This window comes from Furipterus horrens, unplaced genomic scaffold (genome assembly GCF_987537825.1).
Source record: "Furipterus horrens unplaced genomic scaffold, mFurHor1.1.pri manual_scaffold_7, whole genome shotgun sequence".
NCBI lineage: Eukaryota > Metazoa > Chordata > Mammalia > Chiroptera > Furipteridae > Furipterus > Furipterus horrens.
This window is the reverse complement of record NW_028327177.1, coordinates 109,550,238-109,622,326: the sequence shown is the minus strand read 5'-3', so window position 1 is coordinate 109,622,326 and position 72,089 is coordinate 109,550,238. Positions and strand designations below refer to the sequence as shown.

At 39.1% G+C, this 72,089-nt stretch overlaps 2 protein-coding genes and 1 pseudogene across 3 annotated transcripts; 1 reads left to right on the top strand and 2 right to left on the bottom strand.

Moving 5' to 3' along the window:
• Positions 1–15,728: 15,728 nt before the first annotated feature.
• Positions 15,729–32,074, top strand: MRPS22 (mitochondrial ribosomal protein S22). Of its 2 annotated transcripts, none has more exons than XM_090284264.1 (8): positions 15,729–15,920; positions 21,878–22,041; positions 23,133–23,297; positions 25,174–25,317; positions 25,614–25,697; positions 27,016–27,161; positions 30,772–30,880; positions 31,940–32,074. In XM_090284264.1, the coding sequence occupies exons 1-8, from the start codon at positions 15,749–15,751 to the stop codon at positions 32,033–32,035; spliced, it is 1,080 nt and encodes a 359-aa protein (XP_090140390.1). In that variant the 5' UTR covers positions 15,729–15,748; the 3' UTR covers positions 32,036–32,074. The 2 variants fall into 2 exon arrangements, with proteins under 2 accessions (XP_090140390.1, XP_090140391.1); XM_090284265.1 differs by lacking the exon at positions 31,940–32,074 and adding an exon at positions 28,616–28,670 and having other exon boundaries at positions 30,772–30,838.
• A 204-nt stretch (positions 32,075–32,278) lies between these two features.
• COPB2 (coat protein complex I subunit beta 2) lies at positions 32,279–66,362 on the bottom strand. The gene is made up of 22 exons (XM_090284263.1): positions 66,258–66,362; positions 60,304–60,441; positions 53,411–53,497; positions 53,081–53,207; positions 51,815–51,963; positions 49,637–49,783; positions 47,013–47,112; positions 46,215–46,357; positions 45,778–45,977; positions 43,894–44,004; positions 42,057–42,145; positions 41,863–41,969; positions 40,679–40,822; positions 39,530–39,660; positions 39,081–39,288; positions 37,064–37,174; positions 35,702–35,916; positions 34,216–34,308; positions 33,945–34,125; positions 33,681–33,749; positions 33,459–33,530; positions 32,279–32,939 (listed from the first exon to the last, which is right to left on the bottom strand). The coding sequence occupies exons 1-22, from the start codon at positions 66,258–66,260 to the stop codon at positions 32,844–32,846; spliced, it is 2,721 nt and encodes a 906-aa protein (XP_090140389.1). The 5' UTR covers positions 66,261–66,362; the 3' UTR covers positions 32,279–32,843.
• Positions 48,254–49,118, bottom strand: LOC150005033 (vesicle-associated membrane protein-associated protein A pseudogene; annotated as a pseudogene).
• Positions 66,363–72,089: the final 5,727 nt, after the last annotated feature.

Genomic DNA, 72,089 nt, shown 5'->3' with positions numbered 1-72,089 from the left:
CCAGATTCTGCTTTCTTCTCTGCCTTCTCTGTGAAGGAGGCAGTCTCAGGACGCATGCAATTAAACATATTTGAACTTTCCTCCAAAGAGGTAGCCCCCACATCCATCTTCAGGCCAGGCCTACTCCTCCTGATGTCTTGCCCTTCTCCTTCTGCAGTCATTCTGTTACTGGGGTTCAGAGTTAACATTCAAGGGACATTCCATCCAAAGCCGCCAACAATGATAGGAACTGTGAACACTGGTATTTCAGAAAGATTATCGGTCTCAGACAAGGAAAAGAAACTGATTTCAGGTGCCCCCTTTACTCCCTGACAGAAGAGCCTACTGCCTCAGACCTCTGGGCAGCCAAGGCCTCCTGGCCAACAGTTCCAAAGCTTGGTGATAAGGCTGCGGTAGAGGGAGATGCAAAGGAAGCAGGTCCCTGCACACTGTGTGGGAGGGGCTGGCCAGCTGCAGCACCCTCTGCTTCTGGTGTATGACAGAGGAGATAAAGCCCTGTGGCACATCGGCACACCATGTGGCCCTGTGGTCTGTATGGCTTTCCCTCAGGGCGGAGATGGCCCTGTCCTCTATACATTTCATTCCCCAAGAGTGCCTGTGTGTGTGTGTGTGTTGGGGGTTGCTGCCATGGGTTCTGTAACCAGCTTCTCTCCTTGGGACAGTTCAGGCCACAGCTGGGCTCCCTGCCTTGCTGGGGAGCAGGAGGTGGAGCCTTAGGAACACTACTCATGGTGTCAGTGCAGACAGGAACACGTGTGTGAACAGCCCTGGGTCATCTGTCAAGTGCTGCCTGCTGTGGCCTGGCCAGTTCTGTCTTCCAGAGATGGAAAAGATGAGTGAGCCTCAACTGTCAAGCCAATTTCTATGGTCTGGAAAAGTTAGAGGAGGAACCAGTGCTTCTGAAATCACAATGAACAACACAGTGAAATGCACGCTGATTATAACAGCCTCTAGGTTGGCTTCCCCTCATGCTCATGCCATGGCTGCCATGGGAATCTTTCTGAGGGCTGCCCTTCTTGCAAAGCAGTTCATTAATGGCTGGAATACAGGCTCAGATGCAGCAGCCAGGGACTCAGGTGCCCCCCACCTGGTTCTGTCCTCTCCTCCCAGCCTGCGGACCAGGCCTCACTCACCTTCCACTTTCCAATCGCTGTCCTCCTGTGAACCCAGTCCTGTAATCCTAGCCACTGGCTCAAAGCCCATCTCTCCCTTCTACCCGCACCTGGCCTTTCTGGCCACGCTGTCTATACCAGCCATTCTGCACATGTCCCAAGGCTGTCCAAGTTTGTTATCATTTTGTGTTAACCACATCTCACAGGTACCCAGAACTTCCCATAGGACAAAGCAGTTCTACAAAACACACTCTCACGTTGCTCCCTGCAGCCCAAGCAGCAGGGATTATGCTTCCCACTTTGCAGATGAGCACCAGAGAGGTTACCTGCCAATTCTGATTCTAAATAACCTGGTTTGTGGAGGCTGAGCTTGCCTTCCAGGTTTGATGTTTCCTGACCCACACTCTCCCCTCCACCCAACATGGGGAGGCCCAAAGCAAAGGCCTCTGGGCATAAGCGGGGCTCCTAAGTGCCAGGTGGGAGGTGTCTTGGCCCTCTGGCTCTACTAAACAGACCCTTTTAGAAAAGCAAGTCATCCCAAAGACAAGGTTGCAGAGATTTATCACCAAGCTTCCAGAATGAGTAAGAAGGGTTTGCGTGCCTGGATATGGGCTTTGGCGTTTAGTGGGTAGATGGGGTCTTTGCAGCATCATCACCTTTACTCCCAGGACTAGATCTCCTGTGCACACCCCACCACCTCTTCTCTCTTGAGCGACGTCATGCCCCTGTCAGGAAGAAGGGAGGGGGGAGGCTCTCTGTCCGCAGGGCTGGTGGAAGAGGAACCAAGAGGCTGCATGAAAAAGGAGGGCACACTCTGTCAACTGGAAACAAAGCTGAAAACAGAGGCTGCTGCCCTAGCTCCACAGAGAAGGCTCTGAGCTGAGCTGCTGGAGAGAACCTAACGCCCAAGGTCTGGGTCCCGATAGCGTAGCGGTCCCACAGCGCCACCTAGTGTCACCCCAAGAGAACGGGTGTCTTCTCACCCGCGTAGTCGGGTGCTGGACAGAAACCCAAAGCACTTCTAAGGACCAGATGAAAATCTGGATATACACGAATGTATGAAGAGCACTGGAAATGGCATACATTGGAAAATAGATACAATTTTTTAATTATTTAAATATCTTTAAACAATAATTTTTGGTAATGCAAAATGGTATAGCCACTTTGGAAGACAGCTTGGCAGGCAGTTTCTTACAAAACTAAACATACTCTTACTATGTGATCCAGCAATTGTGCTTCCAAGCTATTTACCTAAATCAATCTAAACTTATATCTACATAAAAATCTGATATAAATGCTTACCACATCTTTTTTCATAACCACTAATAATTGGAAGCAATCAAAATGTCTTTCAACAGCTGAATAGATGTGGTACAACCATACAGTGGAACATTTTTCAGTGATAAAAAGAAATGAGCTCTCAAGTCACAAAAATGCATGGAGGAGTCTTAAATGAATATTACTAAGGGAAGGGACCCAGTCTAAAAAGGCTACATACTTTATGATTCCAACTATATGACATTCTAGAAAAAGCACTGGTTGCCAAGGGCTCAGGGGAGTGTAAAGGGATGAACGGGAGCCCAGGATATTTTTATGGCAGTGAAACTATTCTGAATGATGCTGTAAAGGTGGATGCATGGCATTACATACTTGTCAAAAACACATAAGCTGCACAACACAAAGATTGAACTGTAGTGTAAACTACAAACATTAGTTTAAAAAATGTATAAAACTTGGTGCATCAGTGGTAACAGATGCAAAGTGTTAATAATAAGGGCAACTGGGGGAATATATGGGGATTCTACTTTCTGCTCAGTTTTTCTGTAAACCTAAAGTTGCTCTAAAAATAAAATCTATTAGAATAAAAAGTAATTGTTTAAACAAAAATAGTAATTCATTGTGGGTATATATACACATATATGACATATGTGTATATAAAATGTGTGATAAAATAACATAAAAACCTGAGGGGGAAAACAGAAGCATACTACTGTAAGTTTCTTATATGTGAAATAATCTAATATCACTTGAAAGTATGCCATGTTATGGATATATATACTATCCTAAAACAATCACTAAAATAAAAATATAAAGCCAACAAAAGATATAAAATTGATTACAAAAAATACTTAACTAACTTGGAAACAAGAAGAAAAAGGAAAAAAAGATTATGAATAGTTTGGACAAATAAAACCCAAATATACAAGGTCTTTCCAGAGAGTATCCATCCATGTAATATGAAAAATAGAGATATTTATTGAAAAAGATACAACATATAAGAAACATTGTACATAGGACAATGACAGCTCAGCCCCCCTTCAAAGTAGACACCTTGGAACCTCATACAGTTTTCCCAATTGCCATCAGCTGCCCCACCGTATTTTCCTGAATCTCATTGATGGGCTGAAATCTCTTCCTTTTCAAATGTGATTTTAGTTTTGGGAAAATCCAGAAATCACAGGGCACCAAATCTGGGCTGTAGCAGGGCTGAGTCACCAGGATGATTTGATGTTTCACCAAAAAACTCTGCACAAGACGTGATGCATGAGCAGGTGCATTGTCAATATGAGGCTGCCAATCACCAGTTGCCCATTGCAGCAGCTTTCTGAATCATTGGAATCATTTCTGGGGAGGAAGTTCAAGCTTAATACAAAATTTGATGCAGATTTGTTGCTCTACTAGCTCAGTTATTTTGAATGTGATGGCCACACAGTACACATGCTCACTCAATGGCGTCTACCACCCCCACTGACTAGTACAATGAGGTCATCATTGTTCACGCATGCACATTTCAGTCTACTCTCTTTGGCTTCCAGGTCACATCAGTATCACACAAACTATTCTCATTATTTTAACAATGGTTGGACTTCTTGTGGACAGACCTTGCATTTCCAGTCCAGCATGTGAAGATCTTGGAAGTCGTCTTCATATCCTCACAAATAAAAAGCTGAACAAACAGATAATCAATAACGTCTTAGATCTATCAGAGAAGTGAGGTCACAAGGCAAACCGCTACCCACCAAATTGTAAAGACTGATAGGTGGGTACGGAGGCTCAAAACTTACAGGAGTAGAAACCTAGGAGCAGAAACCCCTGCAGAAACCAGTGCAGGGGTAGGAAAACCACAACTGTAATGGATAAATTGCTGGGAACTCAGTGTGGACAGGTGTGAAGGTGAAAAATTCCAGGGGGACCCAATCTTAGGAGGACTCTCAGATCTTCTGTGAGCTTTATCTCCAGAATCTGGACCAGATTATCACAGTGATGATCAGAGAAATATCCTCTCATGTTTCCTGCAGGGAAGGGGGAAAGGAACCACTTTGAAATAAGCTAGAGTTCTCTGTTCTTAATAAGGCCTGCCTTCAAGAGAAACTATTTTACGAGAGCCTAACCTGTTGGGGTTTTAGCAGAGCCTAAGTGACCTAAGAGAAGGAAAATATCTGACTCTAGCTCCAACTAGCCGTCCTGTCCCACCCAGGGCGGGGGGCAGAATCTGAGAGGCACATGTGAAGTTCACAGAGGCACAAGCTCATTAAAAGACAGAGACCTAATCACAGGACTACAGAACACATCCTGTCCCCACACCTCATCACCACGTTACTAAAGACCTGTCTACTGCAAGTTCTTTTACTCACTACATCATGTTTGTCTATCAAGAGAAATATTACAAGGCATACTTAAAGGGCAAAGACATAGTTTGAAGAGACAGAAAGCATCAGAACTAGATTCAGATATGGAAGAGATGTTGGAATTATTAGAAGAGGACTTTGAGATAACTATGATTAATATTCTAAGGGCTCTAGTGGATAAATGGAAAGCATACAAGAATCGAAGGGAGATGGGAATTCCAAGAAAAAATGAATACTAGAGATAAAAAATAATCTGTAACAGAAATAAAGACTGCCTTTGATGAATACAGTGGACTGGGCATGGCTGAGGAAAAAAATCTCTGAGTTTCAGTATATGTCAATAGAAACTTCCAAAATGGAAAAGCAAAGAGAAAAAAAAAAAAAAGACTAAAACCAACAAAACAGAATATCCAAGAATGGTGGGACAACTAACTACAAAAGGTATAACATACATATAATGGGAATATTAGAAGAAAAAAAAGAACATAAACATTTGAAGCCATAATTGCTGAGAATTTCCCCAAATTAATGCCAAATGCCAAATCACAGATCCAGGAAGTATATAGAATACCAAACAGGGTAAATGTCCAGTAGTCTACTGGTAGGCATATCATATTAAAACTGCAAAAAAATCAAAAATAAAGAAAAAAGTATCTTGAAACAAGCCAGAGGAAAAACACCTTACTAACAGAGAAGCAAAAATAAGTATTACAGCAGACTTCTCAGAAAGCATGCAAGGAAGAAGATAGTAGAATGACATATTTAAAGTATTGAGAATAAAAACCACATCAATTTAGAATTTTGTACCCTGAAAAATGACCCTTTAAAAGTGAAAATGAAATAAAGACTTTCTCAGAAGGAATTTTTTGGCAGTAGTTCTGCCTTGCAAGAAATGTTAAAAGAAGTTCTTCAGAGAGAAGGAAAATAATATAGGTCAGAAACATGGATCTACATAAAAAGGAACAGCATTAGAGAAGGAATAAATAAAGGTAAAAGAAAAACTTACTTTTCTTATTCTTAATTGATGCAACAGATAACAGTTTGTTTAAAATAATAATGACAATATATTAGATTATGTATGCTAATGTATGCATTTATATATGCTTATGTACAAGTGAAATGAGTGACAGCAATGGTACAAGAGACAGGGGGGAGGAATTAGGGCTATTTTCTTACTATAAGGTATTCATACTATCCATACAGTGGTGTAGTGCTATTCGAAAGTGGATTTAGATTAGTGTGAATGTACATTGCAAACTCTAAGGAAAACATTTTAAAAAGAAATAGAACTAATAGGCTAAGAATACAGAGAAAAACTAATCATATAAAATACTCAAATGAAACCACAGAAAGCAGAAAAAGACTAGAATACAAAAATAGGAACAAAGAACAAGGGCAACAAATAGAAAACAGTAACAAATATTAATCCAATGGCCAATAATTGCTTTAAATTGCAATGGTCTAAATATACCAATTAAATTAGAGATGAATAACAGACACCAAATATGGAAAAACTAAGTAACACACTAGTAAATAACCCATGGGTTAAAGAAGAATTTAAAGTATTTTGATTTGAATGAAAGTGAAAACAATATGTAAAAATTTGTGGAATGCCCTGGTTGGGTGGCTCAGCTGGTTGGAGCGTCATCCCATACACCCAAAGTTTACTGGTTTGATTCCCAGTCAGGGCACATACCTAGGTTGCAGGTTCAATCCCTGGTCCATGCATGTGTGGGAGGCAACCAATCGATGTTTGTCTCACATTGATCTCTCTGTCTCTTTGTCTCTCTTAGTAAACATAGCTTCAGGTGAGGATTAAAAAAACTTTTTTGTGGGATACTGCTAAAGCAATTCTAAAAGGGAAACTTATACCATGAAACACCCATGTTGGAGAAAAAGAAATATCCTAAAATGATAACCTCAGCTTCTACCTTAAGAAACTAGAAAAATAAGCAGACTATAGGGAGTAAGCAATAAAGATCAAAGCAGAAATCAATAGAAAATGGAAAAACAATAGAGGAAAAATCGAACTAGAAATGGTTCTTTGAAAACATCAATAAAATTGATAAACCCCTAGCTAGACTCATTAGAAAGAAAATAGAGGCGATACCAATTATTATTTTTGAGTTTGAGGTGAAAGTGTATTAGTGAAGCGGTGAGACCGAGAATGGGCTATGCCACGGACAGCAGCTATAAGTGATTAATATCAGGAATAAGAGAAGTGATGTCTTTATAGAATCTACAGATGTTAAAGGCTAAGTAGTTAATACTAAGAACAATGTCATGCTGATAAATTAGACATCTTAGATGAAATGGACAAATTCCTTGAAAGTTATAAGCTACCAAAGGTCACTCAAAAAGTAAAAATAAAAAAGGTAACCTGAATAGCCCTATATCTACTAAGAACATTAAAATTCAGTCAAAAACCTTTCCACAGTGAAAACTCCAGGCCCAGATGGCTTTACTGGTAAATTATACCAAGTATTTAAGGGAAAAAAAAACCCAATTCTGCACAAATCCTTCAATAAAATTGAAGGAAATAAAAAGCTTCCCAATTTATTCTATGCAGCTAGATACTAAAACCAGACAAAGACTACAAGAAAAGGTAACTACAGACCAATACCCTTCATGAGCCTAGCGTAAAAATTCTAAACAAAAATTTATCAATACAACAATATATAAAAAGTTATGATACATTCTTACTAAGTGGACCTTATTCCAGGAATGCAGGGTTGGTTTAACATACAAAATTAATTAGTGTAATTCACCACATTAACAAACTATAAATAAAACCCTATGATCATCTCAACAGATTCTTAAAAAGCATTTGATAAAAATTCAACGTTCATTCCTGAGAGAAATTCTCAGCAAGCTAGAAATAAAAGAGAACTTCTACCACTTGACAAAGGGCATTTATGAGAAACCCACAGCTAACATCACATTTCCTATGAAAAACTGAAAGCTTTTCCTCTAAGATCATGAACAAGACAAGGATGTCTGCTTTCACCGTTGCTCTCCAACATTGGACTAGAGGTTCTAACAAGTGCAGTCAGGCAAGAAAAGGGGGGTGGGGATCATGCAGACTGAAAAAGAAGAATTAAAGCTATCTCTATTCACAGACAATGTGATTGCTTCTGTAAAACATCTGATGCAATCTACAAACAAGCCCCTAGAACTAAAACATGAACTTAGGAAGTTTGCAGGATACAAGATCAATATACAAATATCAGTTGTATCTCTACAGACTAGTAACAATCATAAATTGAAATGAAAGTAATAAGATTTTCAATATCATCAAAAATATGAAATTCAGGATAAATCTAACAAAATGTATCTGTACGTTAAAATCTACAAAACATTGCTGACATCAGCTTTAAAAAGTCTAAATAAGTGCAGAGAAGAACCTGTTCATGGGTCGGAACACTCAGTATTGTTCAGATATCCATTCTTTCCAAATTGCTTTATGATATTTGGAGAAAATAGATTTGATCTAATCTCAGTCGAAATTGCAGCAGGATTTTTGTAAAATTGAAAGCCTGATTCTAAAATTTGTATGGAGCCCTGACTGGTGTAGCTCAGTGGACTGGGTGTCAGCCCACAAACTGAAAGGTCACTGGTTCAATTCCAGGTCAGGCAAGTACCTGGGTTGTGGGCCAAGTCCCCAGTTGGGGGCATATGAGAGGCAACTGATCAATATTTCTCTCTCACATCAACATTTCTCTCCCTCTCTTACTCTCTCTAAAGAAAATAAATAAAATCCTTAAAAATAAAATAAAATTTATATAGAAATACAAAAGACATAAAATAGCCAAAACAACTTTGAAAATAGAGAACAAAATTGGAGAACTAACATTACCTGATATCAAGATTTATTACAAGGCCATAGTAACAAAAAAGAGCACAGCATTGGCATGAAGATATAAAAATAAATCAATGAAATGGAACAGGTAGTAGACATAGACCCGCACATGTATGGACAACTGATGTTTTAAAAAGGTACAAAGCCAATTCTGTGCAGAAAGGATAGTCTTCTCAACAAATGATTCTGGAACAATTGGTATCCATATGCAAAAATACACTTCAATCCATACCTCATGTTATGTAAAAAAGATTCACTCAAAATGGACCATAGACCTAAATGTGGAATGTAAAACTACGCACCTTTTAGGTGAGAACAGGGAAAATCTTTGGGATCTTGGATTAAGCAAGGCATGACCCGTAAAAGAACACATCAATAAATCAAACTTTATCAAAATTTAAATGTTCTCTTTAAAAGATATTGTTAAGAGAATACAAAGGTGAGCCACAAACTGGGAAAAAAATATTTGGAAACATTTAAAATCCAGAATATATACAAATTCCTGAAAATCAGTAAGAAAAAAAACAACCCAACTTCAAAAATAAGAAAAAGATTTGAATAGACAACTTGCCAAAGAAGACACATGAATCCTAAATAAGCACATGAAGAGATGCTCAACATCAGTAGTCATTAAGCCAGTACAAATTGAAAACCACAATGAGATGCCACAACATGCCTATTGAAAGTAATAAAATTAAAGAGACTGTCCACATCAGGAGCTGGTAAAGATGTTGAGGAAACAAAACTCTCATACACAATGGAGATGTAAAATGGTACAATTACTTTAAAAGACAGCTTGGAAGTTTCTTTAAAAGTTAAATATATACCTATCATATGAATCAACCACCTGACTTCTAGACATTTCCCAAGAGAAATGAAAACATATGTCCAAAGACTTGTACACAGATGTTCATAGGAGGGTTTTTTTGTTTTTGTTTTTGTAATAACCAAATACTGGAAACAACCCAAAACCCTTCAATAAGTGAATGGATAAGAAATTGTGTTATCTCCATATAATGGGATATTATTCAACAGTAAAAAGAATTGATACACATGATAACATGGATGAACCTGAAAATAATTATGCTAAGTGAAAGGAACAAGGCAAAAAAAATAGAAATACATGCTTATGATGTCTTTTTAATTAAAACTCCAGATAATTCCAACTAATCTGAGGGGAAAGAAAGTGTCGGTTGACCAGGGGAGGGAGCTGTGTGGGAAGAATGGGAGGAAGAGACTGCAGGGGCAGGAGGGGACGTTTGGCATGATGGCTGTGTTCATTATCTTGATTGTGGTGATGGTTATATGGTATATACATAGGTTAAAACATCAACTTACATGTTTTAAATACATGCCGCTTATTGTATTCCAGTTATACCTGAATAGACTTGTTTGCTCTCTTATTTAATTATTTTTTTAAAAAGTCAACTCTACTGGGGAATCCTTGAGGTTAGGGATATGTGTATTCCCTTCTCGTATTTTCCACACGCCTATGTCTGGCTTGGGTGTGCAGAAGGTGGCCAACAACCATTTGATTACTTTAATCTCTAAAAGACATACCAGTATAGAAAGAAAACCCTCTAAGCCAAGCTGTTTACCGGTGCCATTTAGCAGATGGGGAAACTGTGATTTACTGATGTAGCCAGAATCACAGGGGTTGAGGGGAATTGGTCTGGTCACTCACTTCTCTGGACTGCTAGTTAAGTCAATTCATTTCCATCTGAAATGTTTGTGGCCCTGGATGGGTTTTACAGGGGGCAGAATGAATGCTTGCTACAACTCCGGGGAGTAAGATGAGACAAGGATGATGATGATGATGACACTAATAGTTATAATCTATCAACCACCTGATGGGCACAGACTGTGTGCCAGAGTGCTATCTTCTTCATGCCTGTGAACCCTCGCCTCAGTCCTGTGTGGAAGCTGTTATCATCCCATCTTAGAGAGGAGAAAACCAAGGTAGTGAGTAGCAAGGGTTCATAGGCATATAAGCTGTGGAGTTAGAATTTAAGCCCATGTCTTTCTGATTCCAAAGCTCTTACTATTAAATTGCCCCCATTCCCAGGCCAAGTATACATGTGTGAACACATGCACATCCATCTGCACACACACAAGACCACACAAACACACATACACACTCACCACACACATACATGTGTACACACATATCTGAACACACATGCATACAAACGGTCATCTGTGCATACACAATTTATGCATACACACATGCCCCCAGGGCAAACAGAAACATATGCACACACATTTGCATGAAACACACAGCTACACACACACACATTGCATGTGCAGAACACACAAACACACACACTTAGGACACTCTAAGAACATACATTCTGCTCTTTTGGTCTGGCTTCCCATTAGTAGTGACCTGTGCATTCTACTGCCAGCCCTCTGCCCACTCCAGCCCAGGCCCCAGGCACCCGTAGGACACTGTAGTCCTGAGTCTCAAGTGAAATTATGCTCTGGTCCCTGATCTGGGACTGCATGCAAGCCAGGGCAATCAGATGCATCACATTTTCTCATGAAAGAAATATCTGACAGGCTTATTAACCTTTGAAAATTCCGGCTCTCACTCCTAAGGACTTCCTGAGTCCAGATCGAACTGAAAAATAACCTTATGACAGACCACCCAGTTCTGAGCTGATGGGAATTACTTTCAACCCAGGCCAGCATGTCCCTTAGACAAAATGTTCCACATACCAATCCTGACACTGGCCAGCTCTTGGGAACAGGGGAGCCAACTGTCGGCTATTATAGATCAGATCCATGATGACTGTGATGTGGGGTGATTGCTCTGGGCCTGCCTTGTGGGAGCATCTAGGATGGCAGGAGCATCTGAAAGGAGCCGGCCCAAGTGTCTTTGACATTTATGTCCCTGTGCTATAGGACACAGGGTCTGCCTATCATTACTGACAGTTGTAGCCTTGGCCTCAGGCAACCACTTTCTGTTTCAAGTGTTCGGTGGAGTAGAATTACAGTTTAGTGGGTGCTGTCAGAAGAAGGGGACGGAGTGTCATGTGGAAAATTGGAGATAAACTGATAACCCCAGGGTTGGAGGAGCTGACTCATTCACTCCCACTGTCTCACGGCAGAGGACACTCTCCCTGCCTGATCTCTTTTGGGTCACATTCTGGGCTCAGAAGACAGTCTATATCATTTCTGGAAGTCTTAGTTTTTTTCCTCGGCCCATGAAACAGATGTGAACAGAGCTTTCTACCCTAACAGCTGTAAGCCTTGTTTCTGCATTGAATAACTCAGGTGGTTTGGGGCAAGGCCCTTAACTTTGGAGCCTCACTTCACGCATATAGAAGATGGGACTACCAGTGCCTACCCTGTCTACCTCACCATTTTGCCACAAAGAGCAACAGGACTAATGAGAAGACAGTGCTTTGAGAGAGGAGGAGGGTGACTGTGCTGTCACATCTTTCAGTATCCTCACTGTTGCTCATGGTTTTTCTGCTCAGACACAGCCTTGCACGGGCTTCCAAGCACACCTTCAAATATTTCCAGTTTCCTCCAGAACTATCATACAGAACTTCCTGGCTTCCAGATCTAGGTTTCTCTTCTCCTGCACTGCTGCAAACTGCCCCGCCACTCTGTGGGCTAGTGCCCCAAGTTCTAGCATCACAGCTCTGTGCTTAGCCCCCAGTAGCTCCCAACACAATCCTGCCTTTTCTCAGCCAATGACTATGCTTTCCATTGCTCAGAAACAAGAGGCAGAGAGGCAGGAAGGCACTCTGATTCCCTTCTCAAAACCTAGCAACAGCCCTGGCTGGTGTGGCTCAGTGGATTGAGCACCAGCCTGTGAACCAAAGGGTTGCCACTTTGATTCCCAGTCAGGGCACATGCCTGGGTTGTGGGCCAGGTCCCCAGTTGGGGGCGTGTGAGAGGCAGCCACACATTAACGTTTTTCTCCTTCTCGCCCTCCCTTTCCCTCTCTCTAAAAGTAAATAAAATATTTTAAAAAGCCCGAAAACCTATCCACACTCTACCCCTCTTTAACTCCCTGCATTCTGGTGCAAAGGCCCCTTCCCATTAATGGGCAGTGTCCCCATTTAGGATCTCATTCCCTGCAGCTTCCTTGGGAACCTTCCATCATTACTTGTCCCTTCTCACTTTACTCTTTCCTTTACTACCTGCCCCTTCTCAGTGCACAGGACTTTGGCCATAGAATTTGTATCCATAGGAAGATGTTGGGCATTTGTATTCTGAACAGGGGCATGGGAGAAACGCTTTGGGGGAGGATAAAAATGGGGCAGATAGGGCCCTTGGTGAAGGCTTCAGTGATAGGTTTTTGAAGACTATATAGAAGTTGCAAGGGTGTTGCTGAAGACTGCAAAGGCTCTTGGATAGTCCAGACTGTCACGCTTCTCCCTCCAGTCCTTCCTTTCTCTCTCCATCCCTCTCCTGCACATCTGGCCACACACCCTCATCTTGAAGAATTGGGAAAGCCCAGGGCAAAATCCTAGTCCCTTTAGGGAAACAATGAAAAGTTCAGACTCTGTAAAGTTACTGACAGTTGGGTAATTAAAAATACTTTTGTTTTTACAAATAATAGGACCCATTCTTGCTCCACAGAGCTGGTGATCCCTCTGCCAGATTTGACCTGTTGAGTCCTAGCAGTAGATGTGGCAAAGTGTCTTTGGAACTGTCAGTCAAAGGGCCAGCCCCCTTCTCCCCATTTCCCACTGGTGAATAGAACCCTGTTCAGGCAATCAGCTTCTCTCACTAGGGACTTGAATTTGATGGAAAGCTTGTACGTGGAACCAAGTCACCCTGAAAGCAGCCTCCTGAAGAGATTTCTCTTGAGTTCTTGCCTCTGGGGACCCTGGAACTTCTAATTTTCAAGTACTTCCTGAGGCTTGGCTGGTCAGCTTTCCCTTTAACTCTGTGAGATATTAAATATCTTTCAAATAACTTCCATCTCTGTTTAGTCAGGAAAGATTTCTGTTGCTCACAAGAGCATATTAACTGATAAACATATAACTCTCTAAACCTTTCCCTCTGCAGATCTTCAGAAAGTCACTGACTTGCTGCCACATGACCTTCTTGCACCCTCTTCTTGCTCCAGGCATCAGATCCTGAAAGTACTTTATCTTCAAAGTCCGCAAGGTAAGAATCACTATTATACCCATTTTGCAGGTGAGGGACTGAGGCTTTGAAAGATGTGGGCATCTGCCCAAGGTTACAGGTGGAACCAAGAATCTTGGTTACTCTGTGTCAGTAAAATATAGTGTAGCCCAAATAAAGGAGTTTAGTGAAAGGAAAGTGTGTGGGTGTGGGTGTTGAGGACTCTGGCCAAAATAGCACTTTCCTCCATCTCTCTCTTTCTCAGACCTCACAGTTGGCCATCTCTGCTTCTGCTCCATTTTCCTGATTTTCTCTGCAGACTAGCTTTCTCTCCTCATTCGTCAGAGATCATATTTGCTGAAAACGGCTGCTACAAACCTGACTCTAAATAGTTAGTTACTTCAAGCTTTTACCATCAACTATAGTTTCTGTGTTTCTTAGTTTGAAATATTGAGAGAAAATCTGCTTGGTGCCTGGACGTCTGTGGTAGGTTGAAAAATGTCCTTTCTCCCACAAAGATATTTACCTCCTAATCCCTGGAACCTGTGAATGTTACCTTATATAGAAAGAGGGTCTTTGCAGAAGTGATTAAGTTAAGGTGTTTAAAATGAGGACATTATCCTGGATTATTCAGGTGGGCCCTAAGAGCAAACATATGTATTTGTATCAGAGTGAGGCAAAGGGAGACTGGGCAGACTGAAGAGAAGGTGCTATGAAGATGAAGGCTGAGATTGAAGTGATGCAGCCATAAGCCAGGGAATGCTTCCACCAGAAGCTGGAAGAGATAAGGAACAGATTCCCCCCTGGAGCCTGAAGGGACCACAGCTCTGCAGATACTTGGATTTCAGCCCAATGATACTGATTTGAGATGACTGATCAAGATCTGTGAGAATAAATTCCTGTTGTTTTAAGCCACCAAGTTTGTTGTAATTTGCTGCAGTGGCTACAGGAAACTAATACAGCAAGCAGCCAATAAAGTCATTCCTCCTGCATTAGGTGTCCAGTCATTATTCAATCAGTTCTGTCCAGAGGATGTTAATAGGAAAAGAGCCACCGAGGCCTATCCTTCATGGCTTTGGGAAAGTAGGTGACTGATCCTCAGAGAAACGGCAAGGCTGGGAGACGCTGGGCGTGCATCCCACTACCTGGACACCTGTTTTCACAAAGGGGTGAGTGGTGGTGTTGGGAAGCACAGGACAGCAGTCACACCTGCATGCAGTACCAAGCCTGGGGCTCTCTCCTTCCCCACCCACAGGGAATGAACTCATAAAACAGAGCTCTTATTGGGCAGTGACAGAAAGGAGGTAAGATGAGAAGATGACTCTACCTTTCCCACTAATTCAAACAAGTGTTTAACACTTAACACCTTTCTTTAGCCAGGCCTTAGGGTAAGTTCTTCGCATAGGCAGCAACCTATAGTCCAGGGGAGAATAAGACCTGCACATCTTGGACAGCTGAAACGAAAATAACAATTATGTACTTATTCGTCTAGTCATTTATTTGACAGATGTTTGCTGTGGACATAGATGTAACAGGCTAGGTGATGTTATAATCAAAAAGAGTCATTGTCTTTATGGGGTGAGAAAAAATAAAGATGAATGATCAAAATAATCACAAATTGAGAAAGGACTATGAAGGAAAGGAGTAACGTTCTGAGAGGCAGAATCAAGTATATGGGTTGAAGGATATGCTGCTGGTGGTGGCAATCAGGGCTTGGACTCCGGAGTTACGTTTGGGAATAGGGGTTCTGTGAAAAGTTTGAAGAGGTTGAATAGGCCGTTGGATTTAAACCTGCGGCAGGGAGAAAAGTTCTGGGTAGGCAAAGTAAATTCGTCATTTACTTGGAAACGAAGAGGAGGCCAAGGAAAAAGAACACATGGGGCTCTACGCACAGAGAAGGATTTGGACTCTTCTATCTGCAAACAAGCGGTTTACAGAAAAACAATCTATAAAAGGCTTCCGGTTCCCTCCTCCAGACTACATTTCCCAGAATGCCGTAGTGAAACCGCGCGAGACGGGATCGCTCCCAGCAGCCTCCCGCGCGAGCGGCCCGGATAATCATGGCGACCCTCAGAGCGTCTCTGTGGCCGTGCAGCCTCCTGACAGGTTCTCGAGGCACGGAACGGGTATGTTTCCGGGCCCGAGTTCTGCCCCGGCCCCGCGCCCTACTGCAGCCGCTCCCCGGGCCCTGCGGGGCGAAAATGCCATGCTGTCCGCTCAGTTCCGAGGCCGGTAAGTGACTGGCCCGAAGTCCGCTGCGGCATTCTGGAAGACAAGCCTGCTTCTGGCTGGCTAGACCCACGCGGAGCCCCACCTCCAACCCCACTCCGCCCCTCCCGCAGGGCTCCGTAGGCGCGGTCGGCTCTCTTCTATGCCAGCAAGGTCTGTCCTCTCCCGCGTTTGTTCATCCGTTGACCCACTTAGCCAGCAGTGCCCGAGCTCTGCTCTTTGGAAAGCACCCTGCTGAGTGCAGGGGACCCGGCTTTTTCCCCGAAGGAACTCATGGCCCATCGAGGAGGTGGCAGTGCACTGTGACTGGGACTCTGATAGAGAAACGCACAAAAGACTCTAACTCAAACTAGGTTGGAAAGGCAGGTAGGGGTTCCTGGAAAGGTTATGACCAAAGCCGAGATCTGGTTAACTATGCTAGGGAGAAAAAAAGGAGCGTTCCAAGTAGAGGAAACAGCGTTAGCAAACGTCCAGAAATGAGACTGAACACAGGTAGTTTGGGAACCCATTTTGGAGGTAGAATTGATAAGAAGGGTTGGTTATGATTTTGGATCTAAGTTTAAAAGGAGAAATCAGTGTTGTCTCCCAAGTCTCATGACTTGAGCAGTTGAGTGGAGAGTGGGCCTATTTATACCAAGACAGAAGATTAATTGTAGGAGTAGTTTTTAAGCGGGGTGGTAGAGGAGGGGAGGTGGGGGAGAAAAGGCAGTAGATGAGGTGAGGAGCTGGGAAAAGAGGAAGAATTCAACATTTGGTTTGGACACATTGAATTTGAGGTGCCTTCGAGATTCAAGTGGAAGTGTCTGGTATGCACACCTGGTCACTGAATGGTAACTGAAGCTGGGGGAATGAGTCAGGTTGTCTGAGGAAAGAGTAGTGCTGAGCACCTACTGTGTGCTGGCTACTTTAAGGAACCCTGGGTGCCGGAGATGACTGCAAGAAAGGGTTCTGGTCTTGGGAAATCACATGGTCTAGTAGGAGGACAGTGAAGTAAGCAGACTACCTTAGCTTTTTTTTCTCATTGATGTTGGGAGCCAATGGTGAATTTAAAGTGTGGGAGTGACTTTACATTTTAAAAATTAAAATTTTTTCCAGTTTTATTATGATATAATTGACATACAAGAGCATATAAGTTTAAGGTGTATAGCATGATGATTTGACTTACTTATATTGTGAAATTATTACCATGATAAGTATAGTGTACATTCATCCTCTCGTGTAGATACGAAAGAAAAAAGAAAAAATATTTTAGGATTTGCTCTCTTGAAAACTTTCATATACACCATACAGCAATGTTAACTAGTCATCATGCTGCCTGCCCATCATTACATCCCTAGTATTTATCTTATTACATCCCTTAGTATTTTATCTTAAGTTTGTATCTTTTGACCACCTCTATCCAGTCCTACCCCCTTCTGGTAATCACAAATCTGTTCTCTTCAGATATTGTTTTTGTTTGTTTGTTTTTAGATTCCATATGTAAATAAGATCATACAGTATTTGTTTTTCTGTCTGACTTGTTTCACTTAGCATATGCCTTCAACATCCATCCACGTTGTCCTGAATAGCAGAATATCCTCCTTTATTATTCATTCATCTGTTAGTGGGCACATAGGTTGTTTTCATGTCTTGGCTATTGTAAATAATACTGCTATAAACATGGGGGTGCAGATAACTTCGACATAGTGCTTTCATTTCTTTTGTATATATCCCCAGAAGTGGACTTGTTGGATCATATGATAGGTTTATTTTTAATTTCTTGAGGAACCTTTGTACTGTTTTTCATAGCGGGTGTACCACCAATTTACAGTTCCACCAATAGCGCACAAGTGTTCCTTTTCTCCACATGCCAATCAGCATTTGTTAATCTTTTATCTTTTTGATGCTAGCCATTCTAACAGGTGTGAGGCGATATCTCATTGAGGTTTTGATTTGCATTTCCCTGATCATTAGTGATGTTGGGAGCCTTTTTGGGTACCTCTTGGTCATTTATTTATCTTCTTTGGAAAACCATCTGTTCAGGTCCTTTGTCCACTTTTTAATTGGATTGTTCGTATTTTGCTCTTGATTTGTATGGGTTCTTTATATATTTTGGATAGTAACCCCTTATCAAACATATGGTATACTAATATTATTTCTCATTTCTACATTGCCTTTTTATCTTGTTGATTGATATTTTTTGCTCTGCAGAAGCCATTTAGTTTGATTTTGTCCCATTTGTTTATTTTTTATTTTGTTGCCTGTGCTTTAGCTGTCATTTAAAAAAAAATATTGCTAAGACCACTGTTAGGGAGCTTTTCCCCTACATTTTCTTCTAGTTTTATGGTTTCTGGTATTTCACTTAAGTCTTCAATCCATTTTGAGTTAATTTTTGTGAGTGGTGTAAGATAGGGATCTAGTTTCACTCTTACATATAAATATCCATTTTTTCCAGCACCATTTATTGAAGAAACTATCTTTTCTCCATTGCGTATTCTTAGCTCCCTTGTCAAATATTAGTTGACCGTATATGTTTGGGTTTATTTCTGGGCTCAGAGCTGTATCCCATTGGTCTATGTATCTCTATGCTAGTAGCATACTGGTTTGATTACTATGGCTTTATAGTAAAGCTTGAAATTATGAAGTGTGATGCCTCCCACTTCGTTCTTTCTCATGATTGCTTTGGCTATTCAGGGTCTTTTGTGGTTCCATATAAATTTTAGGATTGTTTTTTCTATTTCTGTAAAAAATGCAATTGGAATCTTGATAGGGATTGCATTGAATCTGTAGATGGCTTTGGGTGGTATGGACATTTTAATGATATTAATTCTTCCAGTCCATGAACACAGGATAGCTTTTAATGTATTTGTCTTCTTTAATTTCTTTCCTGTCTTGTAGTTTTCAACATAATGATCTTTCACTTTCTTACTATTTTATTGTTTTTGATGCTATTATAAATGGGATCTTTTTAAAGTTTTTTCAGAAAACTTGTTATTAGTGTATAGAAAGGCTACTCATTTCTTAATATTAATGTTGTATTCTGCAACTTTACTGTATTTGTTCATTAGATGTAACATTTTGGCATATTTTCTATACTATACGATTTTTAATATATAAAATCATGTCATCTGCAAATAGAGACAATTTTACTTCTTCCTTTTCCGTTCTGGTGCCTTTTCTTTTCTTTTCTTTCTCTCCCTTCTCCCCCTCTTCCCTCCCTCCTCATTCTCTCCCCTCCCCTCTCCTCCTCTTTCGTGTTCTTGATCTTAGAGGAAAGGCTTTCAACTTTCTACCACTGAGTATATTAGCTGTGGGTTCGTCATAGATGGCCTTTATTATATCAAGACATGTTCCGTCTATACCTTATTTTCTTAAGAGTTTTTATCATGAATGGATATTGAATTTTGTCAAGTGCTTTTTCTCCATCTACTGAAGAAATATGATTTTTATCTTTTTTTCTATTAATGTGCTGTATCACATTGATTGAATTGAGTATGTTGAACCATCCTTGCATTCTAAGGATAAATCCCACTTGATCATGCTGAATGATCTTTTAAATATGCTACTGGATTTTTGCATTTGTATTCCGTCAGGGATATTGCCCTGTAGTTTTCTTTTAGTGTCCTTTTTTTGTTGTTGTTGTGATATCAGGTTAATGCTGGCCTTGTAAAATGAGTTTGGAAATGTTCCCTTCTCTCTCAGGGTTTTGGAAGAATTTGGAAAGAACTGGCATTAATTCTTTAAGTGTTAGTATAATTCACCTGTGAAGCCATTTGGCCCTGGGCTTTTCTTCATTGGGAGATTTTTTATTACTGATTCAGTCTCCTTACTAGTAATTGGTGTGCTTTGATTTTCTGTTTCTTCCTGATATAGTCTTTTAAAAAACTTTTAATTTTTTTCAGTTACAGTTTACATTCAATATTATTTTGTATTTATTTGTTTCAGATGTATAGCATAGAACAGATACCAATCTGTTAAGTCGGCAGCCGTCCGTCTCGAGAGACGATGGTGTAGCTTCTTAAGAGTCTATCTGCACCGCTGAGAATGGCTCTGCAGTCCGACTCGGGAGTGACACGGTATCTGTCTCCTCCCGTGTTGAATCGACATCTTGCGATGACGCTGGAGTGTCCTCTCCAGTGAAGCTGAAGCTACAGAGTCTCGAGAGACGATGGTGTAGCTTCTTAAGAGTCTATCTGCACCGCCGAGAATGGCTGTGCAGTCCGACTCGGGAGTGACACGGTATCTGTCTCCTCCCGTGTTGAATCGACATCTTGCGATGACGCTGGAGTGTCCTCTCCAGTGAAGCTGAAGCTACAGAGCCTGGGCAGGGTGATATGGAGGGTCTGCTGTTGCCCATGCAGCAGACCCCCCCTCTCTTCGCAGCTGAAGGATCCAAGGGAAAGACGGAGTCAATACAGCTTGGCTTCAGGTGCGCCGCAGGAGTTGCCGGTGTTGACTACAACGTCAAACCGCCTTAGGGACTCCGGCTCCGGATTTTCTGTCGGGGTTTACTCCCTTAGCCTTTCCCCTAAAGAGGTATGCCGCAAGGCAGCGGAGGTTTTTTGGAATCAGAGTTTTCCTTCTCTGAATCTGTTAAGTACAGCATAGGAAATATAGTCAATAATATAATAATTATGTATGGTGCTAGATGGTTACTGGAAATGTCAGGGAATGCTTTGTAAAGCATATGATTGTCTTCTTGATTGTATTTTTCTAAGAATTTTTCCATTTCTTTTAAGTTGTCCAGTTTGTTGGCATATAGTTGTTCATAAGAGCCTCATGATCCTTTCTTTGTATTTCTGTGGTGTCAGTTATAATGTTTCCTTTCTCATTTATAATTTTGTTGATTTGGGTGCTTTTTTTGTTTCTTTCCTATTGTTTGGATTACATTTTTAAGAGATTGCTCTGGTTCTGTGGAGAATGGTTGATAGTGGAGTGAGAATGGAGGCATGAGACTCGTAAGGAGGCTAAGGCAAAAGATGAGGATGACTTTGACTAGGGTAGTGGCAGTGGGAAATGGAGGATTAATGAAAATTCATGAGGTATGACGGGCAGTATGTTCTGTGTCAGTGTCTTTATTTCAAGTGGGGATAATCATGGTATTTATGGGGTAGTTGTGAGGGTTAAAGGTACTATGTAAAGTACTTAGCTTATTCAGTCCTGGCCCATAGTAAATATCTAACAAATGTCAGCTGTTACTGTTGTAACTACTACTGCTATTGGCTAGGTGAGGAGGGTAAAGGACAGTGTCTGGCTCACATGACCCATTGGATGGTAGTATGATAGGGAATAGCAGGAAAAGTGGGTTTAAGACGGGAGAAAGTTGATGGGGTCTGTTTTAGTAAAAGACATGCGTGTGAGATATCCATTGGGTATTTGCATGGCAGATGATCTTGGCTAGAGAGTCAGATTTGAGAATCTCCTCAGTAGTCACACAGCTCCCCATGCCTCCCTGGTCTGTAGCACTTAAACCGAGGAACACGATGAGAGAATGGAATTGGTCTAGGTTCTAGAATCAGATAAACCTTAGTTTAAATCCTAGCTCTGTCACTTATAGCTAGGACTTTAAGCAGGCTCTAGTATCATCATTTATAAAACTGGGATATCAGTATCTGTTGTAGGTTGTTATAAGCATTCCTGAAACTGTATGTAATGCCTGGTATATAGGAGACAACTCTGTAAATGAAAGTAACTATTAGTATTAATTTTATTAATATTATTACATTAATTAGTTTTTCCTGTTGCTTCCTCCACTAGACTTTGGGTCCCTTTTTGGCAGAAACTGTATCCTCATCATCGTGAATATTCAATTAATTTTAAAGAGAGGAATAAACCAATAATTGCATTTCATACTTATTAGTATTATGTGTATTGAGGTTTACAATGTAGACTAAATCCTTTTTATTTTTAACTTTTCTATTTAGAGATCTTGTTGGCTTGTCACTTTTTCCATTTCTTATTTGCTAAACTTATTTTAACAGAATCTGGTAGCTCAAAGATCAAGAAGCCTACATTTATGGATGAAGAAGTCCAAAGCATACTTATCAAGATGACAGGCTTGGATCTACAGAAGGTTTTTAAGCCAGCTGTACAAAAACTGAAGCCCCCAACCTATAAGCTAATGACTCAGGCACAGTTGGAAGAGGTAGGTAGTGAATGCAGGCATTTCCAGAGGCCCCTACAGATGTTGGTAGTTGTTCTTCCACACACACTAATGAGGGGGAGTTCCAGGCACAAAACTGAGAAAAGAAATATGAGCAGGCAGGCAGAGGATCAGGGAGCATGGCCAAAATTAGGCAGACTGGGCATGTGGGTTAGGTCAGCTCGTTGTCCAAGCAGAGCATCCTCTCCTGTACAACCAGGCTGAGCATCCTTCCTCTATCCTGCCTGCTCCAGCTCCCTTCCTGGAGGAACAGTTGTCCTAAGCTGCTTTGAGGCTGGAACTTTGGTAAGATTTTGAGATCTATCTGAATAGCATCCTGCTCTAGGTACCAGGTCCTCCTGGATTCATGGGTATTGAGCGCTTTGTGAAAAAGGTTTCAGTTTATAAATATGTGAAAGCATTATTGCTCTTCTAATTCAAAAGTAATTTATAATCACAACAATAAATCAAATAGTATTGTGTATCATATGAAGAAAAGTCCCCCTTTTACTTCTCAGAGGTAACCATTGTTAACAGTGTGATGTGGAGCAGTGCAGTCAGTGGTTAACGTGGACTTTGGAGTTGAGTTGCCTAGGTTCAAATCCGTGTGCTGCAACTTCCTAGCAACTTACTTAACATTTGTTTTCTGTTAAGTGAAAGCAACTATTATTGTAATTATACTATTAATAATAATTATTATTTATAATAATATTATGCCTGGAATAGTATTATGCTTTATTTTCCCACCCATAAAATTAGGTAACTATAGCACCATAAGGTACTTGTGGGCCAAATACATTCAGAGTATTTGAACAGCATCTGGCACATAGAAAGTACCCAATAAATGAAATCCTTTATTCTATTCCAAGCAGCTTTCCTTTGCTGTCTTGAGAATGTGTGAGCCTTTAGTTGGTGCTCTCAGTCAAACCACAGAGGCAAAGACCAGGGCCGAGGATCCCACTCACTGGTGTACTCACTGACTCATGGCTATGGCTTCTTTGTAGTCTTTAGCATTTTTGATTACTATCTGCTTTTGTCAGATGTTCCTTTGGTTGGTAACCATGTGGCTTTCCTTAAATATTTTATTTCATTAGGCTACAAGACAGGCAGTTGAGGCAGCTAAAGTACGATTAAAAATGCCACCAGTTTTGGAAGAGCGTACACCAATAAATGACGTGTTAGCTGAAGATAAGATTTTGGAAGGCACAGAAATCACCAAATATGTGTTTACTGACATATCATATAGCATACCACATCGGGTGAGTATATGTCTAATTGCGAATTGATTTTTATTTGAAATACCATGTGGAGATGGGACTGAGGGACAAGGGTCAACTTCATGTGACCCAGCATCTCTAAATCTTCCACAAAACAATTTCTGTGTTTGGTTGAGAATGTTCTGGAAGATACAGCTTAAGGAAGAAGAAAAATGCAGACCAGCCCCAGATCTTGTTACCATTTCCCTACAGATTATGAACACAGTATACTGCAGGTTGACTACAAAGAAAGAAACAGATGTGCTGAGACAGACCAAGGGGTTCACAGACAGAAACCCACCACCAAACGACCAATAGGCAAAAATCTTCAAGACAGTGGAAGAAGGGAAATTCTGCCCAGGTTAGACTGACTTCCTTAGCTGATGCTTTCTGGAAAGATAGTTTTTCTTTCCTGTAAATACTTAATGATACCAAAAACCCAGACTCCCCTAAGGATTTTCATTTTTCAGAATTTACTTAAGAATGGCATATTTCCCCAGATAATTTTCAGACAGCACCACTTCTGTAGTTTTTACATTTTACTGTCTCCTCTTCCTTCGATTGCCAGTTCCAAAACAACACTCTGACACTTATAAAATATATCAATTTTGTATTTGAGCCTTTGTAAGTAAAGGGTAAAAAATGTAATTTATGATATGATTCAGCCACAAAATGCAGTAGAATATTACATAGTGCTTGGGTTGGGAAAAGGGCCACCCCACATTAATCTTTTTATTATATATAATTATGGTTAGAAGACATAATTTGAGCAATGTCCATGTCTGTACATGAACCACCCTTAAATACACATCACAGGGTTTCATTTTAATTATAATTTTTGCTTTGGGGTGCCTTAATAAATGTTTGCAATGCTGTGAAGCCTGGTTTGTGGGAGCATTCTGTAACCTAAAAGGAGAAAGAAGCTTAGAATTCAAATTACCAAAATAATTTCGAGGAACAGTTATGCTACTTTGAAAAAATATTTTTTATTTCTATTTGCGGTGCTTGATGAAAGTTTTAATTATATTATCCTCAAAACATATTCAGAGACTCTTTACCTCTGAAAAATTGAGTCAGTACCATCTGATTAATTTATCAGATATGTGTCAATTATATGCTATATGCAAAGCTCTGTGTAAGTCACTCTGGGTGTTGGAAGGAATCATAAACCACAGTTCCTGCCCTTTCCAGTTCTATAACAATATTAACACTATTATTAAGAATCTTGCACGTGATAAATTGTTAAGTTGTTCAGAGAGTAAGTGGAATTCAGAGAAGGAAGTGATCCACCTGTCTCGGATTTGGCGGTTGGAGGAGTGGAGAGACCAGAGGCAGTGGGTCAGTCAGTCTGACGCATTTATATCTCATGCTAGTATGAGGAATCAGAGAGGTGTGGATTAAGATTTCACGTTCTTGGGGTTGTTCCTTTTATCCCCAGAACTTTAAATGTAGATCATAAAGTAGTAAAGTCTGTTTAGGTGAGACTTTGGCATGGGGAAATGCAGCAGTCTGGAAAAGGTTTGTAGCACTTCTTTCTTCTGAAATACATTTAGATTAATCTCAGATCAGCTTTCTTTAGTTGAACCATTTTATGTATTGAACCCATTTTAGGACCATAGTTGGCATTTCGTAAATACTTTCATTTTAGATTTCCAATTGTCAGAGGCACAGCAGCGATTAGTGAAGAAAGTATCAAATCTTAGTCAAGTTTCTGAGGTTTAAAATTATTATTGAAATCATGCACATGATTGGATTTTATGTTTTCCAGTAGTACTTTATATTGTTGATTGCAAATTATTCTTATAATGGTGTTTAGTGCGGCACAAGAACTAAAAATAAATCCTCATAAACTCATCCTTGATTATGGTTTCTATTTCAGGAGCGTTTTATTGTTGTCAGAGAACCAAGTGGCACACTGCGCAAAGCCTCTTGGGAAGAACGGGATAGGATGATACAAGTTTATTTTCCAAAAGAAGGTCGGAGAACTTTAACACCAATAATTTTCAAGGAAGAAAATCTTAAGGTGACTTGGTTTCATAGTCTCAGTGGCTTCTTTGTTGAACAGTTGGCTCTGTTGCTGCTGAGCATTTTGCTTTGGAAAACACAGATGAACATTTTTAATGACAACTCCACTAGAGTTCCTACCTTGTAGCTGGGGTTTGAATTCAGGTATAACAGTACAAAGCCAGTGTTATTTCTACATAGCTCACAGTAGGCACAAATGTGGCCTATATGTGGACGGGCAGGCCTATTATGGCGCCAGAATAGGTATTGAACTCTCATGTTCTTTCTAATTCCAACTCTGCTCTTTGGTTTTAGACCATGTATAGCCAGGACCAGCATGTTGATGTCCTCAATCTCTGTGTTGCCCAGTTTGAGCCAGATTCTGCTGAATATATCAAAGTGAGTATATTTTCTAGTTTCTAAAGTATGGGCTTACATGTGGTTATGAGTAAGATTTTTAATCTAGCACAGTGAGTTAAGTTACAAGCTTTGATACGGGGGAAGAGAAGGGAGATAACCTGAACACCTGTCAAAGACCTGATGTTTATCAGATAGAAATTTAATCCTTATAACAACCCTTGAGTTAAAGATGAGAAAATTTAAGCTTCAAGAGTTAAACAGTTTGCTGAAAGCTACACAGATAGTAAGTGGTAGAGTTAGGACCCAAACTTGACAAAGCCAATTCTTTTTTTCAATTTATCATACAGGAACAAAGTTACTTACTAAAATTTACCAAAATGCAGCGTGGGTGTCTTACAATTCAATTTAGTAAGTAATCATGAAGTGTCTTCTATGTGTAAGGTAGTATTTTAGATGGTATAGATGACACGAACTAGGGTAGGGTGTGCTGTGTCAGCTCATAGTCCAGAAATGATTGTGGGGAACAGTGCTAAGTATATATATTATTTACCACCTTAGGTCTAAGATGGTAGGTACTAAAAGAAGGTTCCATATGCTCTCAGGAAAGGTTTCATAAGGATCTTAAAGAGGTTCTAAAAGGGCAGGGAACTGTGGTAGGTAGACTGGGTGAGGAGAGGTGTTTCAGGTAGAGGGGGCAGTATGAACAAGCAGGAAACATTGGTGTATGCTTGAGAAATGGCTAGTCTTCCAGTGACCTTATACATGCAATGTCTGGGTAGAGGGTGGTTCAGGATTAAACTAGAGGGGCAGATAGGGCCCTATCACAGTTGACCCCAGATGCTAGGGTGAGGCATCCTGACTTCAATCTGCTGGTCTTTCAAAGCCTTGGAATGTAGGACTGCCCTCATCTAAGTTTTCATTTAGGAAGATCAGTCTGGAAGGAGAACTGAAGGAATGTTAGTAAGATGGAAGGGAGTATTTGATGGATAGGGTAGCAAATGAGAGAAAAGATGTTCTTGATTTCTTTTTTCCTCTAGTGACCAAGAAATAGTGGTCCATTATATTCAGTGTTCTATGTATATGTAATTGGTGCTTCATAAATAGTACTTGGCTGCTGAAAAGTAATTGATTGGGCTATAAATGTTTGGCAAACTTGTTCCAGGCTGCCATTCTTGTCTACAGTGGAGGGTTAGTCTAAATCATACCTACTGGTTAATGATAGTGGAGGTACAGGTATAAGTAGACCTGGTTTTACTGTTGTTTCTTGGGCAGTACTCATGCTAGTAAATGTATATCCAGTAATGCCGCTCACTTTATTTTAATGTTTCTGAAAAAAAATTGCATTTTATGTGGATAGATTCATCATGAGACCTATGAAGATATAGATAAACATGGAAAGTATGACCTTTTACGTTCAACAAGACATTTTGGTGGAATGGCTTGGTATTTTGTAAATAAGAAAAAGATTGATGGTTTACTGATTGACCAGATTCAGAGAGATTTGTAAGTATGATCTTAATTAGTAAGTAAAAGAAATTCTTACTACCATTATTGTAAATCTGTATTTAAGCTATGTTATTTTTCCAGTGATAACAGTGTACTTGTCCATTGATAAATAGCTTTCACTTACCTCAGTTTATTTATGGGTTTGTTCTTTCAGCATAACTCAGTTTTGTGTGTTTGCTTTTGTGTTATGTAAACATAGTTAGATTCTTTGAACGATCCAAAGTTGCTTTGGATCTGTTCTATATACTTGGATATTGACTTATTCCTGGAGTGGCCAATGCTCATGAGTATCAGTGAACTTTAAGTAAGAAATATAAAGTCGTCGACATAGCTTGGGGATGCTTGTTTTCTGGTAAGGACTACTTCTAGGACTCTTCAGTAATGAAAATACTCTTGCTTTTGATATTCCTTGCTTTTGCAAGATTTTTAAGGCATTGAAAAGGTTACATTTTTCAAAGTTGCTTGAAACAAAGAATGTCTTATATTTTAGCATGCAGATTGGTGTGCTCACAGCCTTCTAGCTGAAATAGTAGTGTCCTTTACAAGTGATAAAACCAAAGAGAAAATTGTTTTTGAGTATCTTTCTATTGATTGGGTTAGAAAAGGCCAAAATGACAAGGAAAAGAAACCAACTAAGAAAGTCAGCTTTCCACAAAAAGCCCTTGCTGGACTCAACAGCCTGAAGTACAAGAAGGAGGTTTAATGAATATTGCCACCTTCAGACTAAAGTGTTTTAACTCACAGAGTGTTTGCCATATAATCTGAGCCATTCATACAGAGGTAAGGCATTTGCAACTAACTAGAAGGTACCATAGACACTAGTAAATATAGCCCATATTTGAAACAGCACTATCTCTCATAGAAACAGCATTCTTAACAGTAGGTGACTTCCCACCAGCCCCCCGCAGCATGCGCAGCATGTGTAGTGATATCCAATGTAGAGGACAGGAATACGAGGTCAGTACAGAAAGTATCCAGCCACGTAAGATGTTTATTGAAGAAGATACAAGATACACGAAACATTGTACAAAGGACAATGAGGCCTCAGTTTCCTTTAAAGTAGGCACTTGGGACCTCACATAGTTTTCCCAATCGCCATCAGCTGCTCCATCCTATTTTCCTAAATCTCATTGACAGGCTGAAATCTCTTCCCTTTCAAAGCTGATTTTAGTTTTGGGAAAAGCCAGAAGTTGCAGGGCACCAAATCTGGGCTGGGGGTGGGGGTGGGGGGCGCTGAGTCACCTGGGTGATTTGATGTTTTGCCAAAACACTGCAGGAGATGCGATGCATGAGCAGGTGTGTTGTGATGAAGCTGCCGATCACCAGTTGCCCATAGCTGTGCCCTTCTGATGAGAATAGTTTACAGTGAGGAGTATTCAAGCTTAACGCAGAATTTATTTGCATACAGAGAAGGAGTTTTGTGTGCTGAGGTAACCTTTCCTATTCTACAGAAGTAAAACTGTTCCTGTGGGAATTCTGAACTGGACACCTTGCTGCAAATCCCAGGTTAGCCAGTAGAGGGTGCATGTCCTTACTCAGTGGAGCCCAGGCCAGAACTTCGTTGGCTTCAGCAAACATTTCAGACTCAAGTACCACTATTGGTTTTCAGTTGAGATTCTTTTCGAGCATGTAATTTTTTTTAAAAATTTCAAATATGCCTGGGTGCGAAGCTAAATTGTTCTGTGAGACACAGGCATCATACTTTAGCATAAAGTAATGAAGCCCTAAATGTGCTTATAATATATAGAAACCCAGTTAAGCTCTTTATGGGGCCACCTGCTGAAGCCCTAAAAGAATTTATTTTTATATTTTATTTGAAGATTTTTTTGCCACATTTATTGGACTTTAGATTATAACAAGCACAATTTATTTATAATAAACATTTTTTAAATTCCCATCCCCGCACCCCTAGTTTTACTATATGAGCAGGTCTGGTTTCTCAGTTCCTCCAAGGCATGGCCTCTATGGTGGATGGGCCTTGGGCTAAGCCCAGAGTGTTTCTTTAAGGCTTGAGAAATTCTTCACCTATTCCCAAGTCACCCCACTCTTTAACCCACCAGCTCAGGTGATAGGAAAGCAGGGAAGGTCTAAGAGTGATAGCTGGGGGAGCACTGAACTAGGGTCTCCTCACTCCCCTCAACCAGAAGCCAGTACACAACAGAACCTCAGAAGCGCAAGCATACTGGAAGGGTTATTTTTAAATATCCCCTCGGCTTTGAAGGTGGCAAATAAAGGCGCTGTGAGAAGATAGTGATTGTTTGGTGAAGGACAGGGAAGTTTTATTATAATCATTTTTGTTGAGTACTTAAGTGTTCTTTTATTATTTTTTAAATTATTTATTGATTATGCTATTACAGTTGTCCTGACTTCTCCCCCTTCACCCCCATCCACCCAGCACCCCCACTTCCTCAGGTAATCCCCACATCAGTGTTCATATCTATGCGTGATTAGTACAGTAGTCCCTCTATATCGCGGATCACTTATCATGGCCTACTGTAGCACGGGATTTTAGAAAATAATTTATTGCGCATTTTTCGCTATATCGCGGGATTTTGCGGTACTGTATACATATGTTGTTAAAAGTTACGTAGGTTTAAGAGTGTAGAATATGTTTAAGAACATGAGTAGAGTTTATAAAAGTGTGGAAAAGGTTAATAAGGGAGTGAGGAAGGTTAATAAGGGACTGGGAACGGTTTATAAGTGTATGGGAACGGTTTATAAAGCCTTAAAATATATATAAATACTAAAATAAATGTAAGGTTCCTACTTCGCGGATTTTCACCTATCACGGGGCGGGGGGGGGGGCTAGAACGTAATACCCGCGGTGAGGGAATACTGTCTTAAGTTCTTTGGCTGCTCCATTTCCTATATTCAACTTTACATCCCCCCCAAGGCTATCCTGTAACTACCTATTTGTACTTCTTAATCCCCTTACCTCTTCATCCTTTGTTTATAGCTTCTAAAAATGTAAGTACAATCCTGAGTTTTCCTTTTCTGGCTTCATCCTACAGTTGTGTGACACTAACATTAGATTTCTGAAGTAGAATCTGGTTTTCGTCTGATGTACATAATTTCAAATTTGCTTCACTAGGATGTTATTTTGACTAATGGGTTCCTTTAAACACATAGGTGGCCTGAGTCTTTCCTTAGACTCCTGGTAGGCCTCTTGCAGAGGCATTCACTTGCTAGTTCAGTCGCAATGAAATTTTGTTAATAGAGGTCACTGATAACACTTAAAGAGAGTGGCTTTGAGCATCCCTATGACCACCTCTGGCTTATGTGTGATAAAGGTATATTCCTGCCCTCTGAGTTGGATTACATTATTTTCTGCTGGCGAAGTGGGCTGGCCTAGAAATAATTACTATTAGGAAGGATGTTTTTATGAGAAATTATATGCTGCTTTCAAAAATTATACAGCCACTTTTAGCAGTCAGTATGAAACCTAAATTAGCTAATTTTCTTGAAAATGCTTTTGAAAATATAAAACTGAAGGATTAAAAGAATCTTTTTCTCGAGGAAAGCCTGAAATGTAATTTAGCTTGAAGTTGGCACACCCTTTTGTAGGGTTTTGCAAATGGAGAGAACAGTAAACCCTTTCACTCTATAGAGTTGATGATGCCACCAGCTTGGTCCAGCTGTATCACATCCTCCATCCAGATGGCCAGTCAGCTCAAGAGGCCAAGGAGCAGGCTGCTGAGGGACTACATTTAATTAAGGTAAAGTGACTTTTTCCACACTGGCTGTTGTGTGATAATTATTTGGGGAAGAATTCTGAAGGTGGTCATATTTAATGGTAACTAAACAGATTTGTGGTCTTGAAACAGTGATTAAAGCTCATATTTCTTCAGCCTGGACACCAGAAGCAGTGGATGGGGGTGGGAAAACTGCAGCTTGTGTCTGAGAAGTTCAGATAATGGGGCAACTGCCCCCTTGTTCTTTGGAGTATCATCATCTGAACTGATCAAGTCAACAGCAGAGCATGGTGGAGGCCTAGGTGGCACCGTCTCCAATGCAGCTTCCAGTCCTTCAGTGAGGTCACATTCTTGTTCAGGTGTCCACAGGGAGACAGTAGTGACTGTGTATTACCAAGCCTTAGTTGAACTGCAGACCTCTCAAACCATGGGTTTTACACATATTCCTCTGTGGAGAGTTGATATGATCTTTTTCAGGAAGGGAAGGGGAGATCATGTATAATTTTCATCTCTTCTAATGTTCAGAATAGACATGGCTTTGCAGGTCTGGCTTCTATCCCCATATTATCTTGTGCATTTGCAAAGCAGTTATAAAGTTTATTAAGAGTATAATGACCAATGATGAACACTCTAAGAGGAACAGAGAGAAACCTACAGTACTAACACTGATTTCCTGTGATAAACGAGAAAAAGCAGAATGCTTTGGGGGAAAAAAAAAATTCTTTAAAGTGATTAGTTTGCTGATTCTAAGCGTCTAGATTTCTCGAACATAATGACTCGCAAGAGGTGTTAGATGATCAAATTCTTTAATTTTTTTCCTGAAAGATGGCAGCCACATTAGGATATTTCTGGTGTTTAGTTAGAATTAGTATTTATGCTTGAACTGTGCTGGACATTCTTTTTCTGTTCCTGTAGTATGCTTATTGCTTTATAATCAGGAAAAAAAAAATATTGTGAAACTTGGAAAGGTTTCTAATCTGGCACTCTGCTAATATGGAGATTATGATATCTAAAATTAAAAAGTTTTTATAAATGGTGTATGTTCGATTGTTTTAAAGCTTTTTTTTTTTTTAATTTACACAGGTTTTTGCAAAAACAGAAGCACAGAGAGGAGCATATATAGAATTAACACTGCAAGCTTATCAAGAAGCATCCATTAGCCATTCTGCAGCTTCCTGAAAGTATTTTTCAAATAAATTTCATTTTGCTAAATACTAACTAGCTTTTTTGTTCATATTGATTGAGCTGAGTGTTTAAACTTGTCAAAATTAAAAGGTACTGATTTGGAGTTCCCTGTATAGTGCCCCTAACAGAAATACAAAAAAAGTTACCCCACTCACTCTCCAGGCTACAGGGGATAATTGAGAAGTGTGTTTGAGTGCCTGGATATTATTTCTATAATCACACCAGGTCAGTGAAGCATTTAGAAAAAAAAAAAAAAGTACCCTCACTTTTTGTGTTAAGAGTCCAGTGGAGCTAGGATTTCAGACCCAGATTACAATCAAGACAAGGCAGAAGAGGCCCAAGCCATACAGCAGTGAGGGAAATAATGCAATGAGCTTAAGAAAAAAGGTTAAGAGAATAATATATAAGAGATGTAGTATGGCTAAGAAAAAATGTGGTTGATGATTTAGTGATGCAAAGAGACTGTGGGCTGATCTGTATGGTGAGGTGTAGTTTTGGCTCACCATTCTAAAACTAGATGTTTATTTTCGTTATTTAGAAAAGAAACTTTGAAATTTTAATAATTCAAAAGATTTTATGAGATACAGTCAAATGACAGTTAAAAAAAAACAAAGCCCATGTTTGCTTTAGTTAACAAGGAAACATAGTGACTTTGATGCTGCACATAAACTAAGACAAGGAGGGAGTTTATCACAGTCTAAGGAGTTTCTTCTCAAGAGTCCAAAGCACAGTGGTAAGGGTGATGATTAATACCTGTCCATAATAATGATCTGTTTAGTCAGGTAATGGGAAACATTACTATTCAGTCATCCAAAATCTCTTCATCCAGGTTGATATCTGTTGTGTCAATATCTTCTAGTTCCAAATTATCCAAATCTACTTCCAGCTCGAGTAAACTCTACAAAGAAAAGGAAGAGGGTGAGTTATGGAGAACATGTTAAAATTTCCAATTCATGATCCAAGAACTAAAACATGCAGGCTCAGTGCCAGACCACCACAATAAAATGTAGTTCAATAAAACAGATCACATCAATTTTGTTTCCCAGTGCATAAAACAGTTATGTTTACACTCTACTGTAGTCTATTAAGCACTCAATAGCATTATGTCTAAAAATGTACATACCTTAAAGACTTTACTGCTAAAAAGTGCTAACCCATCATTTGAGCCTTCAGCGAGTCATAATCTTTTTACCAGGGTGGAGTGAGGGGCTTACCCTTCAGTTTGTAAAAATGCAGTTAAATGCAATAAAATGAGGTATGCCTGTAGTCAGTCAAAAAGGGCCCCTTCCCATTTCCAAACCCCTCCTCTGAAACTGATTACATAACTTAAAATGCAGAGGTCTGTACACCTTGCAGAAGTTCAAGGGGAGGGGTGAGACTGGGGTTCCAATGGGAAGTTTGGGGGTGATGGCCATACCTTTTCTTCTTTGTTGGAGGAGTGGGATGCAGTGATAACAGGATTAGGAGGAGCAGGTCTCCCATCAAGTTCCTAAAAGCCCAAGTGGAGGTATATAAAGACAAAAGAATGTGTTCAGGAATTTCACGTTTTCCCCCAAGGGAAGCCTGATCAGGACTAGGAAGTGGGAGATAGTACTTAATCAACAAACTCAACAAATAATCTCATTAGCATTCTACTGACCTCTTGAGCAATAGATCTTGAGGGCTGAAAGCCTTTTGCCTCTTCCATAATATTTCTTTCTTCATTCGGCTATCAGAGAATAAAGCAATAAATAATAAAAGTGAAGTATTTTGAAGTTGGAATTCATCTATGAAGTTGTTTAAACCCCAGATATTAGCTTTTATTCCATCCATAATATATGTAGTACAGTTCAAAACTTTTGAGTTGTGAATGCACCTTCACCCTGTAGCTGCACCAAAGGAGGGCTGGCACCTGGCCACTCACCGTGACAAGTGGGTATTGTTTAGCTGACCACAGATTGGCATGTGTTCCCTTTACCCATTCTTCCGCAACAAAGGCTTCTTTTAGTCCAGGAAAAAGGTTTTCATACTCTGTTGGATCAGCAAGGGATTCCGCTGCTTTCTGATTGACTTTTGAGAGATTTTCTCTCCAGAGTTTCACCACCCTAAATATAGATATCATAGAACCAAAGGGAGACTAAATATGTGTGCTGTGTTTATTTGGAATATTTCTTCCTAAAATTAAAAGTCTGTACCTTGAAACTTGACTGGGTAAGTAAGTTCGGGCCAGGAAGGCAGCTTCTGGCAGTCTTCCAGTTCTAATCAAAAGCTCCAGGCAAGCATCAAGCCTAAAGATTAAAAGGAGAAGCAGTGTCACCAAGAATACACGCTGTGCTTTAATACTGGGATTTAACACTAAAGGAACATAGATTTAGTGTTGCTAAGTCAGCATTTCCTCCCCAACTCCCACACATGCGCCTCATTTTTGTCACTGAGCCATTAACTTGTCATCATCAGTGTGTTCTACAATCACTGGACTCGAGGAGTTGTGAAGGGTGAGAAAGATTGTGTGACCATTTTCAATCTCCTTAACTTATTTTAACAAAAGAATTGAAAGGGGCTTTTCAAGGCAAGTTAAGGCAGCTGGGATAAGCACCTTTTAAAAGGTTTCAGGAGATAATGGGAATAAAAACAGGTTCCTAAGTGGGGATATCAAGGACAGTGTCTCCAACATGGGCTGTGCTGGACAATCCAGTTGTGTCCAGCAGGAAAATACTCGTGTCTTATTTTTTGTTTTAATTTCTTTTTTTTTGAGTTTGATAAGTGTGTTAGAATTCAGAATTCTTTGGATTTTAGAAAGGTAATACAGTACATATACTATACATTACCTAATATCAGTATCAAACAAAAATCACAAACATTAATATTCTTCAATAACACATAATAAATGCTATAAAAACACAGCCAGTGGCATGAAGAGTTCAAGTCAGTTTTTGCCATCAAATACATTATAAAAAACTATTCAGAATATTTTTGAATTTTTGAATTGGTAAGGAAGACTATTACAGGCATACAAATATAAAAATATTGTCTATAAAATACTAAATACACATACTAATATATGATACATATACTGGGGTGCACATTCAAAGTTCTTATGATAAAGTCATGGGATTTAAAAAGCACATAGGGCAAGGTTAATGAATACTTTGTTTTATTGTTTTTTTTTTTTTTAATATAACATAGTCAACTCCAAATGATTTGGTTTGCACTAACTGCCAGTCTTAAAAATAGGACATTTTTAAGCTTTACAGTTGGACTCAAACCTAAAAGTAACTGGCATCTTCCTCTCCCTTTATTCTTGCCACAAAGAGATCAGAATTATCTAATTTGGGTAAAAGCATCACCCATTCAGGTACTAGCTGGAGCAGCACAAATAACCTCCTGCCATCATAAAATAAAATGCTTCAGTCAGTAAGTGGAAATGCTGTTGAGAAATGTCTCCCAATTAAGGCTCCCTGAATAGCTCATTTTCCTCAAACATTTAGACCAAATGTGCTAAGAGCATCTTTTGCTGAAAGTGCCACCAACGTTGCAAAGTCCTGACTGCACCGCTAGCAGATCTCCGTGTAGGGTTCCTTCTTCACAATCCTCTCCAAAAACCATCTTCAAAGTCAATGTCAAGAGCAAGAGCTTTTAATTACTATGCCCACCTCTTTCAGACCTTGGGTTAATACTTACTTGCCCTGTAAGAAGTAGCTCATGAACGCCACATTATTCTTGCCATCTCTCTCTGCACCTTCTGCTAGCTTGTTCACCATACCAGCATTTCCAGAGGCGGTCGCCAACAGCAACAGACCACCATAATCCTGTGCATGGTGCAGGCACTCCTGGGCTAGGCCAAACTGACATTTACTAATGGCAAGCTCAGCGAGTTGTTTCCACTTCTGTTCCGACTGTAAGGAAGTTGCCAAGTTAAAATAATCTTTGGAAATAAACATTTGAATTTCCAATATCAACATTATTCTATTAACCTGAATAATACTATGCTGACAATGGGAGATTACTGTATATATACTGAGCTGTGCTTGTCAAGCTGGTACTAGCAATCAAAATAACATGGAGTAACAAAATGTATAATGAAGAAATGGAGTTTATTCACATATTCAAAGTTAATTCAAACATCAATTTTAATGATACATGAAAAATCATCGACCCATTATATTTTTATTTTGTAATTAGTCAAAATAAAAAACCATCTAAGTTTTAAGTTCATTAGATTGCCATCATTTTAATGAGTGATTTAATATATTTTCTGAAAGACTAGAAAATTGTTTCTTGTGTCCTTAAATATTTAATAATAAATACCTGTCATTTGTAGCTTTTTAGAAATCAGTATGTGGCACATTTGGATGATCTTAACATTGCTAAAACTTATTTTAAACATCTGAAAATAATTTACCAGTAAATGCTGGACTTAAACCACAACTGGGATTCTTCAATATATAAAGATCCATAAAAATGTCACTAAACTATCAAAATGTCAGAACCCTTCTTTAAAACCATCTTTCTCACTAGTTTGGGAGATGCTACATCACTCTTTTAAGAGTTCCCAGACTAGTTTACCTACTTACATCATTCCTTCTCTTCCAAAACAGATCCCCTATAAGATTTGAAAACTATTCTTAAAAAACAATTTATTTGTTTATTTTTAGAGAGAGGGGAAAGGAGAAAGAGAGGGAGAGAAACACCACTGTGTAGTTGCCTCTTACTTGGCCCCCAACTGGGGGCCCGACGTGCAACCTAGTCATGTGCCCTGACTGGGAATCGAACCAGTGACTCTTTGCTCGCAGGCCGACGCTCAATGCACTGAGCCACAGCAGCCAGGCTGAAAACTTTTTCTTAAATTAGAACGCTAAGACTATCTCCAATATAATCCATGGAATTTATGCAAAGATTAACATAATGAATTTTTAACAAGACCAAAGAAAGGCAATAACCTCACCACAGTAAGTCTAATTTGCATTTCAGGAAACTTTAATAACAATTTATACTAAACACACAGAAGCACATATTGACCTTTCTATCAGTTACTATACATACCTCTGCTTCCACAGCTAATTGGTACGCAGTTTCGAGTTCTCCAAGCTGAAGAGCAAGTTCAAAGCGATGCTCAGGATCTGTGGATACTGTAAGAGCTTGCTGCTTGAAGCCCTAAACAGATTTTAAAAAGTATGTGTGTGTAGTCTATATAAATATAGTGCACACACATGCATTCAGCAAATCATCCATTTTCCTTTCAAACTAAAATAGGGACCCTGCTGATATAGAAACCACATTACTTGAATCAAACAAAACAGATAAAATAATGAGAAAACAGAAAAATTAAGGAATCATTAAATTAACTGATAAGACATGAGCAGAGAAACTTCAGTCATACAATGCCTACTGTTCTCCAAGCAGTGAAGCCTGACCAACGATAGATACACTCAAGTAAAACAACTAGTAAAATCAGAAATGTAAAATAAAAATGTCAAAAAAGAAAAGGATTTTAGAAAGTTGACTAAACAAGAGTCATTTCAAAAACAAGCTGTTGGTAATTTACTCACTAAGCTGGGTCTTAGATCATCTAGTCCAGTCCCTCAAAGAAAAGGAAGTCAAATATAAGACGTTCCAATTTCCTATCATATCTGTAGGTTACTTAGCAAACATTTGCTCTCAGGTCCTAACACTGACTAGTTGTCATTACCTACGCATTTGGTGTTGGCCTCACGTTCAGTTTATTCAGCAGCAAGTGTTCCTTCCCATGCTCCACTCCACAGTCATCAGAAACAGTGTTTAAACAAACTACTGTACTGTAATTTCTAAATTAGCTTCTCTCCCAAGACAAATAGTACTGGTGAGATCTACCCTAGGGGCAAAGTCTTCAGCTCCAGGGAAGTGGCATGTTAGACAAAAAGCTCAGACTTATCAGACTGATAGAGAATACTAAGTTATGGTGTGGCCAGAACGAAGATGCTGGACAGCTTTTAGAATTGTCTGGCTGGATCTTCAGGATGGCTGTGCCATCATGTTTAAAATGTTTACAGGATTCCCTCACTTATTGCGGGTATTACATTCCAGACTCAAGAGAGAGGCAAAGGGGAGGCCCAACATGATGCTGAGGGGGGATTATCCATGATGAGAGCAGAAAAACCAGTTCAGACTGAAGCAGATTAAACATACTGAGATTTTAAGGAAATCTGAAGAAACAGCAGAGTTGGGAAAACAACCATAAATACATTAATATATATATATAAGCAAAATTTTAAAAACTTTGAAGTTAGTTTACTAACTTCAGGGAAAACAAGCTGCAGGAAGGAAAAGCTGCACACCACCACATGGCTCAGCTGTGAACAGTGTTTACATAGCCACAGTAATGCACACATCGAATACTGATCTAATAAAAATCGTGACATAACCAGTAGGATACGGAATAGGAAAAGTCACGGATGTGGTAGAAATGGGGGAGTGGGTGGGAGGTGGTGAAAGAAAGGTAAATCCTCATCTTCTATAAGTGGGAAGTTGTAAGAAATGCCTAAAGCTGAGGAATATCAATATAAGCATCTTATTTAGAATCTGGAAATAAATACCAAGAGAGTCAGCTAAAAGAATTAAAAATGATACCCTCTAGAGTAGAAATGAGAGAGGGAGGGGAGGGCTGTTTTTTTCTTAAGCCTCATAAAACTTTATGCACATAGAACTTTGATTAAAAAATACATTAAGAAAAAGGCCTATCACTCATGGTAAATTTTTTATTATATATATTTTACAATAAAAAAATAAAGCCAGCTAGGTGAGAAAGATGCAGCACAAAAAGTGAAATATTAATAGATGGAAAAGAAGTCTACAGAAAGGGAAGACCAATAATAACCACCAGCATTTAAATGGGGTGCCAAGGACACCGAGAAAGGAAAAGGAAGACTATAATAAGTGACTTAAATATACAGGAAAACTCCAGTGCCATAAGGAAATCAGTAGCAATTAAGAAATAAAGTCTTTCAAATTTATAAAAACATTCTTTCAAATTCTGGTTTTAGAAAAAGACACAAAAATAAACAAAAAAACAAAACCCTCTTACCTGCTTTTCCAAAAAGTGTGCAACTCTGGTCCTTTGTTCTTTTGGAATAGTAGGAAGGACCTTATCAGCCATGCTGAAGTCCCTCCTCATGACAGCCGTCTGGTATTCCAGCACTGAGACCAGCAGGGAGTAGCTAACGATGTTCAGTTCTTTATCCCCCAGATAAAGCCTGTTGTCTTTAGGAATATAGCCCAGGAGATACATTGTTCTGTATAAGAAACAGATACTAATTTAGAAGCCCCAATCAGTACACACCCACACACTCTGCCTCTTGCTCAAAATCTTTCCATTTGATTGGTGTAATTTTAGTTAGCAATTGCCAAACTACTAAAACTATAACATTGAAAAATCAGACCTATCATTTCTTTAAGTCAGCAATAGATTTTGTTTAAGAAGTATGCTTTTAAATTTAGGATGCTTAAGACAAAAGCAAAATGATACTCAGCTACCTGTCTAAGTGGGCAATGGTGACGATTTCTCCTCCAACATAATAATTTAATCTGTTAACAGAGCTTGTGTAAATGAAGCAATCGCCTACCCACAACCCTGTTTTCACAATTTCCTGAATCTCACCCAGAACCTACAAGAAGAAAACAAAGTTTATTATTAGCTTATTCAGCATCAGAAATCCTGTCAGTAACAACAAAACTGAATATAATTAAGAGTGATAAGGCAGAGTAAGAAAAGCAAAGCAAAATCCTATTTCAAGAACAAAAAGCTATCCTCAGAATTTCTGTCTTCTTTATTTAAAAACAGAATCCTGCACTAGTATTCCCTCACTTATCGCGGGTATTATGTTCTAGGCCCACCCCGCGATAGGCAAAAATCTGCGAAGTAGGACCCTTACATTTATTTTAGTATTTATATATATTTTAAGGCTTTATAAACCCTTCCCACACACTTATAAACCATTCCCAGTACCTTATTAACCTTTTCCACACTTTTATAAACACTACTATGTTCTTAAACATATTCTACACTCTTAAACCTACATAACTTTAACAACATACATATACAGTACTGCAAAATCCCGCAATATAGCGAAAAATCCGCGATAAATAATTAAATATAATATTTTTTAAAATTCCGCGATACAGTAAGGCCGCAGTAAGTGAACTGTGATATAAAGAGGGACTACTGTATTTGTAATGTGAAATCTCACTGTTGTGTCAAAGCTGTGATCTAAAAGTGTTGATCTAAACCCCTAGCACACGTGAAGCTGGCATAGTATCTCATATAATCTTCCAGGACATCTCCACAATGTATGATTTATCTTTACCATTTAAAAGCTTATTTAAATCACTCTGCCAAATTGTCTTAAGACCAAAACACCTTCTAATTTCCTTAATGAAAGATATCAAAGTTAGTCTAAGGATTTCCTAAAATCAAAGCACAAATTTCTTTTAAACATGAATACTTTCGGACCCTGATCTTTGATTTTAATTTTTGCAAGACTTTAATTTTTGCATTTTACCATAACTCCCTGAATGCTTAGTTTCCCCAAACCTAATTTATACTAAAACATTAAAATGAGTGAAGTTCTGTTATAAGAACATAAATCACTAAAAACAAAGCTAAAGTTGTGCTGATGTAATTACCTCAAAGGCATCTTCAATGCCATCTTCAGTAACTCCCTCATGTGTCTCCTGTGCAGCCAAGACTTTTTCCGACAGATACTTGAGAATAAAAAATGATTCCTCGGTGGCAATACAGACTAGCTCTCCAGAGTCAGACCAGAAAATCTGTAACGTGACAAAAACACAGACAAATTATTTAGGATTTCTGAGTGGGTATGATAAACTGCATACACTGTTTCTCACAGATTTATATTAAGATATGCATACACTTAGCAGTTTAATGTAGTGAACATACACATGTATTTGGGAGGGTGGACAGGGTGGTGCTTCCCCATTTAGCCTAGAAATGAAAAGATGTAAGCGAGGCAGGAAGGAGAGCTGTCACTGTTCAGTAGATGTGCTGTAATTTACAGGAGGAGCACTACTGTTCTAGAATAGTGTTTCTCACACTTTCCCCTCCCCCGATATCAATCCCCCTGAACTTTTTTAGACATTGTTCTCATAATCACCTTCCCCTATGAAATTTCAATACCACAGATACTAATGTATGTTTACTCATATGTAATGCACACACATATGGTAAATATATTACATAATATGTATATTCACATGAATACTCACACATTATAGATAAAAAGTAAAGTTTTTTTCACTTCTCACGAATCGATTTTTGTCCGCTTTGCCCACTGAGAGTACATGCTATAGAAGCCAGAAACAGGACCCTAAGGAGGAGGATTTGTCTCCAAAGATAATTTCCTGACAACAAAAGCTGTCAAAGAAGCAGAGGCAGTTCTAAAGGTAGAAAAGTTTTGTCGCTGGAGATGGTTTCCTAAAGTTTAAACAGCCATTGTCAGGTGACGTATGAAAAGACTTTCTGAAATGAGTGGAAATTTTAAAGGCCTTTCCAGTGAAGGACTTCATGACTTATCTTCAAAGCTTGCTTTTTTTTTTTAACTCAGTCAGAAGGCATTTAAAACATGAAAAGCACTTGGCATCTGTATAACTCTCTATATTTTTCAAACTATCCAACATCTATTGCCTTATTTTAATACCACAATTCTGAATGCCTAAGCTATCCCGAGGTAAATGGCGTCACGTCCAACACAATGGAAAAGGGACAGTAGAGTACAAGGACATTGCTTGGCCTCAGGGACCCAGAGCTCATCACAAAGATGCACATTCCAAAAACAGTGGAGGGAACTCACATGTTTGGGCTGAATTTCAATCCTGCGTATGAGTTCTGTATTGTCCCAGTCATAAAAAGCTAAGCCATTTACAGATCTCACCCCCAATAAGAAGCCTCCGTAGATACCTAAAAAGAACAAAATGGTTTTTGTGTAGATGTTTTTCGAGTATATACAAAGTTTCTAAAAACATATCGTGTATAAATAACACTCACTTTCAGCTCCAAAATCTGGTTTAAATGATTTTTTTTCCTTAAAGTTCTTAAATATCTTTACAACACTGTTGCTCTCTCTTATTGCATATCTGGGGGAAAAGAATGAAAGGTAAACATATTATACACTAAACCATAATTCCACCGAATGTTACAACTTTCTTCAAATATACTTAGTGAACTATGCAAAAATACAAAATATCTGAAGATTCACTAATAATAAATTTTCCCTAAGAGTTCAGTGAACCCCTTACAGTTGGACCAATTATAAATGGGTTTCATACTATTATGCAAATCACCAGGGCTTACAAATTATTTTAGAAACTGAAAAAGACCCTAATGTCCACCAACAGGTGAATGATTAAATAAACTGGTATGTTCATACAACAGACGACTACTTGGCAAAAAAAGAACCAATTATGATCCATGCAACAACATGGATGAATAGCAAAAACATATTGCTGAGCAAAATAAGCCAGACAAGAGTGTACACTGTATTAACTCCATTTATATAAAACTCAAAAGAAAACAAATCTAATCTACATGGTGTCAAAAAAGCAGACCAGTATTTGCCTGGGGCTGGGGAGCAGGGGCAGTGTACTGACTAGTAAGGGAAAAAGGAGGATTTTTTTGAGGTGCCAGAAATGTTCTCTATATGATTGTACTGGTGGTTAATGTTTGTAATTAAATATCTGTATAAATTTTACCTCAATAAAAGTAACTTAAAAAAAAAACTTTTATAAGTGGCTCACTAGTCATCCATGTTTGGCAAAAACTTAAGAGAACTGTATATAATTCATGCTTCTTTCTTGAAAAGGGGCTGTGGTTGCTGCTGGATATTCAAGAGTATTCCTGACAAGTGCTGTGCTCACAACAGAAAACATGCTGAAGAGTGTCTTGGTTGGATACAGTGAAAAAGGGAACTGCCAAACTAGAGGCAGCGGTATGTTGAGAGGTAAGGCAATTCAAAGTACGTTTTAGTATGAAACTGCATGAATGAGTGTATTTAGGAAATTTATGGAAAAATCAAAACAATTCCTTACCTCTCAGTGAATCATTTTGTTTAAAAACAAAAGTGCTTATTATTACACAACACTGAGGCTTCAATTATCCACTGTTGGAGCCAGAAGCAACACAAATATGGGGAAACAAAACTAAGAAAACTGTGAAGATGTAATTCGGTGTGTGGTCTGAAAATGACCAAAGCCCTAATGTTTATTACATGTATCAAACTGGAATCAAAAAGGAACCAGTCAGTGACTATCTAGTATAATAATTCAGAGTTAAATGTCTTTTTCCTGTTTTTAATGAGATTATTTTATGAATATTCTGAATTCAGTTAGAATTTGTTTTATTAAGAATGGAAGGCAATATCACAGAAAATGAGTTTTTTAAGATTCAATGAAGTTCTCGTCAAGATGACATCAGACTATAGCATCTCTCCCACGCAGCTCATAAAGGGGCAGCAGCACCTCAGGACGCTAGGTCATAGGGTCACCCGGGGCCACTTCCCAAGGACCTGGTTTGAGGGCTTATTTACCTTGCACCCAGGCCCAGCCATGGGTTGCCATCAAGGAAATGGGTGCTGGGTCCCCCAGTTAATGAGATCATAAGGTCAGTTTTCATGAGTCAGCTCAATACTGAACATAGAAGGGCAAAGGCAGGTCACAGTGCACAACTGCCTCTGACTCTAACCTTCTAACAGGCAGCTCTGGTGAGAGCTGTTCTCTAACACAGAGAAGCACAGCACACACTTGGCCTCAAGAACCTCTTTAACCCAGCTGCACACAGAACACAGATTTGCAATCAGGGCCAGCTGGATATCTCACAGTCTACTTACTCTGAAGAATCGTGGGCCCATGCAAACTCCTGGGCAGACCCAAAGCTCTTGTTTCTCAATGCCATTGCTGTGTAGATGATATACTCGCCATCACCACAAACCACAACAAACCTAGAAATTATAGAAGCCAGGGAGGGAATTACAGAGGACATGCACAAGAAACAATGATTCATATTCAAGGTAAAATATTTCATTTTTTTATCCTTTCCTCAGGATATTTTTATTATTGATTTGACTGAGAAATAAAATCATTGATATGAGAGAGAAACATCAATCGGTTGCCTCCTATATACACCCTGACTGGGGATCAACCCTGCAACCTAGTATGTGCCCTGACTAGGAAATTGAACCCACAACCTTTCGGTGTATGGGACAATGTTCCAACCAAACCACCCAGCCCATGCTACGGTAAAATATTTCTAATAAATGTTATTTCAGTGGACTATTACAACTGAACCTAGCATCTTTTAAAGTTACACATGTCTATGAATACAGAGCTAGATTAAATATTCTACTCAACAAATCCAAAAGCAAATTATGAAATGGGGTTATTGCTGCAGTGGCTTTCTTTTATAAACAAAACTGGGAGCAGGAAGATGAGAATGGCTGGAGATGAATTGGAGAGGACTGCAATAATTCAACCAATATTGGTTGAACACCAAGATGCCTAGCACCTTGCACATTATGTACCATAAGAAGGCACTATTTTGTTGCAAGATTATCTTCATTTTAAAGCTGATCATTCAAATGAATAAAAATGTCTCACTCATTTTCAATGACTGTTATTTCATCAAAATAAACAGGATATTTTAGCATTTAAATAATGAGTGTATATAGAATGTTGTACAGTCAAAATTTTCTCAATAGACATAAAGCAATCCTCTTTAAAAGTTCTAATTTAGAATACTGTATTGGGTGCTATTGGACTGCCAAAGGTGAAATGCAAAACTTTTAGCAAAAAATGTTTTATGACATTAGGGAAAAATATATAATGTGTTCTTAATCTTCAAAAAAAGACTTCCTTACAAATAATTATGAATACCATTTACTGAACTAGGCAGCATACCTGGTTTACATATTTTGTCTTTTTAAATACTCATATGACCAGATCTACTGTAAATTAATTTTTAAAGTTCCACAGGCTTAAATTCACTGTGCTGATAATTATTCTCTTATAAGATGTTTGGTGATTTATAAATCTTAAGGGAGGAACAGAACTGTTGGTTTAAATTACAGAAAAGAAAAAGAATTATTGCCAATCCCAAAACTTGACCTGTGTACCTCAGTTGGTTGAGTGTTATCCAGCAAACTTGGGGGGTGGGGTGGCCTGTCACTAGTTCAACTGCCAGTCAGGACACATGTCTGGGTTGCAGGTTCGGTCCCCAGTCATGGCACGTATAAGAGGCAACCGATCAATGTTTCTCTCCCTCTCTTTCTCCTTCCCTTCCCCTCTCTCTAAAGTTAATAAATAAAATCTTTGGGGGTGGGGGAGGAATACACACACACACACACACACACACACTTCAGAGCCAGCTTTTCTTTTTAAAAGCAATGAGTCAGCAAATACTGAAAGGGCACCTTCTGAGTCTCAGGGTAAGACATGATCCTTGCCTTCAAAGGAGCACAAGGACACAAACCCAACACATTTGAAATACAAGTAAACACAAAACTATGTTGTGGGACCAGGCCAGGAAAGCAAATATGCTTTACCTTGCATGCCAACCTGTCCCATTGGTATGGCTGCCTGCAGCTGTGCTGATTGTGAGGCCAGGGCAAAAAAGCTCAACGAGGAATGCCCACCACAGGGCAGGAGTGTATCCTCTGTGGCTAAGCAAACCCACCTCTAACATACATATAAGCTCAGAGATTTCGGTTATGACTTACCGCCCATTAGGATTATGCTGAATAGTCTGAGGGTATATTTCACAACTGCCCATATCCTTTACTGCCAGTGGCAATCTTTCTCCATCTTTAATTTCAGCATCTCCCATTGCTTTTAGGTTGGCCTGCTGGATTTCTGAATGCTTGGCCCAAATTATCTTTCCATTGGCATCCATGGACATGGCAGGTTCCTCCCGACCAAGCTGGAAGAATGACAAATGACTCTCAGCCATGAAAAGGAAAAGCAAAACCACAACAAAATAAACATTTCCTATTTTCCTTCTTCCACTTCAAATCTCCAGTGCTTAATCTCTTGTGCTTAATAAAAGCAGTGCCAGTTTAACAAAACTGGTGACTTGGAAAATGACTGTACTAAACCACAATGAGAACTGCCTCCCCAGGGTCCATCTATTCGGAGAGATGGTGTAATTAATGATTACCTTAACAATGATACTCCCTTCATCATAGCCCAAAGCCACATTGTTGGACCCTCTCAGACTGGCCACACACCACACCCTCTCCATTCCATAATTCAATGTGCTTTCAAGGCGATACGTGCTTGAATGCCATATACGCACAGTTCCTAAAAAGAAGAATGGAATAACCCCTTTTAACTTAAGCATCGACAATGACCTGTGTCAGGTGAACCAGACACACGGAAGTCTTTATATTTAAACAGAAAACACTTCCTGGCAGTTTAATTTTTTTTAATCTATAGTCTATAAGAGATTTTATAAAGCAACTATTTGTAAATAGAAAATATATAAGAAACTAAAACCAAGAAATGTAATTTTAAATGTGAACTAATGAAAAGATTTCCTGGCTAAAGTGCATATTATGTGCCTGGTGCTTTATACAAACAATTTCTTTTCGGCCTTTCACTATAATCCCATGAGGTGGATAAGTCCATCTCCAGCTCATAATTTGCCCAAACCATACATCCACGAAGTGGCAGAATGTGAATTTGACCCCAGGTTTTACACTCCAAAGCACAGGCTTTTTCAGTTTTTCTTTAGAACGTCTGATGTTCTCTTATTTAAGTAAGAGTCAAAACATGTTAGAATGATGATGATGATGATGATGATGATGTTCCTTTACTCTTTCATATTTTAAGTATTCTACTATAATAAAAATATTGAAAATCCCTGGAAAACTTCCATTACAATGCAGGGTTCTACTGACTTAAATATCCACTCAGTAATTATAAGCATGTGAATAAACATACATTTCCAACTTACCATCTTCTGAACCTGTGATGATGATTGGCAACTCAGGATGAAAACTAGCACAGGACACATTTTGGGCATGTCCCTCCAGTGTCTGCACACATGTTTTGTTCTGTATCAAGACACAGAAAACACTTTTATTAGTGAAAAATACATCACTCATTCTTAATTTTGACAGGTGCACAGATATATTATAAATAATAGTGGTTATGACAATCTAAAAGTATTTAGTACAGACAATTTTGAAATAGAATTATCCTGTGTGTACATATATCATAGTACAGGCAAATGTAAATGTAGCCTGGCTGGTGTGGCTCAGTGGACTGAGCACCGGCCTGCAAACCAAAAGGTCGCCACTTCGATTCCCGGTCAGGGCACATGCCTGGGTTGCGGGCCAGGTCCCCAGTTAGGAGCGTGTGAGGCAACCACACATTGATTTTCTCTCCCACTCTCCCTCTCTTTTCCTCTCTCTAAAAATAAATAAATAAAATCTTTATAAAAAAGTAAATGTAAATAGCACATTTAAAGACAAAAACACCACACCCACACCCCCAAAAGATCTCTGGTTCACATCTCAGTATTTTTTCCCCATATTCCTATAATAATGTCTTTAATGTTTTTATTCTGTATTTAAATACAAAATTGGGTTTTCTAGCCCTCATTTTATTAATTGCTTAGGGAAATTTTTATGTGAGAAACAAAAAAATCAAATTTAACAAAATCTTGAAGATAAAAACTACTGTAACAAGAGTTCATAACTAGGTTTGTAAGAGTCTATAAGGATTCATTTAAATTTTAATGTTAAAATTTATTTTTAATCTGTTAATAGTTTTTTTATGTTAAATACCATGGGACAGGATTATAAGGTTGAAAAACTCAGTTAACAAACCATCTCACAAGGGATAACAAAAATGCTGCCACAATATTTAGCTAAGGTAAAAGAGAAAGTTACTCTGTAACAGGTACCATGTCCCCACAGAATACCTCCCAGCATTCCCTGAATGAGTGGAATTAGCAATCTAAATAAATCATATTTCAAGAAGTAACAGCAACAGATAAAACTTAAAGGGATCATTCAAATAACACTGATAAGACTAAACAATTCTTGAATTCTTATTAAAACCACAAAGAAAGGACAATCCTTTATTTATGAATTTCATAAAGGACTGAATGTGCAACTGACATCTGCTAGTGATGATCTGGTAATATACAATTTTTCCCGCAGCTAAACAGTTTGTTTTTATTGTGTTTTTTAACTGTAAGAGCTCATTAAAGGCAAGTCACCATGGGCCAACTACCAATGAAATGGGAGGTAAACAGAATTTTTCTGGTCAAGAGAAAATAAAAGAAATAGCACTCTGCATGCTTCGCTCTACAGTTGAATTTCCCTAGAAAGAATCCAATAAAAATGGCTGCAATTACAACACATGAAGGAAGAGGACTGGCGACATTGTCTCTGAAGGATGCGGCTGCGGTTCATCCAGGTTCATCTGAGTGTGCTGCTACCTTCCTGAGCTTTAGGCCTTCATCTCTTAGGTTTCAATTTCCTTCTGATAGCACCATCATTTCTGAAGTCTTTTACACTCTTTCATGAGTTTCCTTGTTTCAGTATCACTAAGTGAAACACTATGTGGTTTTGGCATGGGTCCATCTTGTTCAGATGCATTTAGCAGAACAGCTTTGCTATGTTCCATATAATTCAATTTATTATTTTCCTTGGGCATTTCAAAAACACATCTCAGTTTAGACGCCATTAATTCATCAGGTATTGCCTCTTTCCACGAAGTTTCCATATCTGAAGTGTTTGGTAGAGCAAAAATTGTACCATACTTGTTTCCTCTTTTCATTGGGATCATAATCAAAAGGCTGTAGCATTATTGACAACAGTTACAGTCAACTCTGGGCCTCACACAGTACCCATGAGGTGCTGTAGTCTTCACTTTGAAACATACTTTTCTATCCGTTGGATTTCACAACTTAAGATTTGTAGTGACTCTATCTGTGAAGGAGCCTTTGAATTTTGTGGTCTGTGGGAGGGTCAAGCACCATGATCTGCTTATTCTTCACCATAGCCCCAGAGGTGAATGCCATCAGAGAGCCAGAGCAGAACAAAGGCATACCTGCAGCAGCAGCTGGCTGGCTGGGGAGAGGGGACAATGGAGGCAAGGATTCAGATGAACTCTATGATGGGCCAGTTCATGGCTCCTGCACCCTAACTCCTACCACTATGTCTCCAGGTTGGCAGGCTGTCTGCTGGGTCAGCGGCTCTGGGCCTTACAGCTGACTCAACCCCACACCAGCCACCACAACACAGCCACATGCACTGTAATCCTCAGCGCCCCACGTGGCAACTTCTGCATGCCTATGGTGCAGACCCTGGCAGCCAGGAGCCTAACATTTCTAATTTCTACTGTTAAATGAAAAATAAACATGATAGCATTTTATTTTTTTAATTGTGATCAGCATTTGTTTTTGTTTTTATGGGAAATTCTGGGACCACAATTTAGGTACAAATACTGAGGCCTTAAGTTATTATGCTATGAACAGAGTTCAACAATCCAAGTTTTAACTGTCCTGTAAGAGACAATAAGCAGCATGTCAAACATATAGCAAGTAAAGTTATAAAAGAACTGTACCTGATAGTCCCATATTTTAACCAGACGGTCATCTGCACCTGATATGAGGTATGGTTTGTCGCCACCACTGTAGTAATCAATGCAATTCACGCCTTTCTCGTGTCCCTCCAAAGTGAAGTTTGGTGATGAAGAGCCTAGCTGCCACACCTTCAGAGAGCAACAGCATCTGCCAGTCAATATGGGGTCTCCCTTTTCAGAAGACAGCTCTACCACACCTCTGACATAATATAAAGAATGTGAAAGCCCAGGAGAAGCTAAAGAATATTCATTTTTTCCCCACTCATTTGTTTTTGTTCTTTGCCACTGTACCTGAATTTCTAGGGGCAGAATCACTATGGTATAATCTGAAAATGCCAACTTCCAGACTTTAATCCCTAGAGATTATGACTCAGTGGCATGACAATAAGCCTGGGAAACTAGATTTTTTAAAAATCCTCACTCGAGGATATGTTTTTATTGCTTTTCTAGAAAGTGAAAGAGGGAAGGAAAGAGGGAAGGGGGACGGGGGGCGACAGAGAGAGAGAGACATCAAAGATAGAACATCAATCAGTCGCGTCCCTACTGGGGATCAAACCTTCTGGTGTATGGGACAATGCTTCAACCAACTGAGCCAGGGCAGGAAACTATATTTTTAACAGACACACCAGGTGATCCACAGGCTAAACTTTGAGAAACTTTAAAAGTAGGAAATGATTTTATGAGAGACCTAATGTAAAGCTAATGAAAGTAGATTTAGTAAGATGTACTAAATGGAAAAATATCACTGCTTAATTAAAAGTATGGAAAACCAGTAAAACACTAGTACAGCACTGGTGTTGAACTTTCTCTTTTTACAAATATTTAATGAGCACCTACTATTCGAAAGACACTGGGAAGTACATATGTTTACCATTTACTGTATACAACAAACTTTACTACAGCAAAAGATACGACAATTCTTATTCTCAAGACACCTAATTTAGTGAAAAAAGTTCAAAACTAATTTCAAAGTTTCCAACCTATGTCAAAAGCAAGAATGATCCAATGAAAGGAAAAAAGGTCAAAACCCTAAGATGCTCAGACATACAATATTTAATAAATAAGTTGTCAAAAAAATTAACATGTTATATAAGTTAAAGGAAAAAATATTATCTAGCTATAAACATACATGTGTAAGCAAAAGTTAATGGCATATATCATTTTAAATCTCTGCATACAGAGATATTTTAAATATCGTAATGGAAAAAGAAATATGACTACATTCACTGTAACATATATTCTGCATCGAGTACAGGCAAGACACTGTGCTGCTTGCTAATGAATGTCTGCTTGAGGGAGGGGGTGACACAGTGCCTGCCCCAAACATCAACATTTCTGGGGATAAAAATTTCCGAAGGCACATTATTATTCAATGTGAAGGCCATAAGAGGTAAAAAGCAATGAAGTGAATGGGATAAGCATGACTAGCTCTGTCTAAAGGTGAAACGGATGTCAGAAGAAAGCTTCTCAGAGTAAATAATTGTGCTAAGCCTTGAAGGATGAGTAATTCACTAGAGGAAAATAAATCAAAAAGGGAAAATAAAGAGTATTGCAGGTAGAGGGAACAGCTAAATAAGGTAAGGTTCTGAGAACATTCATGGCGTCTCTAGAGAATGGTGACTAGACCAGGGTTAAAGGAGATATCTCATGTTAGCCTCTTGTATTCCACACTAGGCATTTGAATTTTATCCTCAGGTTGGCAACTGATAAAACAGAATCCATGTTTTAGAAAGGTAACTGGCAGCAGTATGGAAAAATGGAATAAGAAAGAGAACAGAGGCAGATGAAATTTAAATAAAAACTAGATCCATAATCAGCAGAGGTCAACAATAAATACACTAAAAGGGAAGGAAATAGTAACCTAGAGAAGATAGGGGCACTTTTAAAATTTTGGGTTTACAAAGATTTAATGAAAGTCTTACAAAATATTGCTTCCACATGGAAAACACTCCCCCATTAAGAACACCGAGTTGCCACAATATTTTTCTAAACAGAATATGCTTTCCGGAATCAAAATGAGAAGTCTAGTTTGACTTCAAAATGAACTTTTGAGAGAAACTTCTAAAATGGGAACAACTTTCTGGGTAACCAGTAGTGAAATACCTAAAGCAACTGTATTTCACCAATAATCATAACTGACACAAACACTGAACACCTTACCTTAATAGTTCTGTCCAACGACGCGCTGGCAAACTGATTGTTATCTTTGGGGTTGATCACAATCTGCATAACATAATGGGTGTGTCCTTCAAACACCTGTGAGCAAGACCATTTTTTATCCCAGTCCCAGAGCTTAATAAGCATGTCATCTAGGCCAAAAGAAAGTCTCAAGTTAGCTGCAATTTCTATTTCTTTCATTCAGAAGTAAGCAGTCTCTGTGCCTCTTAAGGCAGCAGATCTAACACAAATTATACATTTCATGACTTCCAGAAACAGTATCAGAATTGAACCATTTTTCAAAATCCTTATTTAAGAACAAATTTAACTCTCTACAAAAAAAAGAAAAAAAAAGTTGAGATAAAACAGAGAAATTACTAATAGCAAATATAAAAATTTCATGGAAATACCGAGGACAGACTATGGGCTTCAAAGAATGACAAAGGAGTAATGCAAGTTTGATTAGAGTACAAGTATGACTGAATAATGTTGGCAATAATATTAAGGGAATAAGCATTTCATTTATAATACAAGGCTGGTTTAAAAAGTTTGAATTACTTCTCAATTTTTAACTTAAAAATGTTTCAAAGAGCTATTACCAATTCAGTGCAACTCGTAATGTCCTCCCCAAAAGGTCCACTGTTTTATACCTAATACCAAGGAGCAAACTAGTCTGAATATAAAGGTAACACTGACTAGGTATATGGCAATCTGCCAAAAGCTCACTCATCAGCATTTAAATAAGCTTTCTGTTCAGAATGTTTAAACACCTAGACCTTTAGGTCTTCCCTGACAGAACTGGAGCAATTCTGCTATACAAATCCTAAATAGAGTTGCTATTTCATTAAAATATAAAAGCAAGCAGCATCAACAGCAAGTTAATGCATTTAAGTAGTTTAGAGGCTGCTTGGGATTAGAACTCTACTTGTAACAGCAGTAAAGAACTGCATGTCTGCCTTGGCTGGTATGGTTCAGTGGACTGAGTGCCGGCCTATGAACCAAAAGGGTCACAGTTCAATTTTCTGTCAGGGCAGAGGCCTAGGTTGCAAGCCAGGTGTCAGGTGGGGGCATGAGATTGATGTTTTTCTCGCTCTCTTTCTCCCTTCCTTCCCCTCTCTAAAATAGAAAGAAAGAAAGAGAGAGAGAGAGAGAGAGAGAGAGAGAGAGAGAGAGAGAGAGAGAGAGAGAGAGAGTTAGTTGCATGTCTCACTGAATGAAAGCAAATTACTCAAAGAGATACACACATGACCAAAAGGGGTCACCTCTTACCACTGCTCGTTAGAATGAAAGGCTGGGTTGGATGAACAGCGATGCAGCGAATGTAGTCTGAGTGTGCTTCAAACATATGAACTCTCTCCAGAGTGTTGTAATTGAACACTCTAATCTGCATGTCATCCTAAAAATGGAAAATTTAAAACTATCATTACTGTTATGAAGTAAATTGCAGGAAAAAGTATACTATAGGCTCAAGTTCTAAAGTCCATGCTTCAAAACACTGCACTTATTTACAAAACAAATCAAGAAATCAAAATTCTGCAACTCATTTATATAATCTTTGACCAATTCAGAAAATGGAATTAGACGTTCATAATTACTCACCGCTCCTGTCACAACCCAATTCTTCCTTGCAACAAACTTTGCAGCTCGAACAGGAAGGTCACACACTTCAAATGTTTTCACCAGTGTCTTTAAAATTGAACAAGAATATACACTTTGAGTTACGGGAAAATAACTGAAAAATCTATTCTGTTATACGTTAAACATTAATTATTTAGATCACTTCTGATTTTAAAATATTCTCAGGCAAAAATATGAAAGCTCAATAGTCAAGTTAAAAAAAATAGATCATTTTTTTCTTTAACAGGTTCAAAATTAAAATACTTATAAGAGATAACAAAAACCAAATGTCCACAAGATGGAATTCCAGATCCTCTGTGCTCCAGTCCTTCCCTATCTCTCTAGCCTCATCTCTGGCTACTCCCAAACTTACCTTTTCTCCTGTCCTCTCAGCCTGAAAACCTGTCCACAGGACTTTCAACTTCCCTTTCATAACTTTACGCCTTCACAATCCTGTGTTCAATGTCAATCCTTCCTGCTAGGTTCCCTGAGTGCAGAAATCTTGTTTACCATTGTATTCCTAGAGCCTAAAACACTGACTAGAAAACAACCAGTGTGTCATAAATATTTGCTGAATGAATTAGTTCTTAGTTTCTTTTAAAAATAAAACCCATAAACTCAAGCAAGATAAAACTCTGTACACTTCAGGGTATGTATCCATACAAATGCTATTTATCTCTTTTTGGTAAAGAATGAGAAACAGTGATTTAGATGTCCCTTCAAGCTGCTCAAAAAGGAGTAATACACACAGGATAAAAGTAGAAAACTAGGAGACATCCTAGAAAGAGCAGGGATGAATGCATTTCTTTGTTCTTCCACTGTGATTCCTTGTTCTTTAAAATTCTGAAGAATCAAACTATCATTTTTCAATCTCTCTTTTTGTACCACAGAGTAATAAGAATAGCACAATCTTACAGACTGATTAACCATGTAACTAAACAAAAAGAATAGCAACTAGTTCTTCAGAACTGTTGAGCCTACTCTGGCTTGGGAGCTTCTTCAGACAAATACTGAATAAAGGGGGACATCAGTTCCAACCTGTACAACTGCTACCAGATGACTGTGATACAGACACTGAGGACAGACAGAAAAGCCATCTATAAGATGACAGATAAACCCATGGAAGCTCACAGAAGGACTCAACAGATCTAAGGATCTGTCAAGCAGTTAAAATAAAGCAGCTGTAGAACAAGCAGCCATGGTCCAGGTCCATGTTAAGTGCTGTGGCTGATACAAATGACAGGAGAGCTGGTCTCCACAATCTAAAAGCTAAAATCTAAAGGGGAGAAACGATACACAGTCAATATGTAAACACCCAATATAAGTTAGAGAAATAATGACTAACACAAGTCTCATACACAATTTACCTAATTACTGTATTTTTCGCACTATAAGACGCACCCGACCATAAGACCCACCTAGGTTTAGAGGAGGAAAACGAGAAAAAAAATATTCTGAACCAAATGGTGTACTAAAATATTTAATAAAATATAACAGTAATATTTCAACCATGTGAAGTGAACAGTCAACAGCGGTATTAAGAACCACTATCACTGTCATTAACAAATGAGGAGAGACTTTAAGGTTCAAGTATTCTTCTAGTTTTCTGGGAACCCCAACAACTCATCATCAGTGTTAGAATTTATGAAGCTCAGTTGCTCACAAACACTGATATCACTTGCTTCACTATCTTCATATTGACCAGACGCCCTGAGATTCAGCAGTAAAGTGGGACATTTAAGCATCCCCAGGGATTTCGCGTGGGCCAACCACTTCATCGTCTAACAGCTGTCGCCACTGCTGACAGGTCAGGTAATACACATCATGGTCAGTGATGCGATATTTGCTCCATAAGAAGCACAGACGTCCCCCCCACCCCCACTTTTGGGGAAAAAAAAGTGTGTCTTATGGAGCAAAAAATACAGTAATCTTTTAGACAATCTTGTGATATAGGGAAGGAAACAATATCATCTTTCTATCAGTTAAGTAAACTGAACCTCAACATGGTTAAAAGGCCTGCCCATATCATTTAATTAGCAGGATGGCTTCAAATTCTAACATACTGATTTTTTAACCATTATAGCCAACACCTTAAAGAGTATATAATATCTCTTTTATCTGAAATACAAGTACTTTGAAGTTACTTTCAAAACCCTTTTTCCTTTTTTCAAGAATTTTGCTCTCAATATATATGAGTGGCAAGTAACTCCTGTTGTTGATAAATTAAAAAAAAAAAAAAAATCAGGGAGAACCAAAAGCATATCAAACATTCAACAGTATATGCACATGAGCTTGACTGCCAGGTATGCACTTGCAGCAACAGTGGGAACTAAGACTAGGATTATCCCTGCCCTCATAGAATCTCCACTCTTGAAGAAAAGAAGAAAACTAAACAAGATATTAGCAGAAAGATAAATTACAAAAGTACAAGCAGATGGCCTTGCAGGAGGGCAAAGAGGGTACAAAAGAGAAAAACAAGGCAAAGTAAATGGCCCAGACAAAGCAGTTTTGTTACAGTAAAGCCTAGAGAAAGGTAAGGGAAGTACGCCTGGGCTTTAGAATACACTACAGTGAAATGACAGAGTTGAGAGATGGGTAAACGTTTCTGACAAAGGGGTCCATAGAAAGAATTAGGAAGGGTGGTCAGGGTGGGGGGAAAGCATCAACATATCTGCTAAGCATAAAATCAGAAAGGTTACAAACATATGAATGAAGAAGTGGACCAAAAAGAAAAACAAAAAGCATAAAACAGAATGCATATTATTTGCACCAAGGGAAAGGAATTCACAAGGTAAAAGATTTGAAATTGCAGAGGACAGAAATCCTAAAACAGTAATATAGTAGTAATAAATGGAATCTTTATTATTCATTAGTTCAACAAATAACTATTGAGCACTTAGTATGAATCAGGCAATACAGGCACTGGAAACAGCAGAGAAAAGCGTTAATGTGTATAAAACGGGGTCTTGATTTAGTGCATAGTTGTCATTGTTTCATTAGAGGGACAGAAGGCTCTAGCAGTGTTTTTAGGTTTACTCCTGACATTAGTGCCCTAAGCCTAGTTTTGCCATCTTAAATTCCTCAAATGTAAATTTTTATCTGGGTTTTAGAACTTATCCTTTGACATTGAGGATAATTACTGCATAAGAGACATCTAACTGTATGGTAGGTATAGTGTTGACTACATGCTTTGTACTTTGAAAAAGATTAAGGACAGTCAAGAAAGACTGGAAGGGGGAAAAGGAGGGAAAGAAGGGGAAGGGTCTAGCCAAGGAACTAGTACAAATGACCATGGACATGGACAACAGGGTGGGGACTGACTGTGGGAGAGGGGGGAGGTGGGTGGAGCAGGGGAGAGCAATGGGGGTAAAAACGGAACAACTATAATAGAAAACGAGAAAAAAGAAAGACTGGAAAATGTGATGAACTAATCTGAAGTATACATTATTTACTCATATGAAAGAGAATAAAACAAGCATTTAAGGCAAATGATCTGTAAAATGTATATTCTCATATTTATAAGTAAAAGCTGACTACAAATATTTCTCTAATATAATTTATAATTCGTATGGCTGAATGAAACTTATCTATATATATTATGCACTGAAGGAAAATTAAATTAAAAATTCCATTGTTACCATTAGACTAATTTACTGAATGGAAAATTAATTACTATTAAATACTTTCTCTAGGACTTCTGGTCAAGGTGACGATGTAGGAAGATGTGGCTCACCTCTTCACACAACCACATCAAAATTACAGTTAAAATATAGAACAACCATCACTCAGAACTGTCAGAAACTGAGTCGAATGGAAATCTGACAGCTATGGAATTAAAGAAACCACATCCATCCAGACTAGCAGGAGGGGTGCAGATGCATAACAGGCTGGTCCCACACCCATCGTGTGGTCGATAAAAATTCTGGTGGAATATTCTGGGAGCGATGAGTCCCAGCCCCACACCCGGCCTCCCAGCCTAGGGTTCCAGTGCCAGGAAGTTAAGTCCCCACAGCTTCTGGCTGCAAAAACCAGCAGGGACTGAGTCCGTGGAAGAAACTGCTGGGGCCTCGAGCAGCTCCTCTTAAAGAACCTTCACACAAACCCGCCTACACAGACTCACTCCCCCTGAGCTCCAGCAACTTAAAGGGCAACAGTGGCATAAAGGGAGGAACTGAGGTGTCTGGCATCAAGGCCAGCAGAGGCCATTATCCCTTTTCTAAACCCTTCCCCCACAGAGCCTGTAAGCCTGTGTCATATCTGGGACTCCAACAACCTGGCTAACACTGTTTGATCTGCCTTGGAGATCCCAAGACTGCCCCACCACTTACAGGTCCACCCAGTCTGCTTTTCCATAGGAATGGCTGGTCTTGGCTCATGCTGCACAACTTTCTAAATTCTATCAAATAAGCAACAGCTGGCCTCAGTGAGCCCCAGGCCCGGCACTAACAGCAACAAGCTGAGATTCACAGCTTGGTTTTGCCTAGGAATCTCCAAGCCCAGCACAACTAGCAGCCATCTCAAATTGTTTTACAGCTCAGGCAGGGTGGCTCCAGGCAAAACACAGGTGGGGGCTGACCTTGGCCTGCACCACCTGGGAAACCCCACAGCCTGTGCACCTAGTGGACAGCTACAGACCACATCGGAGCACCACCACCCTGCCCCTGCACAGCGCCTCCTCCATGGAGGGCAGAGGTTGGTGGTTAAGTTATCACAGCCAATCCTTGCAGCTGACTAGCCTGGGTAAATCCCTCCCATTGATCTGCCAACAGTAACCAAGGCTCGACTACAAGAGAAGGGTGCACTTCAAGTACCCAGCTTGGGTGATACGGGAGGCTACAGAACACCTACATTAGGCCACACTACCAAGACAGGGAGTCACACCAGCTCTACCTAACACAGTGAAACAAACACAGGAAGGCTGCTAAGATGAGGAGAAAAAGAAACATGGGCCAAATGAAAGAACAGATCAAAACTCCAGAAAAAGAGTTAAACAAAATGGAGATAAGCAATCTATCACATGCAGAGTTCAAAACACTGGTTAAAAGGATGCTCAAGGAACTTAGTGAGGACCTCAACAGCATAAAAAAGATTCAGTCAGAAATGAAGGATATACTAATTGAACTAAAGAACAATTTACAGGGAAACAAGAGTAGAGTGGGTGAAGCCAAGAATCAAATCAATGACTTGAAACATAAGAAAGCAAAAAACAACCAATCGGAAGAAAAAAAAAAAAAAGAATACAAAAAAATGAGAATATAAGCAGCCTCTGGGACAACATTAAGAGGTCCAACATTCGCATCACAGGGGTGCCAGAAGGAGAGAAGAGTAAGAAATTGGAAATCTATTCAAAAAAATAATGAAAGAAAAGTTCCCTAATTTGGTGAAAGAAATAAGACGTGCAAGTCAAGGAAGCACAGAGTCCCAAGCAAGATGGATGCAAAGAGGCCCACTCCAAGACCCATCATAATTAAAACGTCAAAGGTTAAAGATAATGAGAGAATCTTAAAAGCAGCAAGAGAAAGTTAGTTATACAAGGGAGCTCCTATGAGACTGATTTCTCTAAAGAAACTTTATAGGCCTGAAGGGATTAGCAAGAAATATTCAAAGTCATGAAAAACAGGGAACCTACAGCCATGATTGCTCTACCCAGCAAAGCTATCACTCAGAATCAAAGGGCAGATAAAGAGCTTCCCAGACAAGGAAAAATTAAAGTTCATCACCACTAAACCATTATTATAGGAAATGTTACAGGGACCTATTTAAGAAAAAGAAGATCAAAACTATGAACAATAAAATGGCAAAAAATACAAATATATCAACAATTGAATCTATAAAACAAACTAAACGAACAAGAATAACACAGACAGAATCACGGATATGGAGAGGATTTTGATGGTTGCCAGATGGGGGCTGAGGGTGTGGGTGAATGGATGAAGAGGTGAGGGGATTAAGAAGTACAAATAGGTAGTTACAGAACAGCCATGGGGATGTTAAGTACAGTATAGGAAATGGAGGAGCCAAAGAACTCATATGCATGACCCATGGACGTGAACAATGGTGGGGGATTGCCTGAGGGCGTGGGGGTGCTGGGTGGTGTGGCGGGGCAAAGGGAGAAAATATCAGGACAATTTTAATAACATAATCAATAAAATATTTTAAAAATACATTCTCTAGAGCAAGTAATGGTATATTGGTGTCGGTTTCCTTAATCTCTGTGGGCTTGTGTTGGACATGGTTCCTCCAACTTCCCATAATGGAAGGCTGGCCGGAGGGCCCCTGGCCAGAAAGAATGTATATGGCTTTGGAAACAGACTGTAATTCCCTCCTTATCTCCTTTTGGGAGTGGCTTCTTGTCCTATGTGACCACTTCTTGGCCTGTTCTCTTTGCACGTACACACTGAGGTACCGTAGTTTAGAGTTACTAGCAAGACACATGCCCCCTTTCTCTGGGACCCCTTAAAACAAGTCTCGGACTCAGGGAGGTGTGGTCCTGCCTCACCGATCCACGGCCATCAGTGTTCCCTGTAACGTGTGTAATAAAGGCCATGTCTGCTCCATCCAGTCCTCCTTGTGGTTTTTTCAGTTCATCTGAAAGAGCATTCAAGATCCCCAGCTCTACCTCCTGCATTATAATCTCAAAAAAAAAAACCAAAAAACTAAAACTACCTATATCAGAATTTAACATTTAAATACTGTTTATTACAATCCCAGAACAGCGTCTCCTGCAAGCTGTGTTCCTCTTCATTGAAAATACTTTGTACCAATTTGAGAAAGCAGTCTCTATATTGTGACTAGACTCTGTTAAGTTATTTCTTCTCTCTCAGTATAAACAGTCTAAATATACTGTTTCTAATAAAGTCCTTAAAAATTCCTACCTGTGTTTCATGATTCCAAACACACACACTGCCATTATAAAGACTTGCCAACATCCATGGCTCTGTAGGATGTAAATCCACACTCTTAACTCGATCAGATCGAGCAGTTAGCTTTCTCTTGATATCAAGTCGTAGAGGCTAAGAAGAAAAACCATTAAAAAATAATTAAATTGTTACGCCAAATAAAATGTTTGAAATCATAACTAAAATCAGTGTATCAACAGGCCTACAAAACAATTCAGTTTTTACACTGCTAAATTGTAGACACAGTATCAAGTCTAAATGTTTAGATGGAGAAGTGGACCAAAACAATCAAAAAACAGAATGAATATTATCTACATTAAGGCAAAGGAATTCACAAGGTAAATTCTTTTACTTCTTCACTCATATATTAAAAAATATAAATATTTTAAAAAACCGTTTTAAGATTTTATTTATTTTTAGAGAGAGGGGAGGGAGGGAGAAAGAGAGGGAGAGAAACATAAATGTGTGGCTGCCTCTCACATACCCTCAGCTGGGGACCTGGCCCGCAACCCAGGCATGTGCCCTGACTGGGAATCAAATCCGCGACCCTTTGGTTCACAGGCCAGTGCTCACTCCACTGAGCCACACCCGCCAGGGCTAAAATTTTCAAGTTTATAGTAGCAGTTGTCAAACTTCTAGGTCTCAGGAACCCTCTACACTCTTAAAAATTGTTAAGGACCCCAACAAAGCTTTTTATATGGGTTCCATCTATTGATATTTACCATGTTAAAAATTGAAACTGAGACAACTTAAAATATCTATGTATTAATTCATTTTCAAATAACAAGAATAAACCCATTTCACGTTAACTTAAATAACATACTTTTATGAAAGGAACTATATTTCCAAAAGAAATTTGGTGAGAAGAGTAGCAATGTTTCATATTTTTATAAAACTTTAAATTCTGATTTAATAGAAGACAGTTGGTTTCTCATATCTACTTCTACTTTCAATATGTTGTGATATGTTGTTTTGTTTGACGTATATGAAAAAAAATTGGCCTCACTAAGATATGTAGTTGGAAAGAAATATTTTAACATTTTTTTTCAAATAATTGTGGATATAGTTCTTGATATCACACCAAAAGTTAACAAGTGGTAGTTTCTTAAAGGTTAGCTGCAATGTGAAATCTGAAACCATAAAAATGAACTTTTTACACTTAACTACTAAAACTCATTGGTCTATTCTGTATTTTGAATAGATCCATGCATCGTTTCACAACATCATGCGTTAGTTATTTGGAAAATGTTTGTTCAATGATTTATGAAGATCTTCCAAATGTTGACATATTGTATTATACAGTATAAAAATCACATTCATTATAATATCACCATCAACCTCAACTGGTAAGTTTTAAATATCTGTTAAGGTCAATGATAGAACTTTTCTAAAATTCTAACTTTCACTGGAAAGTTCTAATTTTATCATCAGTAACAAACAGTGTCAGGGACTTCTTTTGGCTTTCAGAAAATGCCTGCCAAACAATCAAGTCTGAACAACCAGTTTGTCAGCCATTGTTTCAAGTAAAGCTAGTAACTTAACTGTATGCAACAGAAGTGCTTTATGTGTACTTCCCATTTCATTACACAGAATAATTAAAAGATGCATACCCAAGTGTTGATATGTGATAAAATTCATATATTTTTACTGCTTCATCAATGACATTCTTAATAAAACTGGCTTTTTAGAAAATTGTGTGACAGTAAAGAATACACTATGAGTACAATTTGGTGACACTGTGCAGTTTTACCTTTCATTACCTTTACAGCACCAGTACAAATATCAACACAGCAAGTAAGGCCCATGGTGCCTTACCACTAAGAAAATAGTTTTCATTTGTGTACCTCCTTAAAAAAGATGGGGGAACTCCTACGAGATCATGGACCACTTTGAGAGCCCTTGGTTTATACACTATCTAGTAAATAAATATAAAATATCCTCTAAATCACAACTTCTGCCTATGTCATTAATGTCACATAAGAAAATATTCTTAAGAGTTATTCATGAAGCCTTAGTGACCCTAAATTATAATATTAATCAAAAACAATATGGTACTGGCATAAAAACAGACATAGATCAATGGGACAGAATAGAGAACCCAGAAATAAACCCACACATGTGTGTTCAAGTATTTTAAGATAAAGAAGCCAAGAAGACACAATGGGGAAAGGAGAGTCTCTTCAATAAATGGTGTTGGGAAAACTGGACAGCCACATGCAAAACAATGAAACTGGACCCTACCTTACACCATCCACAAAAATTAACTCAAAATTGATTATAAAGACTTCAATGTAAGACCAGAAACCATATATATTTAAACTCATATAATGTTGTATGTCAATTATACTTCAAAAAAAACAAATTGAATTCTTCAGAGAAAAATAAATTTATTTTGGCAATAACGCTAGGCAATGTAATGTGTGATCAATATGGGCTATAGCTATGTCCATGAAGGCCTTTGGAGCAAATGAAAGCATTTATAATATTTTAATGGATTTAAGTTACAGGAACCTTATAGAAAGTAGAACAATTTTAAACAAGAACTCAAATACTCTCTCAAGCCAGAAAATATTAATAGTTTAAAATTGCCTTTTTTTGCCCTGGCTAAGTAGCTCAGTTGGTGACAGTAGTGTCCTGCCAAGGTTGCTAGTTAGATTCCCGGTCAGGGCACATACAAGAATTAACCAATGAATGCATAAATGAGTGGAACAACAAACTGACATTTCTTCCTCTCTCGCTCTCTCTCAAAGCAATAAAACTGCCCTTTTCAACCTCTATTCCACATCTAAACCATAGAACAGAAAATTATTTAAATTACAATTTTCTTAATTCTCCCAAAGATACCATTCTAGGAGAAAAGTTAATTCATTATATACATGATGCCTTATGGGACTAGTCTTAATCCTCTCTTTTAAGCAACTTGAGGAAGACTGATTTAAAATGTACTTCCCCTTCAACAGGTCTAAAACACCAACTATAAGTTTATCTGGCAAGATGAGTTACGGCCAAACTTTTATTTTTGTGAACTTCCATGATGCACATGAATGGAATAGAAATTTAAGGTTACTTTTCAACTCATAATGAAGATCACTAGATGATTTCAGCAAAGACAATTTCCTGAAACAAAGCAAACACCTCACAAGGCTTTCATTCATCTTTTTGCATCGGCATCAAATATGGGTCACTGATTACTTCCAACTTTGTTCTTTCTTCTGTACACGCCTCCCCCACTTTTAGCAACCTATACCCCTTAATTTACTTTAAAAAATCAGAGTTCTTTGGTTGTTCTCTACCATCACCACAAAAAATGTTTCCACTGTCATCTCTTCTTCTCCATCTCAGATTTTCTACTTTCAAACAACCATCTTCAAACTCTTTGCTCATCCATGTTTGAATTTTGCCCCATTATCATCATAAATTTTAACTTTTTCTGATCTCTCAACAACCATGAAATGTCTATTATGTACCAGGAACCATGGTAGGGGCTTTCACTAAGCCAACACGTTTCATACTCTTCCTCTATTAAATGAGGAAATTATATACTTACAAACTGTGTCTATATTATCATAAAAGTGTTTTAAATAATTGATTACTGAGCTAAAGTGATGCTCCAAGAAGGTTGGCCCAGGGGGCAGCCCTCCCAGTATACCTCTACCTACCCCTAATGCACAAATCCATTTCAAAAGCACAGCCAAAAAAAGAGCTCTTGTTGTATTTCTCTCAACATTTAAGTAACTGCTTTGAATGAGACTTTGTACTAGACACTCTGGAATACAAAGATGATTAAAATACTCATACTGTACCCTCAACTCTAAACGTCTCCCTCCATCTTCCAAAAGCTGGATTCATTTAGGACTCCGATGAAATGCTACTGCCATCACTACGACCTTTCTGATTATCCTAGCCATAGTAGCCTTTCCTATGGGATCCTGTAGATTAAATTTTAACCTTTAAAAATGTGTACAGGTCTCTTTTTGATTTCTAGAGTAGATGCTCCTTAAGGGCAGGGTCATTGTTTATTCTTTAGATATACCTCAGAGATACTGCAGTCTGGCTCCAGACCATTGCAATAAAGCAAGTCAAATGAATGTTGTGGTTTCCCAGTGTATGTAAAAGTTATGCTTACACTATAATGTAGCCTATTAAGTGTGTGATAGTATTATGTCTAAAAAACAATGTACATAACAATTAAGAATGCTAACCATCATCTGAGCCCTCCGTGAGTTGTAATCATTTTGCTGGTGGAGTATCTTACCTTAAATTTGTTAAAAAACAAAAACAAAACACCAAAAACAAAAAACAAACAAAACAAAACAGCATTTGTGAAGCACAATAAAGCAAAGCACAATAAAATGAGCTATGCCTATATTTGGGTATGGTGGTTTAGGACAGACAGTATAATCTCAGGTTTAGAGAATCATGATGAATTCAAATTTCAGTTCCAGCATTCCTTTAAAATGTGCAATAGTGGGCAAGTTTACTTAACTTCTCTCAGGCCCAACATAGGTAATTGTCTATCTCTTAAGTGTTATGACTAATAAATTCAGTGTTAAACAGAACAGTGCCTGGCCTACTGTTTATTTATAACTCACTCTCCCAGGTGTTATAAGAATTAGGAGGTAAAAGTTTAGCAAAGTGCATGGAACATAGTAAACACTCTATGGTTTTGTATCTTATACAAAAGATTTAAATTGTGTTAAAAAAATGAAGAAAGTTATAAAGATATAGTCTTCAATGTAAAGACTGCAAAAGTAAACTAAGTTAGAGCCAAGGTCCTTTCCCAAAAATGTCCATTACTGAAAGCGCAGCAGACCCCAGACCCAGGGTCGCTGGTATTATGAGGTGGTATAATTTAGGACTTGCAGTCTTGTTCAGGGGCTCTTAACCTGGGGACCCAAGAAAGTTCACGGATAAGAGTAGGGGACAGGGTGTCTGTGAGTGAACCCACTGAACTTTTCTGCAACAACGTGTCTCTCTATGCATATTTTGGGAGTACCCAAACGATCACCAGCTTGCCCCAGGACTCATTCTCTGTTGTAGTTGCAACTGCCTCCAGTAGCCTCGTACAAACTTAAAAGTTTTATTTTTTAACTGCCAGACGAGGAACTTTGACTTATTAATTCCGAAGTTCTTCAAGCTCAAAAATCTTTGAACCTATGCTTCGTAACAAGCAAAAAAGAAAAGGCAGAAAAATGTTTCAATATAAAATAGAATACTGCCTTTCTTTCAGAAAGGATATTTTCACACTGCTGTATTTTTTTTTCTTATAACACCCTAGTGAAAAACTATTTCCAGGCATTTTTGAGCGAGAGGGTGATAATAAAAAAGTGCTGTCAGAACTGCCATTCTTACCAGCCACCATATTTGCAAATGCAGAAAAGGAGGCCAGTTTTACAAACAACTCTCTCACCCCTCTATTCCTCTCAGAAACCTAAGCCAGAATCTCAAAGCATTTGGAATCCCACTTTTGACTCCATATTAACTTCTTTTCTCTGCTTAAGTTCGTAGTCTGTGGTCAGCAAACACTACACCAGGATTAAGGTCAACAAAAGTGCAACCCCAGCTGTCACCGTTTTAAGGACAGAATGAGGTAATTTTGCCTAAGCCTTCTACTAAGTTCGTTTACGGCCTTTTGTATTTCCCTAGCCACGGACCCCGCTGCAGACTTCAACAGCTCCGTCAAACGCCCTACACCGGTGGAGTCAGGGACTCCCGCCCCCCATTCCAGGTATTGCTCCCCAAACTACCCGGTCTCCTGGGTCCCACCACCACCTCACGAACACAAACTGGGCCAGAACAGATAACAAGGCCTGAAGCGGTGGCCGCAGCGGGAGCCCAAGCCGCTTCTTACTGAAGCCCCCAGTCCAGGAGTCCCATGAATTCGTCTCAGACGAAGGGGCCTCGCTCCCTCCTGCAGGGTCTGGACCTACCATGACTCCGTCGGTCGGAGGCCAGACGCCCTCACTTGAAACCCGCAACGCAGTCCCTGAAAAAACTCACCGACCCGATGACCGACCGACTGACGTGGAACTTCCGGGAAGCGATTCTCGCGAGAGTGGAAGCCAAGACTCGAGCGCCTGCGCAGACCAGGAGTAGGCCTGACGTTTCCTAAACCCCTCCCCAGTTTCCTAGACAACATGGCCGTCGGTATTGCACGGAACCCTCCAGGTGCCACGTGAGCAGACGGGGTGTGGTCTCGGCCAATGAGGACAGGGGCGTGGCACGGGGACGGATGGACAAAAACCTGAAAATCAAACGGATGGCAAAAACGGAATAATTAGTTCCCGCTGGGCAATGAGGCATGGGGTGCTTCCCACATAGAGGATTTGTGTCGCAGAGGCTGAGAATCGCTGTCAGGCCGGCTCTGACTTTACGGAGGGGTGGGGAAAGAGAAGAAGGCGAGACAAGGTTCTAAGCCCACAGAATTCTGATGGGCTACAGAACATGGCCCTGAGAGTTCCCTGCGGACCCCGGATCTGGCACTGATTGAGGCTGGGAAGATGTGGGCGGGACCCTGGGCTGAGCTTCAGGCCCCTGAAGTACCAGTGGCGGAAGAGCCTTCAGTTCTGGAGCTCCCCAGCAGTTTATGATAACCTTTCATTGTGCATTGGCTGTGTTATTCACTCATTTAACAAATATTTAATCGATCTTCGGTTGTGTGTCAGACATTCTTTCCTCTCACATCCTACATCAAATCTGAAATACCTCCATTTTACTGATGAGGAATCTAAAGCTCAAAGAAGTTAAGTGCCCTGGTCAGGGCTGCATATTAAATGGTAGTAGAGTCAGGATTTGATCCCAGACTGGTATGTCTTCACAGTTCTGTGCTCTTCCTACAACATCCAAGCATTTCGCCCTGACCCTGTAGCTCTCAGCTGGGTAGAGCCATGGTTCCCCATGTCAAGATTGCGAGCTGGATCCCGGTCAGGGAACATATGAGAAGCAACCAATGAATGGATAAATAAGTGGAATAGCCCTAACTGGTGTGGCTCAATGGGTTGAGGAGGGCCTGCGAACCAAAGGGTCGCAGGTTGGATTCCCAGTCGGCACACGCTTGAGTTGCAAACCAGGTCCCCAGTTCGGGGTGCGTGAGAGGCAACCACACATTGATGTTTCTCTCCTTTTCTCCCTCTGTTCTCTCTCTCTAAAAGTAAATAGATAAAATCTTTAAAAGAAAAAGAAAAAAGATTAGGTGGGCTAAGATCTAAAGATCCTTCCTTTTCTATCAGCCTGTGTTTCTGTGATATCCAATAATAGAAAGAAGAGGGGGTCTGGAACTGGATTTTAATGCCAGCAGTGTGATGTTATGATAATGTAAGTGGAGACTAATAATTGAATATTTTGTTTATGCTTTGAGTGATTGAGGATCACAAGAGTTGAAAATTTTACAAAAATGAACTATACCTAATTTCCTTAAATAGTGAAGCTTCCAATATTTCTATTTCCTGGATACTCTCGCACTTGAACAAGTATTGTTACAGAACCCCTGGGCTGCTCCAATTGAAAAGAAACCCACAGGCTCTTTAGTTAGGGGCTCGATTGCCTGCCGCCAGAATTATAACTCTCAATACCAGAGTTTAGTGAAAAGAAAAAGAATTGTTTATTTAACAGTTATATAGATTTAGATTATTTGCAGATTTCTGCTGTTAAGTCTTATGTTCTTTAAAACACCCATAAACACATATCCTTGCCTCCCCACTACCAAACCTGGCCAGTCTTAGGAAGGTTAGAAACACAGTTTCCCTACTTTCCAAACACAGTTCAGCTTTACCAGCAGCTGCCAATCACTCAATTCTGATTGGGGAGGTCCTTCCTGTGCTGTGGTGCCCCCCAGCTCTCAATGCAGAACCGCCTGGATTCTCAGCCTCCTTGTAAACTGCCTTCGTCCTGCAAACCGCATGGATCTCCTCTCCTTCTCAAAACCGCATGGCGAGAGCCTCTTAAAGCAGCCTGGAGACTGCTTCTCCAAGCCACATGGAGGGAGCACACGAGAGCAAGAGAGAGCTAAAATGCCCGCAGCTGCTTATATATCCCTGACTGCGTCCTCTGACGCAGTGGGTGTTGCAAACAGTTCTGACCATCCACAAAACCTTACGTAGACTCTGTGCTTTTTCCATACCATCCCCTGGTTCAAGACCCCTCCCATCTACCTGAGGCCTTGGAAGCATCCAAGCCATTTTGCGTAAGAAAGACACTAGCCACCAGCCTCAGGCATGTGGAGGCATTCTGAAAGCTGCTTCCTTCTCCCCATCCCCCAGCCGCAAACTCTGGGGATTTTTGGACTCCCCTGTTTCTGTAACAGTATCTTCAGACTTGACATAGTATCAAGTAATACAAAATAAAATAATACATACTTCTATTCTCATGCTACTCAATACTTAAATCCTTGTGGTACCCAAGAATTAACCCAGCTGGTATTGATGAGGGCTGAGCCTTGAAGTGTCACACTCAGTTTGACTATATCTTTTCTTTTTTTCCCACTGCAATTAACTAGCATTAAGTTCTGCAGTTGTGCAATGTAAATTAATTCTTCTTCCAACCATTACATACTGAATTTATACTATACCCAAAGCATTATACTAGGTGCTGCCTAAAAATTATACCTATAAAAATCTAGTCTTGGATTTTACTTGAAATTTCATTTTAAAGAAATAAGGTTCTCAAATATGAACTAATATATAAAATGGCATTCAATATATGTGTGTATATTCCTGTGTGTTCAATTGTGGGTTTAAAATAAAATCTTTTGATTACTCTTTGGTTTAGAGGAGATTGGAAGGTTAGGACAATGGCTCTGGAGAAGAAAAGAAAGATGGACAATCTTAGCAAATTAGTAAAGATTTTCACAAGAGTTTGATTGTAATTGATCTACAGATCTTAAAGTCTTAACTGATCAATTTCTAGGATGACTATTTCAACCCTGCCTTTTTACTGCTCCTGGGAGCAGTACCAATCAGTACCTAATATACACTCTTCCCTTTCCATTGTATTTCCACCCATTGATAAGAAGTTAAAGAGGTGAAAGTTATTCCCAAGGAAAAATTTACTTGGTGTTTAAAAATACATATATACATGCCACATCACTAGTTTCTCTTTTCAAAGAGGTTAGAATCTATAAGGAGGAAGGGTCAGTTTTGCATAAATAACTGAATACCAGCCAATATGAATACTCTGAGAGAGAGAGAGAGAGAGAGAGAGAGAGAGAGAGAGAGAGAGAGAGAGAAGGAGAGAGAAAGAAAGAAGTACCAATAAAATAGGATAAAATATCTGGCTGGGGAGGTAACAAGTTTCATAAAGGATGCAGAAGTTGAGCTGGACCTTGAGGTGAAGAATATGGGGTCTGTTTGAGGACCAGAAAAACTCCAGTTGGCTTGGAGAATGATATTCATTGAGAAGGGCAGGGTGGGAAAAGGCTGGAGAAGAAGTATGGGGCTAGATGCTGAAGATTTTTAAATAGGGAGGAATTGGACTTTGCTTTGGTAAAAACTTGGGAAACATATCTGCACCCTATAAATTAAACCCGCTGTTGATGTGTATGAAGAAATGGATTGGGAGTGAGATAATATACAATTTCAGGGATCTGGGTGTGGAAATAAGAGTAATAATGAATAACTTTCATTTAATGCACACTGTGTACCCAGCTGTGGTACCTAGCAGCACTTTGCATGCTGCACTTCATATAGTAATGCCAAAAGATAGGCATTTTCTCCAACTTATAGATGCAAAACTAAGGCCCAAATGGATTAAGTAATATGCTCCATGCCACACTACTCAAGAGTAAGTGACAGCCCTGGCTGGGTGGGTCAGTTGATTGGAGAATTGTCCCATACACCAAAAAGTTGACAGTTCAATTCCCAGTCAGGACACATACCTAGGTTGTGGGTTTCATCAGGGTGCATAAGAGAGGCAACTGATCCCCCCGACCCCAAACCAATAAATGTATCCTCAGTTGAGGATTAATTTTAAAAAAAAAATTAATGAATGATAGATGACATTGAACCCAGGTCTGTCTACAAAACTAATGCTCTTTTTACTAGAATGTGATTTCTTCCTTTTTCACTAAGAAACCAGAATCAACAGGATACACAAATATTTGAGTTTATTGTGAGTTAGGGGATTGGGAGGCATCCTAATGCTAACGTTCTGAATCTAATGAACCCAGAAGAATATCTTTAGTGAGAGAAAGAAGTGGAGCCAGTAAATGACACAGAGAAGGAACAATTAGAGTAGGACAGCTAGAAGAACTGTATGCCACGGAAGGAAAAGGGAGAGTGGACATTGTAGAGTGACTAGAAGTCAAGATGGCTTCGGAGAAGTTAGGGAGGCTAGTATTTGGGAGAAAAAAAACTGTTGCCAATGAATTAAATGGTTATGAGAACACTAGTAGCCTTCAAAAGATTTTCAGTTGAGTAATGCTAGAGAAAGCAGCTTTGCAAGGAATTAAGAAATGATAGAAATAATTAAGAAATGGAGGTGGAGAGTACAAATTATTTTACCAAAATTAGTGATGAAAAGGCAAATGTTGATGTCTCAATGAAAGTAGCTTGATTGTTGCCATTTAGGGTGTAGTTCATATTAATTGTGTTATGATAACATTCCAAATGTACATACATAACTGAATGGACCCTTACAATGTGAGTAGGAACTAAGCAGACAAATGTCAAGAGGTTATATATATGCAGGGCATTCTCAGAAGAGGGAAGAGTTGAGAGTTCAATTTTTCCAGAGAATTAAAAGTAGTTTTGTGTGCCTGGGCCAGAGTGTAGGAGAGGGAGGTTTGAGAAATGGATTTAGAAAGAGCAATGAATCTCAGATCCTGGCGGTCCATGAGTGCCAGTTCAAGTAGTCTGGACTTTATCCTGAAGGCTCTAGGGAACCATTGAAAAATGTGAAGTAGGGTAATCTTTGATACATCATTGCATGTCAGTTATTTTCCCATTAAAGGGAATGTTAAGGTTATCAGCTGAATTTCTGCATGCAGTGAATGAAAGTGAGAATTTTGACCACATAACGACATACTAATCATCAGCAGACTAAATGAGTTGGAGAACCACTAAGCTCTCCTCCAAGAAAAGAATGAAGCTTGTGGTTACCTGACACTTGAAGGCAAAAGCTTCAGACTTACTGCAAAAGCGTCAATCAACTTGATGTGCTGTGCACTTCATATGATTAACTAAAAATTTAAAATTTGTTAAGACATATTTACTCCATATGAATTTGATGTGGGACTCAGGATCGAGGGATTTTTATGAATGCATAAAAGTCCAGATTCTTAGTGATGTTTTTGGTTTGGATATAATTTTACTCTTGAAAAAAAAATGGAATTAACTTCATGTTGCTTTAATAAACATTTTTTTAAAATTATATTTTATTGATTATGCTATTACAGTTGTCTGGATTTTTTCCCCCTTTGTTCACATCTAACCAGCATCCTCCACTCCCTCAGGCAGTCCCCACACCATTGTTCACATCCATGAACAGTGCGTATAAGTTCTTTGGCTACTCCATTTTCTGTAGTGTACTTTACAAACCCATGGCTATTCTGTAACTACCTATTTGTAATTCTTAATCCCCTCACCTCTTCACGCATTCACTCGCACCCTCCTCCCATCTGGTAACCATCAAAACACTCTCTGTATCCATGATTCTGTCTCTGTTCTTCTTGCTTGTTTAGTTTGCCTTTTATATTTAATTGCTAATAGATATGTATCTTTTGCCATTTTATTGTTCATAGATTTGATCTTCTTTTTCTTAAATAAGTC

Coding starts and splice junctions, on each gene's coding strand:
- MRPS22 (XM_090284264.1), top strand. CDS start 15,749: ATGGCGACCCTCAGAGCGTCTCTGTGGCCGTGCAGCCTCCTGACAGGT. Junction 25,318..25,613: donor TCAAGGAAGAAAATCTTAAG/GTGACTTGGTTT, acceptor CTTTGGTTTTAG/ACCATGTATAGCCAGGACCA. Junction 25,698..27,015: donor ATTCTGCTGAATATATCAAA/GTGAGTATATTT, acceptor TTATGTGGATAG/ATTCATCATGAGACCTATGA.
- COPB2 (XM_090284263.1), bottom strand. Junction 41,970..42,056: donor ACCAGATTTTGGAGCTGAAA/GTGAGTGTTATT, acceptor TGTTCTTTTTAG/GTATCTACGGAGGCTTCTTA. Junction 34,126..34,215: donor TTACCCAGTCAAGTTTCAAG/GTACAGACTTTT, acceptor ATCTATATTTAG/GGTGGTGAAACTCTGGAGAG.